Source organism: Nansenia antarctica (genome assembly GCF_963989245.1).
Source record: "Nansenia antarctica genome assembly, chromosome: 20".
Lineage (NCBI taxonomy): Eukaryota > Metazoa > Chordata > Actinopteri > Argentiniformes > Microstomatidae > Nansenia > Nansenia antarctica.
Genome location: NC_137693.1, coordinates 1085161 through 1148166, shown reverse-complemented (window position 1 = coordinate 1148166; position 63006 = coordinate 1085161). Strand labels below are relative to the sequence as shown.

Here is a 63006-nt window from a genome sequence, read left to right as displayed (position 1 = left end):
CGCGGTCCAATCAGAGGCAGACACACCACAGGGTTACCATGGCATGTTGTTGTACCGGTGTGTGTTGCCATCACCGAGTAGTAATAATAGTCTTCATAAACAGCAGTCAGGTTGAGTAGGTTCAGTTTAATAGGTTCTGGAGTAACAATAGATTCAGCGTCACGTTTCATGTTCACCTTGTGTAGGAGTGAATGTAGGATCCTGTAGCAGCGATCATTAGTTAGCTCTGTATGTAGCAGTGATCATTAGTTATCTCTGTATGTAACAGAGATAATTAGTTAGCCCTGTAGCCTATGTAACAGAGATAATTAGCTAGCTCTGTATGTAACAGAGATAATTAGCTAGCTCTGTATCTAACAGTGGTAATTAGCAAGCCCTCTATTTGACACAGACTTAAATTAATGGCAAATAAATGCCTTTTCGAGACCAAGAAGCTTCCCTAGAAACTCCTACATGATGGTCTCAGTCTTCTCACCTGGTAGAGAGAGATCAGCTCAGCTGGTAGAGAGAGATCAGCTCACCTGGTAGAGAGATCAGCTCACCTGCCCTACTGCAAAGGGGTGATGGGAACATGACCCTCAGGGTCTGTTGTCATTGCTTGACCTTGTAGCTAACATTCATTCATCGTTCATCGGAATATTTGTAAGCCAAAACAAATGATACAGAGTGTGTGTGTGTGTGTGTGTGTGTGTGTGTGTGTGTGTGTGTGTGTGCGGGAATGGAACATTTCTTCCTGGACAACTACCATAGTTGATCTGGTGAATCAGACAAGTCAATTCCAGAGAGCCCCCCACGTACGTAAGACGTTTTAATGACCGTAAGGAAGGAACAGTGTGCATCACAGGCTAGAGACATGACCGTAGAACATGACCGTAGAACATGACGTGGAACATGACCGTGGAACATGACCGTGAAACATGACCTTAGGAATGAACAGTGTGCATCACATGCTGAGGGCTGAGAGACATGGAGACAGTATGTAGAGCAGAGAGGGCTCGGACACGGAGGACAGGAATGGATAGAGGAGACAGAGGAGAGGAATGGATAGAGGAGACAGAGGAGAGGAATGGACAGAAGAGAGGACAGGAGACAGAGGACAGGAGACAGAGGACAGGAGACAGAGGACAGAGACAGAGGACAGGAGAGGACAGAAGACAGAAGAGAGGAATGGACAGAAGACAGCAGAGGAATGAACAAGGGAATGGTTCAGACACTAGAGATCTGTAAGGCACTGCTAGTTGAACCCAGAGTCATGTACAGTGGATGGTTCCTTAGAGACAGTCAGGCATTGTTAGTTGAACCCAGAATCATGTACAGTGGATGGTTCCTTAGAGACAGTCAGGCATTGATAGTTGAAGCCAGAGTCATGTACAGTGGATGGTTCCTTAGAGACAGTCAGGCATTGCTAGTTGAAGCCAGAGTCATGCACAGTGGATGTTTCCTTAGAGACAGTCAGGCATTGTTAGTTGAACCCAGAGTCATGCACAGTGGATGGTTCCTTAGAGACAGTCAGGCATTGCTAGTTGAAGCCAGAGTCATGTACAGTGGATGGTTCCTTAGAGACAGTCAGGCATTGCTAGTTGAAGCCAGAGTCATGTACAGTGGATGGTTCCTTAGAGACAGTCAGGCATTGCTAGTTGAACCCAGAGTCATGTACAGTGGATGGTTCCTTAGAGACAGTCAGGCATTGCTAGTTGAAGCCCATCCTTACTGCAGTGGATCAGTGTGATGTGTGAGTGTCACTCTTAATGCAGGTAGGTCACTGCAGCACTGACTGGAGGGGAGGGGGAGGAGGAGGAGGGAAGAGGAGAGGAGAGGAGAGTAAAGAGGATAAATGATGATCTCCTATATCGGACATTGTCCTTTGTCATGGAGAGGGTGAGGGTCATGTAGGGGTCACGGAGAGGGTGAGGGTCGCGTAGAGGTCACGTAGAAGTCAAAGGTCACGTAGGGGTCATGGCTGTAGACAGCCTGCTGTGATGCTGGGGTCTCAGGAGCAGCAGGGCTGTCTGAGAGGAGAAGCCTCGCTCTGACTGTGGAACGAGGGCTCCGGGTTTCCATGGCAACACTGGATGATTCCACTCACTTACTACTACCACCACCACCACCTCTGTTCCCTGTTCTCACACAAACGTCCTCATGCTGTAATAAGTCCACGTAGGTAGTAGAGAGACACCACGTTCAACCACGCTTTCCTCTCCTCGTCTTGAAGATGAAACAGGCTGGACTTTCAGGACTTTTTCATCCTGCTCGTCCCTGATTGGTCAGAACTTGGCACAGGACGAGCAGCGGAGCTTCTCCTTGGTGCTGGCGGAGAACCCAGGGTGCACCAGCGCGTCCGCGTCCGGCTCGCCGCCGCCGCCGCCGCACGCCGGCTCCTCATTGGCCAGGATCTGTTCCACCAGGCACCTGGCCGCCGCCTCGATGTTGGTGTTCTCCTGACCGACAGACAGACAGACAGATGGACAGACAGAGAGACAGACAGACAGACAGACAGAGGGACGGACAGACAGACAGACAGAGACAGTCAGACAGAGAGACAGACAGACAGAGGAACGGACAGGCAGACAGACAGACAAACAGAGGGACGGACAGACAGAGGGACAGACAGACAGACAGATAGACAGACAGACAGAGAGACAGACAGACAGAGGAACGGACAGGCAGACAGACAGACAAACAGAGGGACGGACAGACAGAGGGACAGACAGACAGACAGATAGACAGACAGACAGAGAGACAGACAGACAGAGGAACGGACAGGCAGACAGACAGACAAACAGAGGGACGGACAGACAGAGGGACAGACAGACAGACAGACAGACAGACGGACAGACAGACAGGGGGACGGACAGACAGGCAGACAGACAGATACTGGATGTTAGATTGGAGAGGATAGAGGCTAGCTGATCTATATTCATACAGTGTAGACTATATACAGTAGAATCTATATTATAGATGATTCACACTCACACACACACACACACACACACACACATTCTACTGGCCATCTCATTAGATAGAGACTGTGAAGTGGAGTGTGTGAGGACAGTCACCATCTCACACCCTCCTGTCAACATTGCTCTCCTGTCTGTCTGTCTGTCTGTCTGTCTGACTGTCAACATTGCTCTCCTGTCTGTCTGTCTGTCTGTCTGACTGTCAACATTGCTCTCCTGTCTGTCTGTCTGTCTGTCTGTCTGTCTGTCTGTCCGTCTGTCCTGTCCATCTGTCTGTCCACCAGCCTGGTCACACCAGTGTGGTCCCCCCCCCCCACCCAACATCATAATTATGAATTATTAACATGTTAAACTACAATAGGCACCATTAGAACATTATCAGACCACCATTAGTGCTAGCGCTATCGATTTAGTGCTAGCATCGCCCCTCCCCAACCCCCCCCCCCCACCCCCACCTTTGCTGAGGTCTCGAACCATCCCACAAATCCGTTCTCCCGGCAGAAGGCGTCCAGTTTGGGCAGCTGATTGGGCACCTGGTCGGCCTTGTTGGCCAATAGGACGGCGGGGACGGGCTTGTTGCCCTGGCCCAGCGTGACCTTGGTGTCCAGGTCGTCCTTCCACTTCAGCACGGCGTCGAAGGTGGAGGCGCGCGTCACGTCAAACACCAGCAGCGCCCCCACGGCCTCCCGGTAGTACACACGCGTCATGTTGCCATAGCGCTCCTGACCTGGGGGACACACACAGGCATGTTCACACACACACAAACACACACACATGTATGTTCACACACACACACACACACACACACACATGTATGTTCACACACACACACACGCATGTTCAGACACACACACACACACACACACACATACACACACATGTATGTTCACACACACACACACACACATGCATGTTCACACACACACACACACACACACACACGCACATGTTCACACACGCACATGTTCACACACACACACACACACACGCACATGTTCACACACACACACACACACACACACACACACACACAAGTAGGGTCAGAGGCATAACACTTGTCTACCAACCTTATTCTCCACTAGCCAGACTGTGGAATGGGTCAATATTCATTAGCATTGTTGTAAGTGGGTGAGAGAGAGAAGGGGGGAGGGGGTCAAGAGAGAGAGGGATAGAGGGAGGGAGCGACAGAGGTAGACAGTTAGAGAGAGAAGGGGGTGGGGGTCAAGAGAGAGAGTGATAGAGAGAGAGAGAGCAATAGCGTTATAGAGAGAGGGGAGGAGAGTGTGTGAGAGAGAAATAGAGAGGGTAAGAGAGCATGTGAGAGAAAGGGTTAGAAAGAGAGTGAGAGAGGGGGAGGTAGAGAGTCTCTGAGAGAGGGAGGGAGAGAGAGGGTTAGGGAGAGAGGGAGAGAGAGTGAGAGAGGGAGGGAGAGAGAGGGTTAGAGAGAGAGAGAGAGAGGGTTAGTGGGAGAGAGAGAGAGGGGGGGGGTAGAGAGTCTGTGAGAGAGGGAGGGAGAGAGGGATAGAGAGAGAGAGAGAGAGAGAGAGAGAGAGAGAGAGAGAGAGAGAGAGAGAGAGAGAGAGAGAGAGGGAGGTAGAGAGTCTGTGAGAGAGGGAGAGGGACAGAGAGGTAGAGTGACCCCTGGCACTAAGTATAGCCCTCATGTGACTCTACCAGTCTGAGCATGAGACCAGCTGAGACTAACAAGACTATCATTCCTGAGGAGGAGACAGGAGGATGACCATGTCTAACGTCAGACATTAAAACACCGGCTAGTGTGACCGTACAAAACAGTTACTATACACCATTAAACTACATTACAATAATTGCCAATAAGACCGTATAACTCCTATAACTGCGGCTGGCTGATCGGGGTGATCAGAGTCAGGCTGGGGGATGTTAAATCACACTGTAGCCTACTGTTCTTACTGGATATAATGTTTCACATGTCTTTAAAAAAAAAAAAGATATATATATTATTCTAGACTAGTGCCAGTTTAGTTTATAGTTTATTTAGTTTTCATCCTGCTAGGATAGTGTTTTGTGTGTGACGCTGGTCGATATTGACGATGCCCATATAAAAAAAAAAAAAAAAAAGTTGATTCGAGTTTATTAAACTGTGTGAGTTGATTCTTTCTTCACCTTCAAATCGAATGATACCCTGCTGTTTAATGAATTGATACAATTGTAAGCGAATAAACTTTCGGTAGAGAACGAATTACAATTTCTATGTATTTTGTATTTTTGAATTTTGTAACTGTTTTTAAATTTGTTGTTGTACGGCGACCTTGAACCATGAAAGGCGCCTTATAAAATAAATGTATTATTATTATTATTAGTAGTAGTAGTAGTAGTAGTAGTATTATTATTATTATTATTATTAACGGAATCATTAAACGACTTTACCGGCGATGTCCCACAGCTGCAGACGGATGACGGTGTCGCTGTCCCAGGGCAGGACCTTCAGGGCGAAGTCTACGCCGATGGTGGCCCGGTAGTGTTGGGAGAAGATCTGGTGGACGTACCGCTTGATGATGGAGGTCTTCCCGACCCCCAGGTCCCCGATGACCAGGACCTTGAACAGATGCTCTCTCTGCATGGCGACGCCTTAGGGCAGCTTTTTATGCGAAGCGCTTAAGTCCAGTTGTTCATCTCACCAACTTTTTTTTAAATATAGCCTAGTCTTACACAACAAACAACAAAAGCCGAAAAGTCTTCAGTTGTTCTGAACGTGGACGTGTTGCTGCTGAAAAGGGAGATGTTACCAAAGAGCCAACAGCTCTATTAGTTCCCAGTCCAGCAGCTTTCTTTCTCCTGCGCCTCCAGCCTGTCCCCTGCCCTCCTCCCAGACCGTCAGGCTGCAGTAATGTCACGGTGCCGTGAGACATTACCACACCCACACCCACACAGTCCTACAGTGGGACACGTCCAGTCCAGTGAGTCACAGTGTGTGTGTGTAGCCAGTTCGTGACGTTAGAATTATAAGGTTCCATCTCCATTTTTGTCAAAATTGAGTTTTTTACATAATCTGATCCATTAGGTGTTTATTAATGCCTGTGTGGTGTTATTTTTAAAATGTTGAAATGTTTGAGTTAGTAATTCATAAAATACAAAGGTTCCATCTCATAAAACATAATGGAATGTAAAAACGTTGACGCTCAATATCTCTGAACTGCCCTAAACGGAGATAGAACCTTCTCATTCTAAGCTCACGAGTTTCCTAACGGTTTCACATAATCCGTTGGATTTATAGTTTAACGACAGCCCTACTTCGACTCTTGTTCTGTCTGTCTGACCTCCTGTCAGACTGTCTGTCTGTCTGTCTGTCCTCCTGTCTGTCTGTCTGTCTGTCCTCCTGTCTGTCTGTCTGTCTGTCTGTCTGTCTGTCCTCCTGTCGACTCTGTCTGTCTGTCTGTCTGTCTGTCTGTCTGTCTGTCTGTCTGTCCTCCTGTCGACTCTGTTCAATGTTCACTCCACGTTCAGGACGTGACCATGTATTAAAACCGTATTTTAAAGACTTTTTCTGAAAGTCTCAGTGCGTCTCTCTAGCGGACCCTGGTGAGCAAAGCGCGTCATCATATCATATCATAGGGAGAGCTGTAAAATGTCGCCGCGCTGCTGTTTGCGGTGTTACGGTAGTGGTGCCGATCAGGAATGAGGCAGGCAGAGGGGATGTGATTTCTCTGCGCTGCTGTCCGCGGTGTTACGGTAGAGGTGCTGATGATGCGTGAGGCAAGGGGATGTGATTTCGCTGCGCTGCTATTCGCGGTGTTACGGTAGTGGTATGTGATGTCGCTGCGCTGCTGTCCGCGGTGTTACGGTAGTGGTGCTGATGCGTGAGGCAAGGGGGTTGTGATTTCGCTGCGCTGCTATTCGTGGTGTTACGGTAGTGGTATGTGATGTCGCTGCGCTGCTGTCCGCGGTGTTACGGTACCGATGGTGCTGATGCGGGGTGAGGCCATTTCATCCAGGAGGACCCGCACTCAGCATCTCTCCATCTTTCAACATGAAACTACTATGAGGGTTTAAACCATCGACAAAGTGACGGTCACGGACGTTTTTGGCTAGTTTATTATTTCACACCATCGCCCCGCCTCTCTTGGTACAGTTCTCTCTCTGTGCAATAATCCTCTGTTGGCTCCAAGCAGAAGGGCAGGGGAGGACAAGGATCGCTCCCCCGTAGAGAGGGACTGTGTTTACGGCTGCAGGGTTAGACAAGCCTGTTTCAGTACCAAACCTACATAACAGAGAGAAAAGCTTGCTCAATATCATGGGGGTTCGCGCATCTTGCTAGACGCTGATTGCTCATTCCACGCAAGGTAGGTCTTATTATTATTGTAAATTATTGGTATTATTGCCACATCAAACAATCGTCTTGATTTAGCCTGTCGTGTGTCTGTCTGTAGGTAAACTGATTGTCAAGGTCCACTTTTTGGGCCTCATGTGTAGCCTATATGTGTTTGTTTTTATTATTTTTTGGTAGCACATAATGCAACGTTATGTTGTTGCACGGCACCTGTCGGCTTTGCAACGGTGATGAACCCACATGGGGTCCCCCAACACGGGGGCATCTCTCCCTTCTGAACAGGCAGCAGGCTGGGCGGCTAAGGAGCGGCCTCTCCTAGGCCTACACCAGCCTAATATCACACGTGACATTACACAGGTGTTGTAGGCTATTACACATTACGATAATAGATAGCTATGATGTAGCCTACTCTTCTGCTGTGGGCATAGTCCTCGTCCTAAGAATAGGCAATGAAAAGAACGCACATATGCCTAGGATAGATGTCTATGGTAAGGGTGTCCCTAGCTGGTCTAAGATGTAGGATGTCCCTAGCTAGTCTAAGATGTAGGAGGAGTAGGAGGATGTCCCTAGCTAGTCTAAGATGTAGGAGGGTGTCCCTAGCTGGTCTAAGATTTAGGATGTCCCTAGCTGGTCTAAGATGTAGGTGGAGGTTATCCCTGCTTTATTGATAAGGTGCTTGTCGGCATGATTCAGGCCTTACAGGTCGTTCAACGACATGTTTTTTCTTGTCCTAGATTCTGAGAGACATGGAGGCCATATGGCTTTACCAGTTCAGACTCATCGTCATCGGGGACTCGACGGTCGGCAAGTCGTGTCTGATCCGGCGGTTCACGGAGGGCCGGTTCGCCCAGGTGTCCGACCCCACGGTGGGCGTGGACTTCTTCTCCCGCCTGGTGGAGATCGAGCCGGGGAAACGCATCAAGCTGCAGATCTGGGACACGGCAGGGCAGGAGCGCTTCAGGTGAACCCTTCCCTGCTGCTCTGCTCTGCTGTTCTACTGTTCTACTGTTCTACTGTTCTACTCTACTGTTCTACTCTACTGTTCTACTGTTCTACTGTTCTACTGTTCTACTCTACTGTTCTACTGTTCTACTCTATTGCTCTACTCTACTGTTCTACTTAACTCTGTTGCCATGGCAACGTGTCCTTCATTCATTCTTCATGTCTCCCCCCCCCCACCCCTCCCCATCCCCCTCCCCCTTCCCCCCTCCCCCTCCCCCCCTCCCAGGTCCATCACCAGGGCGTACTACCGTAACTCCGTGGGCGGCCTGCTCCTGTTCGACATCACCAACCGCCGCTCCTTCCAGAACGTCCACGACTGGCTGGAGGAGGCGCGGGGCCACGTGCAGCCGCACACCATCGTCTTCCTGCTGGTGGGCCACAAGTGCGACCTGGAGCCCCAGCGTCAGGTGACGCGGCAGGAGGCGGAGAAGATGGCGGCGGCGTTCGGCATGCGCTACGTGGAGACTTCGGCCCGCGAGGCCGTGAACGTGGAGGAGGCGTTCACGGAGCTGACCCGGGACGTGTTCCAGAGGGTGCGCGCCGGAGACATCGCCCTGGAGGAGGGCTGGGAGGGGGTGAAGAGCGGCCTGGTGCCCAGCGTGGTGCACTCCTCCGAGGAGGGCGTGGCCAAGGGCGACCGCCGCTGCCTCTGCTGAACACACACACACACAGACACACAGACACACACACAGACGCACACGCACACACACACACAGACACACATGCAGGCACACACGCGCGCTCGCGCACAGACACACCGATCCTGTCTCAGACGCAATGCACTCTGGGAAGCATGTGTTGCAGATGTCCACTGCCGGGGGGGGCACATGGGTAATGCGGTTCAGACCTCCTCCGTCCTCCTGTGTGAGACTGATGGTACCGTGAAGGCAGATAAACTACAACAACCAACAACCACCACCACCAACACCAACAACACCAACAACACCAACAACAACGACGACAACAACACCACCAACAACAACAACAACAACAACAACAAGAGCACAGTGCATTTTATTTATTATGTTAATTTATTTATCCAACAAGACGTCTCTTATACAATAGCACCATTGCCCTCATTCTATAGTCCATAGATTGAACCAAAGTCTGTATGTCTGTCTGTCTGTCTCTCTGTCTCTCTGTCTCTCTGTCTCTCTGTCTCTTTGTCTCTCTATCTCTTTGTCTGTCTGTCTGTCTGTCTGTCTGTCTCTCTGTCTGTCTGTCTGTCTGTCTGTCTCTCTGTCTGTCTGTCTGTCTGTCTGTCTGTCTGTCTGTCTGTCTGTCTGTCTGTCTGTCTCTCTGTCTGTCTGTCTGTCTCTCTGTCTGTCTGTCTGTCTGTCTGTCTACCTGTCTGTCTGTCTGTCTGTCTGTCTGCCTGTCTCTCTGTCTGTCTGTCTGTCTGTCTGTCTGTCTGTCTGTCTGTCTGTCTCTCTGTCTGTCTGTCTGTCTTAGAGGAGTTGTGATGTCACATGTTGTTAATAGAGACAGTTGGGGCGCCGCCCCCTTTCACTAATGCCGCACTCTCAACAGAGATCACCATGGAAACACACAAGCCTGGCGATGCTTTCATAGGGCCTTCCGTAGAACATTCATAGAGCATTCATAGGACATTCATAGAACATTCATAGAACATTCATAGAACATGCATAGAACATTCATAGAACATTCATAGAACATGCATAGAACATTCATAGGGCCTTCGTAGAACATTCATAGAGTGTACAACTGTACTGTTTTCAACTCTACTCTACTCTACTCTACTGTACTCTACTGTACTCTACCCTAGTCGACTCTATTCTATTCTACTCTACTCTATTCTACTGTACTCTATTCTACTGTACTCTATTCTACTGTACTCTATTCTACTGTACTCTATTCTACTGTACTCTATTCTACTGTACTCTATTCTATTCTACTGTACTCTATTCGACTGTACTCTACTCTACTGTACTCTATTCTACTGTACTCTATTCTACTGTACTCTATTCTATTCTACTGTACTCTATTCGACTGTACTCTATTCTATTCTACTGTACTCTATTCTACTGTACTCTATTCTACTGTACTGTATTCGACTGTACTGTATTCTATTCTGCTGTACTCTATTCTGCTGTACTGTACTCTATTCTGCTGTACTCTATTCTACTGTACTGTACTCTACTGTACTCATCCAGAATGTGTGTGCTCAATGTAACAGTGATCTCTGCATGCCTCGGCACAAACCAGGAGACGTCCTGTCCGATACCCCCCACCCTCACCCCCACACCCTGGCCTGGGGGGCGGGGGGGGGAGGGGGGTGCAGACTGTCTGACCCAAACCCCCCACCCTGCTGTACTGGACAGAGCAGATGGTTCAGTAGCTGAACAACTGGTGACACACGCAGGTCAGCTACCTGGAGATGCAGGTCAAAGGTCAAACCCCTGAAGACTCAGATGTTGGTGTGATGTATCTATTTGTACAGAGATACGACGACCTCCTCCCTATTAAAGGAATTATTGATAAGAAACAGGCCTGTGTCGTCTCTTGTGTCGTGCTGCAGGGTCATAAGCCACCACTAGATGGCAGCACAGACCACAACAGCTTTCTCTGTTTCTACTGTTTCTACTCTCTCCCCCTCCCTCCCTCCCTCCCTCCCTCTCTCTCTCTCTCTCTCCCCTCCCTCTCTCTCTCTCCCTCTCTCTCTCCCTCCCTCCCTCTCTCCCCTCCCTCCCTCCCACTCTCTCTCTCCCCCTCTCTCTCCCCCTCTCTCCCTCTCTCTCTCTCCCTCTCTCTCTCCCTCCCTCCCCCCCATCTCTCTCCCCCTCTCTCCCTCCCTCCCTCCCTCTCTCTCTCTCTCTCCCCTCCCTCTCTCTCTCTCCCCTCTCTCTCCCTCCCTCCCTCCCTCCCTCCCTCCCTCCCACTCTCTCCCCTCCCTCCCTCTCTCCCCCTCTCTCTCTCCCTCTCTCTCTCCCTCCCTCCCTCTCTCTCCCCCTCTCTCTCCCCCTCTCTCTCCCCCCCATCTCTCTCTCTCTCTCTGTGTCTCTCTCTCTCCCCTCCCTCTCTCTCTCCCTCCCTCCCTCTCTCTCTCTCTCTCCCTCTCTCTCTCCCTCCCTCCCTCCCTCTCTCTCCCCCTCTCCCCCTCTCTCTCTCCCCCTCTCCCCCTCTCTCTCCCCCCCATCTCTCTCTCTCTCTCTCTGTGTCTCTCTCTCTCTCTGCCTCATAATGGCTTCCTAGACGTTCTCCCTCCTGCTTCAGGGGCAGCTGTTGGAGGGTTGCTGGCATCATATCTAAGGTGTCCTACCTGCTGTTGTGTCCTTGAGCAGTGGTAGGATGGTTGAAGTTATGGCGTAAACACAAATGTGGTTCCCAATGCCTTTGGGATTGTCTTTCCTGTCAGGCCATGTTCTTTTCACATTTCAAAAAAGAACTGAAGAACTAACAAAACTGTAAGTAACAATTCACTTCAGCAGCTAGCTGTGATGGCCGAGTGGTTAAGGCGTTGGACTTGAAATCCAATGGGGTCTCCCCGCGCAGGTTCGAACCCTGCTCACAGCGTGCAGTAAACACATTTCTTTGATATGTTACAAGGCTGCAACAGACTTCCTGCTAATTGGAGCAAAGTAAAAAAAAGAAAAAAAAAGAACGAAGGAAAAGAGAGACTATTGCTTTCTCAAATCAATGTGTTTGTCTAATGTAAGTTGTATCTTCACAGCATGGCTTCTGTGAGATGACAAAGGTCTACATCAGGCCTCCTCAATAAGCAAACTGTGGTCCGTGTCTTGATCTGGAAAAGATGTTGTCTTTACTACGGACCAGGAAGAAGATGTTGTCTTTACTACGGACCAGGCAGAAGATGTTGTCTTTACTACGGACCAGGCAGAAGATGTTGTCTTTACTACGGATGAGGCAGTGCAGGAGGTAAGGCAGTACAGCTGTGATCAGACCGAGTACAGACATTCAGAAAAACACATTTGTTGAGCTGCAGTAGTAGGAGGGTTGAAGTTATGGCGTAAACACAAATGCGGTTCCCAATGCCTTTGGGATTGCCTTTCCTGTCAGAAGTATCTGAGAGAACTGTCAGTACCATTGCAGTTCAGCAGCTAGCTGTGATGGCCGAGTGGTTAAGGCGTTGGACTTGAAATCCAATGGGGTCTCCCCGCGCAGGTTCGAACCCTGCTCACAGCGTGCAGTAAACACATTTCTTTGATGTGTTGTAAGGCTGCAACAGACTTGGTTGTTAATTGGAGCGAAGTCAAACAGAGAACCAAGGAAAAACAGGTGTTGTTACTTTCTCAAATCAAAGTGTTTTGGGACAGAAGTATGTGGAGTTATCTGGTCCTAACAAGTGGAAATGAAGCAGGTTTTTACAAATAAAGAAGTTATTGGCAAACACTTTTGTTAAGGTACACAGTTCTAATAATTTGTCTGAGGAGGGAAAAAGGGGCAGGGAGAAAACACAAATGATATCTTAATAATGAATAAAATAATAAAATAATGTAATCTCAGAATCAGAATCAGAGTTCTTTATTTGGCCAAGTATTTGCACATACAGGAAGTTTGCGCTCTCTCTCACTTGTGTTTACTACATTTCTGAAAACAATAACGTCTTTAGAGTTGATTTACTTCATAACCCCGATCCTTAAAATCAAGAACATGTCACACAAAACACTGTACATTTTTAAAACAAAAAGTAGTATAATTCTAATATCAATAAAATAATACATTATTCTAGCGGCGAAACAATTGTTATTTCAGTTAGAAATGTATGCATGTATGTATGTACGGTATATGTGTGTGTGTGTGTGTGTGTGTGTGTGTGTGTGTGTGTGTGTGTGTGTGTGTGTGTGTGTGTGTGAAGGGTCAGAGTCCAGTTGCTCTGGAACAGGAAGGAGGCAGGTTCTAGTATTCTGAAAACGAACGAGAACAAAATTGGATGAAGTTGTCGTCTCTAACCACCATGATAACGATATGAAGGAAAGACAGAGAGAGGAGGGTTGACAGACAGCAGAAAACAAAATAAATAATAAATAAAATCACAAGAGAATAATTTCCCCCAAACTCACCCTCACTGCTGCTGCAGATGAACTGGAGTTTCTCTGTCTCCTGCAGGCTGACCCAGCGATGCTCTCCTCCTCTCTCCATCGCTCCTGTTGTCAGATTCAAATACACAGAATACTAAACTTTGTAACCAGGAGACTGAGACTCATCAAATCATGAAGAGTATTTATTTCAATTCTTGCAAGAAGGAGCGATTGTCTGGCCAACAAAAATGGGCTTCTCAGTACAATGGCTCAAACTGGGGCCGTCCCAGTTGATCATATTTATAGGTTTACAACATCAGTGGGCGGTTTGTCCTGGGGTTGGCTATGGTAGGCTCAACTGTTGGTCAAAGTAGACATTACTGTCACAGAGAGAGAAGGAACAGCCGCTTCTTCTCCTCCGAAGCCCTCTGCTTATCAGTAGTGGTAAAACCTCTGTCTATCACATGAGAGTATCCTGCTCTGCATTCTGGTCATTCACACAGTCTTCAGTAAACATTGTCACATATTTATTGTATTAACACTAGAAGAGCCGTGAGGATTGATTACAATCAATCAATCAAGGGGTCCTGTGAGTAAAAAAAAAAGTCTATGTTTGCACTCGATCAAATTTCAGGACCCTCCTTTCATGACTTTTCCTAGATATGTGCGTTCTACCACCCAGTATCCTTACATTTTCAAAATCACATCAGGATAAGATAGTATAAAGCTGTTTTGCAGTTTTTTCTGTGCAGGAGGCAGGCTAAAAAAAGAAGTGCCCTCTAGTGATCTCTGTGTGTAAATAGCAGATTTACATTCTAAAAAGGCGGCTCTACTAGTAGGTAAAATAGGCACGGCTGTTGTAGTGTTAAATAATTTTTTCCCACACCTGTACTCCCACACTCCTCCCTGCCGGTCCCGTTGCCCGGGGCCCAGTTGGTGTAGCAGCTGGACTGTCCGGTGACCCAGAACCAGAAGCCCAGGGCGCAGGCGTAGCGCAGGCCCAGCCACACGTGAGGGGTGGAGGCCGTCTTGGCCGCGGCCGCGACCCAGTCCTGGATGGTCTCGTTGTAGACGGAGACCAGGTCCATGCCCCTGGCTCTGCAGTGGTCCAGGGCGTCACTCCAGGTCTTGCTCTCGTCAACCAGGACTAGCTCATCTGGGGGGGGGTTCAGGGTATTGTAAATGTTTACCAGACACAGGTTTAAGCCTAATACCCGGGACTAGAAAGCACTTTCATAGACGTACCTTTAGTCTGGCTCCCAGGTGTGGTGTTCTCTGGTGTTTGGTGTTCAGTAGTTGGATGATCAGCAGAGGTTGGCACAGTTGAGGGTCCTCCAGTGGTAGTTGTTGAATGTCCAGTAGGGGGCGGCACAGTTGATGGTCCTGCAGTGGTAGTTGTTGAATGTCCAGTAGGGGGCGGCACAGTTGAGGGTCCTCCAGTGGTAGTTGTTGAATGTCCAGTAGAGGGCGGCACAGTTGAGGGTCCTGCTGTGGTAGTTGTTGAATGTCCAGTAGGGGGCGGCACAGTTGAGGGTCCTGCAGTGGTAGTTGTTGAATGTTCAGTTCAGAGGGTGGCACTGTCTGAATTATGTAAAGTTGTTTGCTGGTTTAAAGCCAACAAACTCAACACGGAAATTGTTATTATTAATATTACATAACATTTCTTCTTTCTTTCTTTCCTTCTTTTTATTCTGTCACTTTTTAGGCTAGGCTTCTCCACAGCCTACGGGCTTTGGGCAACCTGCCAGGATGTGCTGCTCATCTTTTAATGCAACATGCTCGGATCAGGTAGAAACAACCTTTTCCAAATAAGTACATTTCAAGTAAAACTTGATTGAATTTTACTGATATTTCTTTAGTTGAAAGAATATTTAGTATTTACAAAAAGAAAGGGATTTTGTATAATGGACTCAGAACTAATGTGAACTAGGATATGGCTTAATAACTAGTTAATGTTACCAAGAATAGGGCTTAATGACTAGTTCATGGTACCTGCAGGTGTTCCAAACACCTCCACTTCACACAGAACAAGGTATACAGTCCTGCCAGGGATGACCACACTGACGTAGCGACCCTCCATGTTGTTACACTGGAAAGTGGAGGTCTGTCCTGCTGCGATGCTGGTGATGACAGCACATCTGAGAAGAGAGAGAGAGAGAGAGAGAGAGAGAGAGAGAGAGAGAGAGAGAGAGAGGGAGGGGGGGGGGGGGGGGAAGGGCACAGTATTAGTTCAGATAATACACATTTTTAATTACTTACATATGCACTGACATGGATAAGGACAGAAGACGTATTCAAACAGCTTCTGCACCTGTTAGACAGGAAGTGATGAATGTATCACCTGTCAGACAGGAAGTGTTGAATGTATCACCTGTCAGACAGGAAGTGATGAATGTATCACCTGTCAGACAGGAAGTGTTGAATGTATCACCTGACAGACAGGAAGTGTTGAATGTATCCCCTGTTAGACAGGAAGTGTTGAATGTATCACCTGTCAGACAGGAAGTGTTGAATGTATCACCTATCAGACAGGAAGTGATGAATGTATCACCTGGGGTTGCTGGTGCCGTTGTTCTCCAGTGAGTTACCGATGAGGATCTCAGCTCCATCAAGCCTATCAGGATTGTATATCTTGTTGGTGACGGACACAGCAGTGACTCTGTACACATCCAGCAGGTCCACTCTCCACCAGGGGCTGGTCTCACGTCTACTCCTGGTGCAGGATCCTTTCTTATAGTCTGGGTCTCTGTTCCCATCGATGGCTCTCGGAGCAGCACGCGCCTGTGATGACTGAGTGGCCACTCCCTCCAACGCCACGTTAACTGGAGGGAAACACAAGAGGAGGAATCACACATCACGTCATGACCAGTTGTGATCCCTGTATATAGTATATCACATCAACTAACATGATAACATGTCAGTCATGTCAACCAAGGATAGGGCTTAATGACTAGTTCATATTACCAAGAATAGGGCTTATCCTCATAGGAGCCAACGGACCCCCATCGGCATCCGAAGTGATATAAAGAGTTTACCTCGATCAATTCTCTTCATCGATATCACATTTTTTTCACAATTTTGCATGCTATACGATGCCACCATTTTTTTCCCGAGACGGTAAACACGGCCTAAGTCACATCCAGTTTTCTCCAACTGGAGAATGTGTCATGTCCGGTTTCAACGCCGAATTTCCATACCATTGGTCGGCCAACCCCAAAAAATCCCCCCCCCCCCAAAAACAAAAAAAAAAGAAATCTGATACATGAGAAAGGTCAAAGGTCAAAGATGGTGCCAAAATATCTCCAAATGGCCTAAACATATAGGTGTCCGCCTAAACATACCTGTACTAAAACAGGTACAAAGTTGCATTTGCTCACATTACTAGCATCGACTTTGGCACAAGTACTAATAAGACCCTGGAGTACTGATTCCTAGATGATTTGGGCTTCGTTATCAGGTTTCCACGGTGATATTCACTGTAAAAGCTGTTGTTTTTTTAGGCAGAGACTGAATTTGAGATGTTTTATAATGTTCTAGCTCTATTTGCTCTGACACAGTAACATAGATTTTGATTCTGACACTTCTACAGCCACCCCACAGGTGTTAGCTTTCATTTGATAACAATATCATTATGAAGGCCCCTGTGATTGTGGAGATATTCTATATTCACTGTGGGCATGTCATTTCGAGCAGAAAACCAGAAAAATTAGGTGGATAAGAAGAGGTTTTAATTACTAGTTCATGTTACCAAGAATACGGCTTAATAACTAGTTCATGTTACCAAGAATAGGGCTTAATAACTACTTCATGTTACCTGCAGGAGTGCCATACACCTCCACTTCACACAGAACAAGGTATTCAACCCTGCCAGGGATGACCAGACTGACGTAGCGACCCTCCATGTTGTTACACTGGAAGGTGGAGGTCTGTCCTGCTGGGATGCTGGAGATGACAGCACATCTGAGAGAGAGAGAGAGAGAGAGAGAGAGAGAGAGAGAGAGAGAGAGAGAGAGAGAGAGAGAGAGAGAGAGAGAGAGGGGAGAGGGGGAGAGGGCACAGTATTAGTTCAGATAATACACATTTTAAATTACTTACATATGAATGTATCACCTGTCAGACAGGAAGTGTTGAATGTATCACCTGTCAGACAGGAAGTGATGAATGTATCACCTGTCAGACAGGAAGTGATGAATGTATCACCTGTCAGACAGGAAGTAATTAATGTATAACCTGGGGTTGCTGGTGCCGTTGTTCTCCAGTGAGTTACCGATGTGGATCTCAGCTCCATCGAGCCTCTCAGGACAGCAGCCCCCCCTTGGTGACGGCAGCCCCCCCTTGGTGACGGACACAGCAGTGACTCTGTACACACCCAGCAGGTCCACGGTCCACCAGGGGCTGGTGTTACGCCTAGTGTGGCTGTAGGATCCTCTCTCCCCATCGATGGCATTAGAAGCAGCATGACCACCATGCTCTGATGACTGAGTGGCCACTCCCTCCAACGCCACGTTAACTGGAGGAAAAACACAAGAGGAGGAATCACACATCACGTCATGACCAGTTGTGATCCCTGTAAATCTGTGTGTTCCAAGCAGAGGGGGCAACTTAACTTAACTTCAACTGCACTGTTGTCTAGTAACCTGAACACAAACATCCGCAGGCTAGCTATTTTGTATTAACGGTCATTTAATAGAACACCTGTGCGGCGGAGTGATACATATAGTTAAAAGTCCCAGTGCTGTTATACTGTATATCAGCACTCATGGAATGCCTCTTGTCCAATCAAATTACTTGGTCGGAACTAACTGTTGTATAATGTAACATGTCAATCACATGACATTGTAATGTAACATGTAAACAATATTAAGATCAACACACCGGTGGAGTTGTTAGCTGTCCAGTCGCTAGCTGGCTGGGCTGGCAGGACAACACCTGGGAATGTTACCATAGCAACAAATTAAATCACAGTTGATTCGTCGTATGCACAGCTTCAGATGTAAACAGTACGAGATGAACAGTGTTCACTATCTATGTGAGATTAACAGTGTTCACTGTCTATGTGAGATGAACAGTGTTCACTATCTATGTGAGATTAACAGTGTTCACTGTCTATGTGGGATGAACAGTGTTCACTATCTATGTGAGATGAACAGTGTTCACTATCTATGTGAGATGAACAGTGTTCACTATCTATGTGAGATGAACAGTGTTTTATATCTATGTGAGATGAACAGTGTTTTATATCTATGTGAGATTAACAGTGTTCACTATCTATGTGATTAACAGTGTGATTAACAGTGTTCTCTATCTATGCGAGGTGAACAGTGTTCTATATCTATGTGAGATTAACAGTGGTCTATATCTATGTTAATTTTTAATTAATTAATTCATTTTGCCATTTAGCAGATGCTTTTAATCTAAAGCGATTTACAATTAAGAATTACAGGGACATTCCCCCTGGAGTAACTGAGGGCTAAGTGCCTTACTCAAGGGCACACTAGTAGTGGTGTGGTTTCAGGCGGGATTTGAACTCACAACCTTCCGATTACGAAGTCCAACTCACTATCCACTAGACCACCACTACTACCCTACTAGTACTATCTATGTGAGATTAACAGTGTTCACTATCTATGTGAGATGAACAGTGTTTTATATCTATGTGAGATGAACAGTGTTCACTATCTATGTGAGATGAACAGTGTTCACTATCTATGTGAAGTTCAGCAACATTGGAAGACTGCCAACAGGTCACAAGTGCATATATGTACGTACACAGAGGCCCACTAGCACAGGTACTACTAAAACTGTAAGACACTTACCCATCACAGAGAGGAGACATAGACCCCACTGCATGGCTGGTGGTTGGGGCTTCATTCAGGCCTCCCCACCTGTCTCCTGTCTGGACAGATGAAACCAGATCTACAGTACAGTGCTGCCTCCCATGCTCTCCAATCACAATAGTTTGTTATAACTATAGATTTCAGTTCAACATTACCACGTACAATTAATTACGGTATTTATAGGCTGAATGTGGCTAAGAGAACTATGTACTATGTACTATTACTGATAACAATATCCAAACAGCAAAGAATAAATGTTACTAAACAGCCCAAGAATACAATAACTTTATTTAAAAAATGTTTTTAAATTAAACTAATCTAATCTAAACTAATCTAATCTAAGCGTTCTAACCGATACGCCCACATCCATACTGCATAGGGCAGTGACGTAACTACCGTATGCAGGTAATGCAGCTGCACGAGGGCCCAGTCATGTGCTATCGTATCATATTCATGATAAGATCTCATGCACTGAGTTTCTACAATATAAACTGATAGTATATTACTAATATATAATATACTACTAACACATCAATGTTACATTTTTAAATTAAATTACATTTAATGCTGGCCGGGTGATTTGATGTTAAAAAATGTACTTAAGGAATTTGGGGTTATGTTTGACACGTGACGTTCGTAACGTTACTGCGCGCCCACATTCCACACAGAAGAAGAAGACAGCTAACTAGAGAACAATCACTGAGAGAGAAACCAAAGCACCAAAGTGGATTTCAGAAAAGAAATTCAAAAGAAAGAATTTTTTTGTTTGTTTGTTTTTAACTCCCTAAAACTTTAGCAAGAAAAACACCGCTGCGGAAAAGACGATACCTCCCGCTACAGGTAACGTCACCCATCCCTGGAGGTGAACGTGAGAACCAGCTCATATTTATGTTATATTATTTATTTTACTGTTGTCAATGTGAGGGTGGTGCGCCGTCACCATTATGTTCATGACCTGTGTTAGTTTTCATGGTGCTCCGCTGCGCAGATTAATCAGTAGCCTACAGGGTTCGAGTTATGTGGGAGCCAATGGGAGCTGAGCTGTGTGTGAGTGTGGCTGCGGTGTGTGTGTGTGTGCGTGTGTGTGTGTGTGTGTGTGTGTGTGTGTGTGTGTGTGTGCGTGTGTGCGTGCGTGCGTGCGTGCGTGTGTGTGTGTGTGTGTGTGTGCGAAAGCGTTGGACCACGTGATAATGAACAGTCTCTCTCTCTCTCTCTCTCTCTCTCTCTCTCTCTCTCTCTCTCTCTCTCTCACACATTAAGCACACTCATTACTAGGATATTATTTATTTTGGCTAATGAAAACTTGCTACCTAGGGCCCACTTTGGCCATCTTGCATTAGGGCACATTGCAGACTCGTTACGCCACTGGCATAGGGTTAGGACTAGAGCTAACCCTCTATAATAGGAGGCAATCATTATTATATTTAAGTATCACTCACCAGTATCTCTCTCTCGGTCTGTGGAGTCCTTCTCTCTCTGATGTCTACCTGTCTGTGTGTCTCCAGTCCTTCTCTCTCCTGATGTCTACCTGTCTGTGTGTCTCCAGGCGTTCTCTCTCTGATGTCTACCTGTCTGTGTGTCTCTTCAGTCCTTCTCTCTCTCTGATGTCTACCTGTCTGTGTGTCTCCAGGCGTTCTCTCTCCTGTGTCTACCTGTCTGTGTGTCTTCAGTCCTTCTCTCTCCTGTGTCTACCTGTCTGTGTGTCTCCAGGCGTTCTCTCTCTGATGTCTACCTGTCTGTGTGTCTCCAGACCTTCTCTCTCTGATGTCTACCTGTCTGTGTGTCTCCAGGCGTTCTCTCTCTGATGTCTACCTGTCTGTGTGTCTCTTCAGTCCTTCTCTCTCTCTGATGTCTACCTGTCTGTGTCTCTTCAGTCCTTCTCTCTCTGATGTCTACCTGTCTGTGTGTCTCCAGTCCTTCTCTCTCTGATGTCTACCTGTCTGTGTGTCTCTTCAGTCCTTCTCTCCTGTGTCTACCTGTGTGTGTCTCCAGGCGTTCTCTCTCCTCTCTTGATACCAGTCGTCATGTCACATGGGTCTCTCTGTCATTTCGGCACCATGCAAATCCCCCTGGCCTCCTCCGTCTTGTTGATCGAAGGGTAGAGGGACAGACGGCGTGACCTTTAGCTAACAACACGACGAACGGATTTCAATATTCAAAGTACAGTAGGAGATCATTTGTACTGTACAACAACTTCTTTGTAAATAAACCTTAACTGAGTCTACCCTGGTCCAGAATGAGTCTCCTCCACCCTCCTCCACCCTATGTCCTGGTCCAGACTGAGTCTACTCCACCCTCCGCCCTGGTCTTTGCTGCCCCACCCAGGTCCCATCAGAAAGCTGCCCTTCACTAGGATCTCCACACCACACCACACTCCACGCTAGTTTAGTCTTCAGCATGTGATCAGCCAGCGGAGGACGGGTCCCCCTGTTTACTACGCTCTGTTGTTTTTGTTCCGAAGCACTTTGTGACAAAAAGCATTGATACATTTGATTGATTGAATGATTGGCTATTCCACATTATCCTACTGTTGGTTATTATTGTGCATTGCAGATATTTTAGCTCTGTGTTATTACTGCACTGTTGACTATGGTCTGTGTCTGTTGACTAGGGTCTGTTGACTATAGTCTGTGTCTGTTGACTATAGTCTGTGTCTGTTGACTATGGTATGTGTCTGTTGACTATGGTCTGTGTCTGTTGACTATATTCTGTGTCTGTTGACTATAGTCTGTGTCTGTTGACTATAGTCTGTGTCTGTTGACTATGGTCTGTGTCTGTTGACTATATTCTGTGTCTGTTGACTATGGTCTGTGTCTGTTGACTATATTCTGTGTCTGTTGTCTATGGTCTGTTGACTATATTCTGTGTCTGTTGCCTATGGTCTGTTGACTATATTCTGTGTCTGTTGCCTATGGTCTGTTGACTATAGTCTGTGTCTGTTGACTATATTCTGTGTATGTTGACTATAGTCTGTGTCTGTTGTCTATGGTCTGTTGACTATGGTCTGTTGACTATATTCTGTTGACTATGGTCTGTTTACTATATTCTGTGTCTGTTGTCTATGGTCTGTTGACTATAGTCTGTGTCTGTTGACTATATTCTGTGTCTGTTGTCTATGGTCTGTGTCTGTTGACTATAGTCTGTGTCTGTTGTCTATGGTCTTTTGTCTATGGTCTGTTGACTATGGTCTGTGTCTGTTGTCTATGGTCTGTTGACTAGGCTCTGTTGACTATGGTCTGTTTACTATAGTCTGTGTCTGTTGACTATGGTCTGTGTCTGTTGTCTATGGTCTGTTGACTATGATCAGGGTTAGGGTTAGGGTTAGTCTGGGGTTACACCAGCCCAAACACTAGGCGGCAGTTTAATAAATCACTGTTCAAACAGCCTGAAGATCGACGAGGACCGAGACAACAGGAGAAGCCAACTGTGCTACTGTGCTTCAATGACAACCAGAGGTCAAGTGCAAAATGTGCTGTTTGTTTGTTCTTTAGGGAAAGTTTGTGCCTTTGCATCTCGTCCGAGGTTTCTCTCTGTTCAAGACATCCCTGTAATGGCGCGTCAGCTCCGTCTCTCACTGCGTCCCAGGTGGGTGTTTGCATGAGGAGCCGCCATGGAAATGTCTGGTCTCGGGCGCCTGAGCGTGGCGGCTAATGATGCCTGGTCATTTAGCGTGTCCCCCTAGCGTAGCCTACTGTAGGCTGTAGACCATGCGTATCAGTGGAGAATAGTCTCATCAATAATCTCCTAACGGAGTATTTTTTAAATTCTATTCTATTTCTGTTATTTATTGTTTGTGTGTTAAAGTTGTTTCTTTGACCATTCCAAACATGTTGATCAATATTAGGCCTACATTCTTCTACTGTGTGTGTGTGTGTGTGTGTGTGTGTGTGTGTGTGTGTGTGTGTGTGTGTGTGTGTGTGTGTGTGTGTGTGTGTGTGTGTGTGGGTGTGTGTGTGTGTGTGTGTGTGGAGGTGTGAGAAAGCCAGTATAATAAATACACAAAGTATCAAAGGAATTGTACATACAGATTTTTAATCAATGCTCAGAATTCCAACATGAAATTCATATTTTATGTTTTTCACAGTCAGTCAACATCACTGATTAGGTAGGTAGTAGGTGGTCTTGCTTATTCAGCCTCTTTGCCCTGTGAAAAGAGAGAAAGAAAATGAGGAAAAACTCTCACGTAGGATCACATCAAAGAACACATTGTTTAGGGCAAGGTCCAACTCCTCCAAGACAGTTGTGAATGTAAAAGTCAATATTGACCTCTATGTGTACACTGAACCTGAAATGGTGTTGTTGATGAGGTCATATTTGGACATGAGTCAGGTATAGGTTTGATAGCAGCTTTGTACCTTTCCAGAATCGCGGCTCTTAGCCCTGAGCTTGTTGACCTGGGACTCAGCGATGTCAGCACGCTCCTCTGCCTCCTCCATCTCATGCTGAACCTTACGCAGTTTACCCATGTGGGTGTTGGCTTGTTCCTCCTGGGAGAGAAAGAGAGGTAGAGAATGAGAGAGGGAGACAATAACACTCAGCCTACAATGTTTGAAATGTTGTCAAAACAAAAGGGAACATTATATTCCTGTATTATGATGGTTATATAGAAGCAAACACTATGCACTATGTAAAACATTACCTCAACAGTTACTTGTGATATACATTGCCATCGTGGATAGACATGCATGAGCAGCAATTAATCCAACTGTAAATGTACAAAATCGTATATGCTGTAAGAATATTTGACTGGTAGTATGTGACTCACCGCTTCCTCAGCCTGCCTCTTGTAAGCCTTCACTTTAAGCTGCAGCTTGTCGACCAGGTCCTGAAGTCTGGAACCAGTCTTCTTGTCCTCCTCAGTCTATGGGACAAAGTCAAAGAAAGTCAATGCCCACACTTCAATTGCATTCAGGTGCCTGACTCTACCAGAACGTGTGAAGGTGTTTCTATTACTCTTACCTGGTAAGTGAGCTCCTTGACTCTGCGCTCGTACTTGCGGACACCCTTGATTGCTTCTACACCCCTTCTCTGCTCGGCATCCACCTCAGTCTCAAGCTCGCGCACCTGTATGGAGGGGAACACAGCCGTGAAAATCAGTGCTGAATTATTGGAAAGAAGTAAAAGGTTGATTCTTCAAAGGTAATTCAGAGAGACGGTTTATTGAATGCTACTCTGCAAACTCACCCTGGACTCCAGTTTCTGGAGCTGTTTCTTGCCACCCTTCATGGCCAGGTTCTCAGCCTCATCCAGACGGTGCTGCAGGTCCTTGACTGTGACCTCAAGGTTCTTCTTCATCCTCTCCAGGTGAGAGCTGGTGTCCTGCTCCTTCTTCAGCTCCTCTGCCATCATGGCCGCCTGAAATGGTATCCGCAATGTGTTACAGATCCTGTGCTCAGCCCAGCTACCATTGGCCTTTGGTGTAGAGGTCCTTACGGGTCAAAAGGTTCACCCTGCCCCAACTCTATCTCGCAATGCTCTCTTGCTATGTGCGATCACTTTGTCTGATGGTGCACATGGGCAGAGGTGCGTACTAGACTATAGAGCAGGTTTTGATGGTGACATCTGTATCACTATAATGATCAGAACCGGTAAATAAGCTGTACTGTTATCTAACCAGGTTTCCTGGACCCATGAAGACCTCTATCTTGGGGACAAATACAGTTTATTGAGGTATATTGTTTTGAATATGGGGACTTACATCAGTGATGGCCTTCTTTGCCTTCTCCTCTGCGTTTCTGGCCTCCTGCACAATGTCGTCCACCTCTCCCTGCACTTGAACCAGGTCAGTCTCCAGCTTCTTCTTAGAGTTCAGAAGGCTAGTGTTCTGTATGAGGAAACCCAATGATTAGTTGGAACTGTATTTCAAGAATGCATATAAAAGTCACACTGTGGGTAAGATGAGACTGCCTAGAAATCACCTATACCTGGGAGTTAAGCAGTCCCACGCGTTCGCTGGCATCCACCAGCTCCTGTTCGGCCACTTTGCGGCCTCTCTCTGTCTGCTCCAGAGCAGCCCTGAGCTCCTCAATCTCAGCCATCATCAGACCGTTCCTGCGCTCCACCATGGATGCCTGCTCCCTCAAATCTTCTGCGGCGCGAACAGCATCATCAAGGTGCAATTGGGCATCCTGGGTTCCACAAAGACAAAGAGCATTCAAACTTGTTGTTGTAGGGACATATGATCGGTAAGGGATGCTTTCTTTGTGTTCTCTGATACCTATTTATTATTTTAAATACCAGTTTACTTTATTCCTGTGTTCTATTATATTGGCAAATAGGCAAATCCCTCTCTCCATTTTCACCAGACTTCTGAAATCACCAGGTCTGAAATCTGTGGTTAGGGGTAATGTTTACCGTGACTGATTTCCCAGCCCTTACCTTGAGCTGTCCCTGGACGTTCCTCAGCTGTTTCTGGGCCTCGGATGCCTGCCTGTTGGCGTGGCTCAGCTGGATCTCCATCTCGTTCAGGTCTCCCTCCATCTTCTTCTTCACCCTCAGGGCATCGTTCCTGCTCCTCACCTCTGAGTCCAGGGTGCTCTGCATGGAGTCTGTCACCCTCTGGCTGTTCCTCTTGATCTGCTCCATCTCCTCGTCCTTCTCCGCCAGCTTCCTGTCCACCTCACCCTTGATCTGGTTTAGCTCCAGCTGCACACGCAGAATCTTGGACTCCTCGTGCTCCAGTGTACCCTGAACAAAACAAACCAGTAGTTACACTATGGTTGTGGGGGAGAGTTAAGGACTGCCACTCATGGACTAAGGGTTGTCCTGGTTAGGGGCCTGCCAGTGTACGTGATGAAAATGTGGCAATAGGATAGGAGGACCAGGTCTTACTTAAAACAAATATGTTATCTAAGTGAGACTAATGTAGACAGCAATGGTTAAATAAAAGGATGATTTATATGGTCGAAATGAACAGGATTAAACTGCATTAGTTTCTACCTCAGCTTCCTCCAGGGCAGTCTGGATCTCAGACTTCTCTGTCTCCACAGACTTCTTGGCCTTCTCCAGCTCATGGATGCTCTTGCCAGTCTCCCCGATCTGCTCAGTCAAGTCAGAGATCTCCTCTGCACACGGAAACAGGGAGATTTTCATGTTATATTATGATGAGAATAAAAGGTAAAAATAAATTCTGTCAAAGCTAAGTGTATTACAAAATGTCTAAATTGTACAATGTCTAAAGAACAGGATCACTCATATGTAGCTTGATCAAATAAGACACCCCATCACAAGCCAAATAAAACTGCTGGTGTTTGACTCACGTTGCAGGTTCTTGTTCTCTCTCTTCAGAGTTTCCAGCTGATCCAAAGCCTCCTCATAGGAGTTCTTCATCTTGAAGAGCTCCGTGCTCATAGAACGAGCCTCCTTCTGAGCTCCTTCCAGCTCTGCCTGGCCCTCCTCAAACTTCTGCTTCCACTCTGACAAGACCTAGGGAAATCCATGTAATATTAATATTTAGCCTTTTTCTGCCCATTAATTGATTGATTGATTGATTGCTTTTGTAATAAGAAGTATGATGTAACAATACACCCAATTAATCAGTTACATTTATAGAGGTCAATGTGGTGGTAGCACGGTTTGATTTATTTAGTCATTTCACACCTTGTCAAAGTTCCTCTGCTTCTTGTCGAGGTTGGCAGCAAGAGCATTGGCTCTCTCCACGTCAATCATGAGGTCCTCCACCTCTCCCTGCAGCCTCTGCTTGGTCTTCTCCAGAGAGGCACACTTTGAGTTGGTCGCCTCGATTGTCTCCTCTGCCTCCTGCAGACGCTGGGCCAGCTTCTTCCTGTTAGACAGATGAGGGATGTTTTTGTGTCAGAGAATGTCTGCACATCTGGCTCTTACAGGTGATGGGAGGTAAATATTGTGTGTGACTCACTTGGCCTCCTCCAGCTCCTCAGTGCGCTGGACGGCATCAGTCTCGTACTTGGTCCTCCACTGAGCCACCTCACTGTTGGCCTTGGACATGCCGCGTTGCAGCTCTGCCTTGGCCTCCTGCTCCTCCTCAAACTGCTCCCTCAGGAGGTCACAGTCATGGCGGGCAGACTGGACACCATGGGCCAGTGCGTTCTTAGCCTAGAGAGAGAAATAGAAGAGGTGATGGGGGTTAAGGAGGAGGAGAGAGAGAGAGAATGTGTAAACGTGTATTTGAAGCTGTTAAAATATTGTGGTCGGTGGAGTCTATTTGAAAAGACTATCTATTTTGAGTCCCTTACCTTGACCTCCTCCTCAATGTGTCTCTTCAGCTCCTCAATCTGCTGGGTGAAGGCCTGTTTGCCTCTGGTCAGCTGGGACACCAGGGCCTCCTTCTCCTCAAGTTGGCGACCGAACTCACCTGTGGGGAAGAGAGCATCTTGTTAATGGGGTCTCTGTTCGCAGATGGCCAAGATTTTATGGTTAATGTTCATTGTTGTTGGTGAAGTAATTTGTGATATAATGGATGAAAAGTAATCCTACCAATCTTGTAATTTGTATGTCTAGTTTGATTTATTCTAAGTGTTTCTCCCACTAATGGTTAAGGGTAGGATTTGGGGTGGGTAAGCTGGTCCTAGATCAACTTCAACAGTATCTGGAGCATCATTGTTACCGTTCTCAGTCAGGAGTCTGGCCCTCTGTCCGCTCATGTCATTGACCTGGCGCACGTTCTCATCATTCTTAGTCTTGATCTCGCTCAGCTGATCCTCAAGAGTACGGCACATCTTCTCCAGATTGCCCTGGTAGTGAAACATAAACCATTATTACTTAACATGATTATCTTGTGTCAAGACTTGAGTGCCATGCTTTCCATTTTTTTCACTTTTAGTTGAATTGACCCCCACAAATTCAGCTCCATCCAAGCATTACTGACCTTAGACTTGGAGACGGCCTCCATGTTGCTGGAGAGGTCATCAATCTCCATCCTGTACTCGCTCTTCTCCTTCTCCAGCTTCTGCTTGACGCGCTGCAGGTTGTCGATCTGCTCGCCGAGCTCTGCCACGCTGTCCGCCTGCTTCTTCCTCAGAGCGGAGGCTGTGGCCTCGTGCTGCAGGGTGGACTCCTCTAGGTCGCGTCTCAGTTTCTGGAACTCAGCCTCACGCTTCTTGTTCATCTCTATCTGAGAAGCGGTAGCACCTCCGGCCTCCTCCAGCCTCTCACTGATCTCCTCAAGTTCCCTGGAGAGATCGGCCCTCTGCTTCTCCACCTTAGCCCTGGCAGCACGCTCAGCCTCGATCTCCTCCTCCAGCTCCTCAATACGGGCCTACAAGAGATACAGGAGACACAAACAGAGAGATTAAATCTACAACACAGTCAAAGCAAAGGAGCTCACAAAATAATAGTACACATGATTATTTTATTATTAAGATGTGTTTATCCAAAGCAACTTACAGTTAACATACAGAATGTACTGTATGGTGTTTAAGCATCATGCTTAAACCAACTGAATGTTTGCAAACCAACGGTCCTGTTCTGTACCTGGAGTTCCTTGATCTTCTTCTGCATCTGAGCACCCAGAGACTGTTCATCCTCAATCTTGCTGAGGAGCTGGGAGGTCTCAAAGTCCTTCCTAAAGAACACAAACACATTGGTTGCAATTTGGAAGTGGAAATGGAAGTCTGTCACACCGTTCACTTTGGTTTACAGAAAGACATCTGTTCAGATTTGTCTATTTTCAAATAAAATAGAGACATGTTTTCGTTTTGTTTCAACACAATGATGATTCTGACTACTGCAACGATGTAAAGAAGAATGAATGTTCAATTAATATCAAATACAACTTTGTAGTCATTTGTTTGCATTTACTTCTTGATCTTCTCCTCAGACTGCTGCTTGTCGTTCTCCAGGTCCATTACGGACTCCTGGGACAGTTTCAAATCTCCCTCCAGCTTTCTCTTAGATCTCTCCAGGTCCATACGGAGCTTCTTCTCTTGCTCCAGAGAACCTTCAAGCTAGAAGATAAACACACATATTTGTTAGCAAAATCTAAATAATGAACCTTTGGCTTTCATACTATAATAAACATCTAATACTTTTATGTGACTGTTGCATGTTCTTCTGTGTTTTAACTGTTCATTGCCCACTCACATCGTCCACTTGCTGTTCCAGCTTGGTCTTAGCCTTGGTCAGAGTGTTGACTTTGTCCTCCTCTGCCTGCAGGTCGTCCAGTGTCTGCTGGTGGGCCTCTTGGAGGGCTTTCTTCTCCTTGGTGAGCTTTGAAACAGCCTCATCCTGAGACGCCATTTCCTCAGTCAGGTTTTTAACCTGAAAACAGCCACAACAGAGATAGTCTTTTGTCAATCTCACAAAGGGAAAGGCAGTTTATATGGCATATAATGTAACTGTGCAAATGTTAGCATAGACTAAAAGTGATCCTCTACATGGCAGTGTATACTCTGAATTCATATCAGATATTGCATGAAGAGTTCCGAATGTGCTATGAATGTGTGAAGTACTTTACTGCTGAACTCTGCTACTATTTCATGCCATTGATTAATGATCATTCATTCATTGTTTGACATTGACAGTTTGATCAGATTGTAGTTTGTATGTGTTATGAGACCTTGTTTTCAGTGGCGTGTTTCTCCTTCTCCACTTTGGCCAGAGTTAGCTCCAGGTCATCGATGTCTTTCTTCAACTCAGAACACTCATCCTCCAGCTTCCTCTTCTTGGCTGTCAACTCAGCATTGATCTCCTCCTCATCTTCCAGCCTCTCGGTCGTGTCCTTGAGTTTGGCCTCCAGCTGGATCTTGCTCTTGATGAGCCCTTCACACCTCTCCTCAGCATCGTTCAGACAATCTCCTTCCTGTTTTCAGAAGGGAAGAAAGAGAAAAAAGCTTTAGAACTCAATGTGTAGACAAATATAAACTGATTCTAGTCCAAGGGAACACAGCAAATCAATACAAATCTATGAAAAATGCAAACTTGGGGACAAAGTGTGTGTGTGTGTGTGTGTCTGTGTGTGTCTGTGTCTGTCTCTGTGTCTGTGTCTGTGTCTGTGTCTGTGTCTGTGTCTGTGTCTGTGTGTGCCCTTGTGAGGCAGGTCACTCACATTTGCAACTTGGAGGGCAAGGTCATTCTTCTCCTGCAGGAGGGATACCATCTTCTCCTCCAGGTCCTTCTTACGGGCCTCTGCCTTAGTCAGGGCAATTTTGCACTTCTCAAAGTCCTCCTTCATGTTGGCCAGCTCCTTCTCTGTCTCAGCGCTCTGCAGCAGGGGCTTGATCTTGTAGTAGACCTTCATCCATGGCCAATGTTTGACATTCATGAATGAGCGGATGTTGTACTGGATGGTGTAGACAGAATCTCTGGTTGACAAGAGGAAGGAAATTGTGGCATAGTGAGTTTAATGATTTTGATAGGCTCAATGACATAATAAGTAGTGCTAGAGAGATTATCTTCCATCCCATACCTCCTCTCCATCATCTTCGTGAACTCCCTCCTCATCAAGAATCCACGGCAGAGAGCTTGAGTCATGGTTACCAGAGACGCCAGCTTCTCATCACGCATCTCCTCCAAGACACCCAGAAGACCAGCTTTGAAGAACACCTGAGCACAGATAAACAAGCATGTCCAATGGAGGAGTTAGAAATTGTAACATATAGGAAGGGGCTGAATAGAAAGTCAAAGGGAGGTTCAACACCCCGACACTTGATTGTAAAGAGAAATGAAGAGACAAGGTTTTGAATGGATATCTTACATTAAAGAGATGCTATGTGATCATTGTGACTACAGTATGTTAAACCTATTATTAAACCTCTAATTTTGGATACGGATGGATAATGACTAGTTCGTACAACTCTAATCTATAAAAACAATAATAAGAAGAAGATATTACGCCAATATTATGAAGCAGCAGTACTTTTACTTTCATGTGCGTTGGCAAGTCAGAGGGCGCAAGTTCCAGACTCAGTCGAAGCAAGTCAAATAGCGAGGCGACGGTTTGCAACAACTTGAGACATTTCACAAGACGAATTGTAAGCTGAAATGACACCAATGATCCTGTAGCATCTCTTTGATGTTTCAGTCCTGTTACGTGTAACATCTCCTGACCTTGGTGTGTCCAAACTTGTACTCATCGTGAGGCACATCAATGGACCCGAGCAGCTTCTCAGATGCCTTCTTGTTGTCCATGAACTGACCGTCAGGGATGACACCGGCATTCAGTACTTTGTACCTGGACGGGGAGAGTTGATAAATATGTTAGTTTCAAAGCTGTTGCCTATTTTTTCAAGAAAGGGCACTGTGTGTGTGTGTGTGTGTGTGTGTGTGTGTGTGTGTGTGTGTGTGTGTTTGTGTGTGTACTCTACCTCTGCTTGAAGTCAGCATAGAGGATTCTGCTGGGGAAGCCCTTTCTGCAGATCCTGATACCTTCCAGTACACCGTTACACCTCAGCTGGTGGATAACCAGGAAGTTCTCCATCAAACCTGGAAAACACAAAATGCATCTTAACCCCTAAATAAACCTCTAAAATAATTATATTTAAAATATATTTTAAAGACTTGTGGGCTTGTAGTAATGATAAGTAGTTTAATCATGGGCTTAGTCTGTAATCTCTCTGTGTCGTACCTGGAGTCTTTGACTCGTTGGGGATGAGGCAGCGCACAAAGTGAGGGTGGGTGCTCCTCAAGTTGGTCATCAGCTTCTGCAAGTTCTCCTGTGAGGGGTTACAAACCATAGAGCTCTCACAAATAATTCACACTGAATTCACACTATTCAAAAGATAGTAATTTTCAGCAGACACTCTGGCAGGCAGGACTAAAGCTCACCCTGAACTGGGAGGACACAGTCTGCATGGAACCTCCCTTCTTCTTGCCTCCTTTCTTTGTGGTATCTTTTTCAAAGAGTAAAAAAAGTGTTACAAATGATATAAATCTCTGATCAACTCCCTTCAATGTTTGTTCATTAAAGTAGAAATGGTGCTGGCCACGGAATAGTAAAACATTTCAGCTGTATAGCCATATGGTCAGGCTCATAGGTACATTGAATTGTGGGCAAATCCATGGCTAAAATCATGTAGTGTCTGCCCGGCTTAATGCTAATTATCATACTAATGCTTAGTTATTAACATGATGCGAATGTTACCTTCAGCTGCAGCAGCAGGATAAAGGAGGGGCAGCAGTCTGACTGAGGACTTCTGGTACAGCTGGATCACAGAGTCGTTCAGGGGGTCCTTGTTCTTGTCCAGCCAGCCAGTGATGTTGTAGTCGACAGTGCCAGCGTAGTGCACCAGGGAGAAGTGGGCCTCAGCCTTGCCCTTGCCAGGCTTGGGCTTCTCAAACGCCTTGGTTTTGCCAAGATGGGTGTTGTTCAGCTTGTCCTTGAAGGTTGTGTCTGAAGCTTTGGGGAACATGCACTCTTCTTCAAGGATGGAGAAGATGCCCAATGGCTGTGTGCAAAAAGAGATTTGAATTCAATCACTATATACCATGAGGATATCAGTAGTCTCCAGCACCGACCTCTATAAACTGCTTTTGACACCCATCATTAAATAGTAGAATCCTCACAGGCTGCTTACCTTCTCAATAAGCTCAATGCAGGCAGCCAAGTCCATGCCGAAGTCAATGAACGCCCAGATGATTCCCTCCTTCTTGTACTCCTCTTGCTCCAGGACGAACATGGTGTGGTTGAAGAACTGCTGCAGTTTCTCATTGGTGAAGTTAATACACAGCTGCTCCATGCTGTTGTACTGTTGATGGAATTTCAGAATAAATACCGGTACATCTTTTCATCATACATGGCTGTAATCTTTCAGATTAACAATGTGTTTTCTTGTTTTGACAACATACTCACATCAAAGATCTCAAAACCGGCAATATCAAGCACACCGATGTAGAACTGCCTTGCATTCTTGGTGTCCAACTGTTCGTTGATACGGATGACCATCCACAAGAACATCCTCTCATAGATGGACTTAGCCAGAGCCATCACGGAATTGTTCACCTGTAAAAAATATACTGTGTTTTATGATGTTCCAATATTGTTGAACCACAGGGTGGCACCTACACGCAAGCACTATGAAACCAAATGTTTTTCAAGATTGGCAAAAAAGATATAGATGTTATGATAATAAAATGTATGCCCTACCTGAGGCACTGTCTGGCTCTTGGTCACAAACTCATTGCCGACCTTCACTCTGGGGTAGCACAGAGCTTTAAGCATGTCGGCTGAGTTCAGGCCCAGGAGGTAAGCGATCTTATCAGCCACTGGAAAGAGAAGAAGCAACGACAGACTCAAGGACAGGACAGAGCCATACAAGACCGTTTGTGTCTTATTTTGTCTACAAGTCCTAGTTTTATTCTGATGTTTCATGAGGAACAACTTCTAATTGTAATTGTTTGGGGCCGGAGGTGGAACTCACCCTCTGTGCCGTCTGGCTCGGCCTGCTCCTCACGCTGCTTCTGCTTGAAGTGCATGTTGCCATGTTGCATGACAGCGCCTGTCAGCTTGTAGATGTACTGTTTCTCCTCATTGTTGAATCCCAAGATGTCAATGGCGTCCTGAAAGATGCGGTTTCCATGTTAGACGGGAAGAAAACAGTGAGGACAAACTCACTCTGTCAGAATGGTTGGAAATGTCAGACTTCTCTATTCCTCTAGTAGACTAGCAGCAGAATAGGATTTTGACAATGTTACACAGGACACTCTTGTGGATGCCGTATGCACCCCTATAAGAGGAAGCATTAACACTGGGTACACCAAAACAAATCATAGATACAAAGAGAAACCCTTTGCGTGACTCACATCTGTGGCGTCCAGCTCCACCGTGTCGTCGATGCTGGCCACAGTGATCTGCCCCTGGCTGATCATGGGGAAATCGTAGGGGTTGGTGGTGATGAGACACATTTCTGTGGAGAACAGAGAACAACGTTGTCTGTTAAATCAAATGCATGATGTGCTCAACCCAGGCACATTACTCAACCAAAGCCCAATTCTTATGCCTCTTAGATGCCTCTACCTAGATATCTCTTATACCTAGATATCTATATCTCTATCTCTACCTAGATATCTCTTATACCTAGATATCTCGGACTCTAGTTAGTGCCGCAGCTACTATATGAGTATTTCACTTTCACAGCAGGAAGCTAGTTTTCCCAGATCTCTGCTTTGGCGTACCAACGATCTCGGGTTTGTGGTTGGTCATCATCTGGTAGAAGATGTGGTACCCCCTCTCATCAGGAAGCTGGAAGGACACCCTGGACTTCTCCAGCAGATCTGATAGAGAGAACAGGACAGAAAAATGTAAAGTATTGCAAAACTTTTTGTAGAGTAAGTATGGAGAAATGACTTTCTCAAGATCAACTTACAGGTCTCAATGTCAGCACTAGCCAGTTTGCCGGACGTCGCGAAGTGAATCCTGATGAATTTACCCTATGGTAGAGCAGGGCGGTTAGAAGGGCGGTTAGAAATCAGTCAAAAACTCAAAGTCAAAAAACTACAACTGCTACAACTACAAGTGTTTCCCTCGTACTTACAAAGCGAGACGAGTTGTCGTTCCTCACAGTCTTGGCATTACCGTAAGCCTCCAGCAGGGGGTTAGCAGCAATGATCTGATCCTCAAGAGACCCCTGAATGAGGCAAAGTTGGTAAAGCGTTAGTAACTGAAAATCTCTCTTATTTCTTTGGTCATATTTCTCATGTCTCTTTCAACAACATCTGTTCTTTTTAGCTGAGAAGGTGGCTATAGTGAGGTACAGACCTCATGACAAATCTTTGTGTTAAATGTGATTGGCTCCCACCCTAAAGCCCAGGGTTCCACCCAGCTGTCTCTGAGCCTACTGGCTCCCTACAGCACATATACCCACCCCAAACCCTCTGTCAAACTGGATATACCCACTAGATATGATATACCCACCCCAAACCCTCTGTCAAACTAGAGGAAATTTGAGAAAAGTTGATTCAATGTTTTCAATCATTCACCTCAACTTACTCTAAATGGTGACACACAAGCACAACTTACCTTGATTTTACCGGAGCTCCCAGATGATTCTCCCTTCTTTCCTCCTGCCACAGCAATGGTGGCAAAGTACTGGATGACACGCTTGGTGTTGACAGTCTTTCCTGCACCGGATTCTCCACTGGTTAATACACAGAAAGTTTAGGGTTAGGATCGTGTCAGCATTCATTAAGCAAGAAATAAAATAACATTGCTATAACTTTTACGTTAACGTAAAACATTTTATAACCAAGTCAACGTCAATTCTAAATTATTCTCACTTAGTTACTCAATATTAACTTCATAATACATAACATACTGCAAAAGGAACACTTTTTGAAAAGTAAGTTGTTAGTGAACAACTTACGTAATCAGGACGGACTGATTCTCTCTATCTGCAAGCAAAGAAACATTGTTCATTATTCATTCATTGGATTTTGGTACATTATTGCATTCAAGACATCATCATAAAGTCGCTCATCTAACTATCCATCCATCCATGAGTCTACTTACCAACCATCATGAACTGAAAGGCGTTGTCAGAGACAGAGAAGATATGGGGTGGAGCCTCCATACGCTTCTTCCCTCTGTAGGCGTCCACAACTGCCTGGTCGTACACGGGGAGCCACTTGTAGGGGTTCACTGTGGCGCAGAAGAGCCCAGAGTAGGTCTGGATGAAGTGGATCAAATATGGGAATTAGCCAAGTCAGATTAGCTGGAATGTGGAAGTTAGGTATCGTTGACTGATATGGTGTTTATGTTTATGTTCTCTGCGTTTGCTAATGTGTGTTAGGTTTCTGGTGTTCACTGATGTGTATGTGTCTCTTATGGGTTAGGGTTAGGTTTAGGTTTCTGTGTTCACTGATGTGTGTGTGTCTCTTACGTAGATCATCCATGCTGCGTAACGCTCTTTGAGGTTATACAGCACAGAGGCTTCATTCAGGTAGGTCATCATGGCCATGTCCTCAATCTTGTCATACTTTGGGGGGTTCAATTGCAAGATATCTTCTTCTTTGAAGTCTTTAGTCTGAAACATATACAATAGTTTATTTGTTGATTTATTTTACAGTACCAGTGTACTGAAATTCACATTTTTGATCAATAATATTTTGGATAACTATGTGTGTTGAAAGGTCCAACCTGCTTATGGAAGCTGCAGTTTGATTATAGGTTATAGGCTATATGTGAAAGGCTTACCTCCTGAGTGTCTGTGACTTTCACAGTGATTTTTCCAGCCTCCCTGGCAACAATCATACCCTTGAGGTACAGCTCCTTCTTGTCAACCACAAAGCAGGCATTCTTAGCATCAAAGGGTCTGCTCTGAGCTTCGAGCCTCTCCCTCTCTGGCTTACGGAGGTAAATGGCAGCTGGGCCATAAATGGCCATCTCCGCATCAGTACTCATGATGGCAGCTCACTAGGAAAGAAAGAATAAAAAACAAACATGTTTGAGTCTGTACTACTAACCCCTCCCCAGTCAACAGAGTTAGAGGCAGTATATTGAACAGAATGTATTCTAAAAATGTGAATACTCAAATATCTCACCTTGTTTTCTCCACCCAGATGAAATGGTTTTCTTTGTGGTCAAAGGTACTATAGACACTGTCAGCTGAGAAGAAAACCAAAAAAGGTTTAAGACTGGGTAACATATGTCAGGACCTACGCCTCAGAATGTAGAGGCCCATTATGACCAGAAACAAGTTAGAATACTGCAACGTAATGGATTCGGTGAGTAATCCCCACTGCTACCTAGTTAACCACAACACTACTTTACATTGTTAGCAGGCTCACAAAACAAGCTGTGTTGACTAGCGATGTGTGTCATTGATTTTCAACAACGCAGAAATGTATTCAACATTTTTCGAAAGAAAAGTCTGATCATTACTTCAGATCCCGATAGGCAGACCAAAGCATTAGAACGTGACTCGTAAACACGTAGACACGTAAAACTACATGCTGGACCTTTACATTTCCACTTCAATGTTTCTGGCTATAAACATGCCCACCTTCTTTCAAACTGTGTGAAGTAAAAACTGATTTATCATCTGTCACAATGTTCTCAAGTAATGCCACTTCAATGTTGAATAGAATGCATGAGTTGTTACAGAGCTAATCATGTGAAGTCCTACGTGGCATGCTCCTCCTGAGACATCTACTACCCCCCAGCACTGCGTCTCCTGAGACACCTGCTTTTCCCCTTTACTGTGTCCCCTATGACTTCTACTGCCCCCCTTGTACTGTTTCTCTGTTCTCCAGTGTCTATACATGATTAAAAAAAACGTTTTCCTTCTATCACTGAGACTGCCAATGGCCCCGGGTCTGAGCTAGATTACTCTTTACTCTTCCTGCCACGACTGGTGGATTGATGATTCACTTGCTTAGTCAAATGTACCGATTGTAAGTCGCTTTGGAATAAGGCGTCTGCTAAATGCCAAAAATGTAAATGTAAATGTAAACGCATGCAAACACAAACAGTCTCACCGTGCAGTCACTGCATCAGATACGGATGTGAAATTGTGTAAGGAGGGAGAGGGTCTTACCACAGAGGAGGAATCTGCCTGTAGAATACTGGTGGTTTGAGGGTCCTTATATATGGTTCCAGAGTGCCAACCAAGCAGAAGTTAATTATGGACCACACTCCTGAGGAGGTGGATGGAGCTAGTGAGACACTCCTCAGCTGTTTAACTTTAGGCCCTTTTTAGATATGTGATCTTCAATTCTTAATTGAGGGCCGGCTGTGGCTCAGCCGATAGAGCCGGTGTCTAATGGTCACAAGGTCACAAGGTCGAGAGGTCGGCAGCACGCAACGGTTCGAACCCCCGCTGGCTACGTGTCAATGTGTCTTTGAGTGAGGTACTGAACTGCTAATTGCTCCAGGGTTGCCTTCTATGGCTCTGACCCCTGTGCCTAGAGCGTAAATACATGTCCTTGTACTCTGTGCAATAACAAAGCCTGAAGCCCTTTCCTTAATTACATTTTCTCTTCCCATGCATACTTATTATTAGTATTGCAGATCTTTTCACTGCTACTCCTCCTTCAACTGTTAAGATAGAATCACCAGTACAACTTCACAATGTACATGCAGAGAGTACCGCAACGTTTTAGGTTTCAGTAATTGTTATTTAGTTTTTAGTTTTAGTCTTAATTATGGTGAGCATTTGTATGTATTTATAAATAAATACAAATCTTTATTTTCTTCTTTTTAATCATGTTCCAAACGGTTGATTTTAGTGAGCCTAATATCTTGGCTATGTTTCTGATCAGGCTAATATAGGCTTCCTCATTTGTTTTACATTTACATTTACATTAACATTTACAAATTTGGCATTTAGCAGACGCCTTATTCCAAAGCGACTTACAATCGATACATTTGACTAAGCAAGTGAATCATCAATCCACCAGTCGTAGCAGGAAGAGTAATCTAGCTCAGGCCCGGGGCTATTGTCAGTCTCGGTGATAGAAGGAAAAAATAAATAAAGATTTTTAAAAATGTTTTTTTATGTTTTATTTTTTTATTTTGTTTTATATATTATTATTTTGTATAGACATAGGAGAAACAGAGAAACAGTACAAGGGGGGCAATAGAAGTATTAGGGGGGACAGTAAAGGGGAAAAGCGGGTGTCTCAGGAGACACAGTGCTGGGGGGTAGTAGATGTCTCAGGAGGAGCAGTTAAGGTGTAACCTGAAGAGATGGGGGTCTTCTGTCTCCGAAGTCTTCTGTCTCTGAACTCTGCAGTTCTGACAGCCGTGGGAAGCTCATTCCACCAGCTTCCTCGACTTTCATTGATCATCTCTGGTCCTCCTGTTGACACCAAAAGCACAGCCTGTAATCAACACCAGGAATCAACACCAAACATTGACAGCCTAGAATCAACACAAGACATTGCCAGTGCTCTGATGCACAAATGATGTGATGGAACATAACTGACTAACCAGAAACACCTGTGGAGACAATTGTCCCATTACTTTTGGGTATCCTGAAACAGGGGGACTGTGCATAGCAAGTGTTGTAACTTCTGAATGGTGAAAGCAACATGGGGCCCAGACAGAGAGGGGGAAAGAACGCCAACTGCCTAAATAATGTTAAACATATATTTTAAAATATATACAAATCTGATCTAAAACTTTATTTCAATGTTTATATATATATATATATATATATACTGTATATATATAATTATTTTTTACATAAAGTTACGTATAAAAAACTGAGGAGAACGGAGGCTGCTGAGGAGAATGGAGGCTGCACACCTGAAGAGGCTGCAGGTGATTTGACCGAGGATGATTCCTCTACAACGACAATTTTAAAAACCTGGATAAAAACAACAACAACAACAACAATACATCAACAACATCCGCATCCACATCACAGCACGAGACTATGGCCAAACATTCTTTTTTCACAGAACCTCTGGACCCAGACCGGGTGATGGCTAGCTATTCATCTGACCCTGCAAAGTGAAAGGTTGGCCCCGCCTAGGTTGCCCCGCCAGGTGCTGAACTGCATGCTAGAACCATAGATATGTTGTTAACTGCCTGTTAACAAATGAAACGGTCATGTAGTATATTTTAGGTATTTCTGTAGTAGCCTCATTGTTATGTTTAATGGTGTGGTTATTACATAGTGGTTTTACTACCGTTACAAAACTGACGACATAATGCATGAATACTGAGCATTAAACGAACCCTTATTAGATATATACAAGATATATTTTTTCTGCATCACTGAGAAAATATTGAGACACTAACCGAAGCTTAACTAAGGAACATTTCTTGAAGCAAAAACTAAATGGAGAAATCCTGTCAGGAGAATGGTTAGTATATTCGCCGTCTATCGGCTCGATATTCTGTTATTGCTGCAAGGTGTTCAGTAAAAGAGACACTGTATTTACCACCACCGGATTTAATGACTGGAAAAACAGTTTGAGTCGCTTACATGAACATGAGCATGTTATGGACCATTGCAGTGCTGTGCTCAGTCTGTGTCATCGAGGACTACACCTCATCAAAAGTCAGGAAAGCATTTTCTTACTATCCTCCTTTTTTTTTAATGCTGTATGTAAAGCACTTTGAATTGCCCCTGTTGTATGAAATGTGCTATACAAATAAACTTGCCTTGTCTTGCCTAAATGAACGTTTTTTCCATTCAAATATTTAAATCATAATAACAAACAACAAACAAATTCCGTATGAATACCGATATGCCTAACTAAATTCATGAGAATTCATTTACCAAATATCTAAATGTGTGGGGGGGGGGAGGAGGGGGGGGGAAGAGGAGGATGGAGGATCTGCCTAGTGTAGTCTATCCATTAATCCTTCCCTAACTGTGTGGCATCTAATTTGGGATGTGAAATGTCACAGTGACAGGAGTCCATTTGCCATTTCCGACCCTGGCTGTTTGAGCTACGCACTATGGGATGCGGCCATTTAGGGATCAGTTTTTTCCGCTTTTTTCAAACTATATTTAGATTTTCTGATTTGCCAACACCACAGCCTGTGGAACAGAGACTTGTCTGGGACAAGTACTGTATATGTGACAGCTGCTGGTGAAACAAGGGAACGAGTCACCAACCCACAGACCGTTCAGACTTTTATTCAGAAAAAAGTAAATACGTTTCAGAATCAGAGTCAGATTAAATGTAATTGTCATTGGCAGAGAAGTACAGAGGCAACAAAACACAATCGGCATCTAGCCAGAAGCTGAGTTGAAGTCCTGAGTGGTTTGGGGGGGGAGGGGGGTGCAATGTTCATCCTGTTGTGGGGTAGAGGGGGCTGGGTAGAGGGGGGAGGGGGGAGGGGGGGGGCTAGAGGGCAAGGCTACCACCGGGTTCTTGAGTTCAGCAGCTTAACAGCTGCAGGGAAGAAGAAGCTGTTCGCAAGCCTGCTGGTGTGGGAGCCTTGACTCCTGTACATCCTCCTGTGTGGGAGGAGGGCAAACAGGCCGTGACTGGGGTGGGAGGTGTCTTCAATAATGCCTCGCCCCCCACCCCCCCTGCGCAGACACCGCATCTCCTGAAGGTCCGCGATGGCAGGGAGTTGGGCACCGGTGATGTACTGGGCATTTTTCACCCCCCGTTGCAGGGCCTTCCGGTCAGAGAGACAGAGCAGCTGCCATACCAGACTGTTATGCAGTTGGTCAGGATGCTCTCAGTAGTGGACTGGTAGAATCCTGAGAGATTCTAGAATCCTGAGAGACAGCTGAGACTTCACCTCAGGAAGTATAGGCACTGCTGTGCTTTTTTGACCAGGGTGTTCAGAGGTCAGAGTTCAGGAGTTAGGTCCTCTGAGAAATTTGAAACTGGGAAACACGCTCCACCTCCATCCCATTGATGGGGGGTAGATGGGGGTGTGTTCGCAGTGTTTGGTTGTTCTGTAATCCACAATGAGTTCCTTGGTCTCCTTAATGTTGAGGGCTAGGTTGTTGGTGGCACACCGCCCCGCCAGGTCGTGAGCTTAGAATGATAAGGTTCTATCTCCGTTTAGGGCAGTTCAGAGATATTGAGCGTCAACGTTTTTACATTCCGTTATGTTTTGTGAGATGGAACCTTTGTATTTTATGAATTACTAACTCAAAAATGTCAACATTTTAAAAACAACACCACACAGGCATTAATAAACACCACAAACTCAATTTTGACAAAAATGGAGATAGAATGAATGAATGAATGAATGAATGGTCTTTATTGTCATTAATACAGTACAGGTACCATACAACGAAATTTAGTAGGGGGGGCTCCCCTGGTGCTTGGAAAAAGACTAAAAACAAGAGGGCCAACGGTAAAATAAAAAAGGGAAAAGAGCTGGTTTACATAAATAAAGGCTATGTACACTATCTACTATACTATACTACTATACTATACAATAAAACACTGTGCTGTACTCTATGCTATGCTATAAATATCCTAACTTTTCCTATATCTGAACCTTATGTACACAAGGGTTGTCATATTGCACATAGTATTGTTGCACATTCATTTAAAGTGTCGCAGTTAGCAGGTTTGAAATGTTCACAGTTGTATTTCAATATTGCACTTATGTTTTACAATCTCGTAGCTGCCATCAAGTTGTCTAGATTGTCCAGGGCCTAGAACCTAGGTCTTTGCTGTGTTCAGGGCCTGAATGGCCCTAGGGTAGAAGCTGAGCTTCAGTCTATTTGTCCGTGCGGACATGGTCCTGAACCGCCTGCCTGAGCGCAGCCTAACAAAGTGTTCGTTCCCAGAACCTTATAATTCTAACGTCACGAGGTGCTGCACTGCATTCTAGAACCATAGATATGGTGTTAACTGCCTGTTAAATGCCTGTAAATGTCATGTAGTATATTTTAGGTATTTCTGCAGTAGTCTCGTCGTTATGTTTAATGGTGTGGTTATTACATAGTGGTTTTTACTACCATTAGCATGAGTTTGTTGGAGAGAACTCATCTGTTGGCTCACAACATATTTTGTAACTTGACTAAAGCAATTAAAATGTCCCCATGGTACGAATCTAATCTGGGATGTGACACATTTGGCAGAGCGCCCTAAAACGGACCTCTTGGCCTCTTTGAAGAGGCTCATTCCGGCCGCATTCAGGGCTGACATAGTGTCAGCAGCTGATGGAAGCGGGAACAAGTCAGGCAAAAAAAAAAATCTTCCCGAATAAAAGTCAGAACATTTTGATTGGTTGGCGACTTCTTCCTGGTTTCACAAGCTGCTGTCACATGTTGCCTATTGTAATATCAATAACACCAGTGACCACGCCCCCCCCAGCCTAATTTTTGCGGATATTAATACATATTGATTGATTTCTTTTCTTTTTTTACTGAAGGAGGAAGTCCAGTTGTCCGAACACAAAATGTAATTGACAAGCGGACAAGCCTTAATGTCGAGCCCTGCTCAGACAAATGTATTTGTTGTAATTCGCTTTAGATAAAGGCGGCTGCTAAATGCCAAAGATGTAAATCGTTGGCCTCATAGCATAATTGCCATAAAAGTCATATTTTGGCCAAATTGAGATCTGCCTAACTCTATCCTCCTAACACTGCTGATTCACTGTGCATTATTGCCTCTATGACATCAGCCATCAGAATGCAGAATGCATCAGAATACTTGTTACATTCCAAAATCACTATCTGCCCAAGGCATCTCTTTGACACTAGATGGCTCGTCTGACCTCAAGTGAAGCATGGCTTAGGCAATTATGTTATGAGGCTATCGAAATGTAAATGTAAGCTGTTGTCTCTGGCTTAACTCTGTGGATACCACAGGTTTCACCTCAGGCGTCATGAAAGGAGCCTCAGCTGTTTAGTCTTGTAATCCAGCCACCGTGTGGTGGTGGACTGAAGCCACTACCTGTCATAGTAGTAAACTTGATTTCGAGATCGTTCCAAACGCGTAGGCTGTAATAGTGAAGTGATGTTTATATTACTTCTTGGATCCAAATGTAGTTGGACTTCACAGCATTCTTGGCGTCTCTGGAAGCTGCCTAGTAATAGCTGTGATTACAGAACTGGCAGATCGCCGGTTCGAGCCCCGGCTGGCCACATGTCGAAGTGTCCTTGGGCAAGACACTGAACCCCAAATTGCTCCCAGTGAGCGGGCCGGCCGGCGCCTTGCATGGTAGCTTGCCGTCATTGGTGTGTGAATGTGTGTGTGAATGGGTGAATGAGAGGCCGTTGTAAAGCGCTTTGGATAAAGGCGCTATATAAGTGCAGTCCGTTTACCGTTTACCATCTCGCCTAGGGCCCCCAAGACAGCACCAAGATGTGTGAACTACATTCTAGAATCATAGATATGTCGTTAACTGCCAGCTGGACTGAGTTGACAAATTAAACTGTCATCTAGTAGAGGTCTGCGCGGGCCTGAAATCTCGGCCTACCCGGCCCCCGAGGCCCATCGGGCTTGCATACCTCTATCATGTTGTATATTTTAGGTATTTCTGCAGTAGCCTTAGGGATCACATAGTTATGTTTAATAGTGTGGTTACATAGTGGTTTTATTACCAGCAGCATGAGTGTGTTGGAGGTCTCGTCTATTGGCTCACATCAGCATGTTTTGTAACGTGACTAAAGCATTAAAATGTCCCCACAGTAAGAAGCTAATCTGGGGTGTGAAATGACACTTGGCAGAGGCCCATAAAATGAACCTCTTGGCCCCTTTTAAGAGGCTCATTCAGATCGTATTCTCCAGGCCACATTCAGGCCTGACTAATATGGTCAACATAATGTCTAATGTGCACCAAACACCAATATACAGTTGGGGAAATAATTCAACGCATCAACAACATTTTTTTAATGCGATATTATTTCCATTGCAGCTATTGACATGACATTTAAACCAGATATTGGCATTGACTCAATAAAACTACACAGCTAAATAAATGGTAACACTCCAAACCATAACATGTTTTACGTGCTATAAAGAGGAATGACACAGGAAAGCAAAGTATTGAACACGCTAACTTAAACGTATTAGAGAAGCCTTTGTCTCCACCGACAGCTTCAAGATGCTTCCTGTATGAAAAGGCTGTTTTCTCACAGTGATCAGGTGGGACTTTGGCCCCTTCGTCAACACAGACGGTCCTGTTGGATTTAAGTCTGGCGGTTGACTAGGCCAATCCAATACCTTTTTTTCCCTTACATTTACATTTAGCGGACACCTTTATTCAAAGCAACTTTCAACAAGTAGCCTAAGTGAATCATCTATCCATCTATCCGAGGAAATGGAGAAAAAACGGCCTCTCTGATGACCTGAACCCTTATCTCTCTCTCTCCTCCTCACCTACACTCTCTCTCCTCTGCTTCAGCTGCTAGAGCTTCCTAATACCATTCCAAAATGCAATCCCCTTCAAGAAATTGTTCTCCACATTTTCCACACTCCACAGACACTTGTGGTCTCACACCTTGACTACTGAAGCGTACTCTTGGCCGGGTCCCCTGCCTCCGTCATCACCTCTGCAGCTCATCCAGAAGCTTCCGCCCGTGTGGTGTTCAACCTCCCTCAGTTATCCCATGTCGCCCCCCCCCCCCCCTTCGCACCTTCCACCGGCTCCTGGTAGCTTTTTAGCTTTTTTTAGCTTTTTTTTTTTAGCTAACCCTAACTTTAACCAAACCCTTACCTAATCACATCTTAACCCATTCAGCCATGCATTCCTCTTCTCTGGTGGTTTCTATTCTCTGGTGGAATTCATCATAACTGATAACGAAATTAAAACATATTGGTTTAATGGTTAAATACGCTCACTGCAATGTAAGTCGCTTTGGATGAAGTGCCAATGATATTGCGTTACATATTTGTTTGTTTTTCTGCTCGGCCCTGACGTGCTGTTACCCTCCCGTGCCAGCAGAGGGCAGCAGTAGGCTACAGCAGCCTTGTTCAGCCTGGGACAACCCCGAGGTTTGATTGAGGATTTCGACATGAGTGTTACACTATGAATAATTACTTTAGACATGATGGGCCGGTTTCGGAGACAGGGCTTAAATTAAGACAGGAGTAGGCCTAAATCAGACTAGTTAATCCTGGCTATTTAAGTGGCTTGCATGGACATGGCTTAAATTTGGTTTAGTTAGTCTGAGACTATGGGGTCCTGGAGTAAGCTTAATGAGAACACCTAGTTCAAGCCTCATTAGACTAAGTGGGAGCACAGGCTGTTGGTCCAATCGTGCTCATGAAAACCCGAAATGGAGTATAAAACACCATTGTTGCAGTGAATTTTGAGACAAGACAATGGCAGAGGCAAAGAGAATTCGCTCCAAAAATTATAGTGAGCATGAAAAAACACTACTAAAACAAATTGTATCAAACCATCCAGTCATTGAAAGCAAAATCCATACTGCTGCTATTGAACAGAAGAAAAGAAGTGCTTGGACTGCAATTGGCAATGAATTCAATGCAAATGAAGATGTCACCACAAGAACAGTACAACAACTGCAGGTGAGTTAATCTTCATTATTAGGCACAAAAATATGTGTTTGTTTCCTGTTGCCTATACCCTGCTTATTTATGCCCTACCCAAATTATTTCATGACATTTATGTCAAGTTCAATCTGTTTCTCTCATATCTGGCTCTCATATACTGTAACAATACTCCTGCTGCTTGTAGCATTCACATTGAATGAATATCCTGTTTTAAAACGATAGTAACCTATTTTAAGGGGCCATATGAATGTTAAACATGGCATAAATCTAGTACTACAATTCCCTTGATGCCTCCAGCCACTAGGTTAAATATTTAACACAGGTGTTGTGCAACATTGGCTAATCACGTGATGTTGATTAGTATTGGTGGATGTTGCCGCACCTTCTTGTGAATGAAATTTTTGCAAGCAACCGTAATCTTTCAGATGTCGGTTGGTAAAGTAATCCTAATTGCATTGTTTCTAGTTTGCGGTAAATGTGATTTTGATTAACCAATGCCTTCTTTCGCTACGATTGGAGACGGGTTACCACGTGACCTATAGAATTTCCTGATTTCGAGCAGTCAAAAGTAGTATTTTGGGGGTGTTTTGTACGTTAGGACTACATTACCAATATTAAAATAGTATTTTTTATTATTCGGTGGAATGCATATAGAACCTATTGTGGTTAAACCATGACCTGAATTAACGTGCCAGAGAATCACTCCCCTCCCTCGAAACCATTGGAGGTATCGCTTCTCGGCCTTTTGGCTAAAATCAAGTGGCGTAATCTGTGCATTCCTGTGAGATTACATGTTGACGCAGTGAGAGCAATACTACTGAGTTCCTTGCAGGAAACATATTTTTATTTTGTTGTCTGCTGCCTATTGAGTTCCATTAAAGGAACGGTTGGTACAAAAAAAAAATCTGTTCTTGTCGGGAGATGATAAAGGAAAGGACTAGGAACTTTTTAGGAAGGTAGGCAAGCAGAAAAAAGATGCATGTTGGGACTGCAAAAACGACTTCAACGGTATTTTAATTTAATTCAACAGGGTTTGGATTTTAATGAAGAATTAAAGGAGGTGAAAAAAGAAATGTCAATTTTAGCAGAAATAAAAAGCAAAGGTGTCATATTAAGAAGTAAAGAACGGGATATAGAGGAGGGAGAGAAATGCACAAACTACTTTTTAAAGAAGATTATTAGTAAAGGGGGGGTAATATCACATTTAAAAGATATAGAGGGAAACAATGAAAGACACAGAAGGGATAAAGAAAGTAGTAGAAGATTTTTATGGGGATTTGTATAAAGAAAAATAAATGTGCAATGACACCTTGGGAGAAGTTTTAAAGTTCATTGATGAGACAGTAGGGGATGGTGTGTTTTTAGCCCAGGATTTTAACCTTTTAGAGTTGGATAAATGTGTAAAGCATTTTAAGAAGGGGAAGTCCCCCGGCCAAGACGGACTTCCCCTGGAGTTTTATCTGACTTTCTGGGACATTTTAGCACACGACCTTTTAACTGTTTTTATGGACTTTGAACGACTTGACAGACTACCTGACAGTTTTAGAATAGGGATGGTCTCACTTTTACACAAGAAACATGACAAGACTGACCTAAAGAACTTCAGACCAATCACTCTTTTAGACTTCGACTGCAAACTGTTTAGTCAACTTTTAACAAATCGTATGTCTTTGTTTTTAGAGGAGGTGATTCACCCGGATCAAGCCTGCGCCATTCCGGGGAGGAGGATCACAGACAGCCTCGTACTGATCCGAGACACCATCTGTTATACGAGAGACAGAAACATGCGGCTGGTAGTCCTACATTTAGATTTTGAGAAAGCATTTGATCGAGTCTCGCACCAGTACCTCTTCCAGGTACTGCAAAAAAAATGGGGTTTCCAGGGAGGTTCCTAGCTTGGGTGGGACTGCTGTACAGAGACATCACCAGCAGAATTCTTGTAAATGGCCAACTGACAAAAGCGGTGGGAATACACTGCGGTGTCCGTCAGGGGTGTCCGTTATCCCCCCTCCTCTACCCCTCTACGTTGCCTGCATCGAGCCCTTGGCGCAGCTCTTGAGAAGGGATCAACGAATCTGTGGGGTGGGCATTCCTGGGAGTGGGGGACTGACCGCCAAGTGTGTTTTATATATGGACGACGTGAACCTTTTATGCACTGACCTTTTATCTGTTGACCGAGCACTGGACCAGACTGACTGGTACGGACGGGCCTCTGGGGCTAAATTAAACAGAGGGAAGACCCAAGCCCAATTTTACGGACCATGGACAGTGACCGACGTGGACAGACTCCCCCTGACAGTGACACAGACTGACCTACAAATACTTGGGGTTAAGTTTGACAGGGAGGGGGGAGGGACAGGGAATTGGAAGGACGTGATGGGGAAAGTTAGACAGCGACTGGGGTACTGGGGACTCAGACGACTGACTTTTGTAGGCAAGGTTTTAATCATTAAAGCTGTGATTTTACCTGTGCTTTTACTAATCTGTTCTGTTTTCATCCCGCCACGAACCACTCTTTTAGCTTTGGACAGAGCCATGTTTTATTTCTTGTGGGGGTCCAAGTGGGAGAGACTGAAAAGGGAGGATGTGAAAAAAACACCCAAGAACGGAGGGAAAGGACTCCCAGACCTCCACCTGTTTTTAGGCAGCCGCTACACTACACTACACATGGCATACGCCTTGGCCCCATCCAGAGATCACAAAACAACAGCGATGGCACGGTTCTGGATGGGGTCATACCTGAGACGGCTGAAACTTTTAGAAACAGACTTGAGAGAACCTGTATCTTTTAATCTCCCATCTGCATATGTTTTTATCAAGAACTTTTAAAAACGATATAACATGGAGAATGAGAACAAATCTATTTTAATTAAACACCGTTCTCTTCTTTCTCTTGTGCAGGAGCGGGAAGCAGTGAGTCCGGTGCGCGGGCTTGCATTCGGCGAGCCCTCCACCGTTTGGCGCAACGTAGCCCACCCTGCCCTCATGAACAGACACAGAGACCTGTCGTGGATGGTGGCCCATGAGATCCTCCCGGTCAGGGCCGTCATGCACTCCCGGGGCATGGCGGCATCTGCCACCTGCCCCCGACCAGGGTGTGGCGCCCCCGAGTCGGTGCGGCACTTGCTCTGGGAGTGCAACACAGCGAAAGACCTGTGGGCACGAGCCGGCCCCCTACTATACCCGTGCCTGCCAGCAGGAGAGGTCCTAAACGTCCAACTGGTGCTCTACGGGGTGAGCCGGAGGAGCATACCATCAGCGGACTTCGCCAGACTCTGGCTCACCCTGACATGCTTTAAAGAAGCACTCTGGACCTCCCGCAGCCTGCTGGTAGGGAAGCGCGTGGAGACCACCCCACAGGCGGTGGTAGCTGCGGCCATTGAGACCTTGAGGGGATGTGTCGCACGTCGCCCATTCGGAGGAGGGGGTCAGAGGCCCACCATAGAGGTCCGGCCCTGACTGCGCGAGTGCCACCGCTGCCATGGTTGAGGGTCTCCTCTGGGAGCCTGAAACGGTGGTCGCGGGGAGCTGTTCATGAAGGCGGGTGAGGCAGTCTTGATAAAAAATTTTTTTTAAAAAAAAGGACTAAGGACTCACCCCGCTCCTGTACAACAGCCATGTTTTTTAAACAAAGACACTGAAAAGACTCTTTTTAAAACAAGACACTGAAAAGACTCTTTTTAAAACAAGCCCCAAAACATTGCACTTTAGCCGGGTCATTTTTTTTCCCCTCCACTGATGTGATGTCACGTCACCTCATGAGAGTGATGTGATTGAGAAATATGGTTTTCTTTTAAAAGGGACATTAACACAGCATAACAGGGTGGACAGTGATCGCAGGGACAAGCAATATTGTAAGCAAAACCTTAATTTTTTGTACAAAATAAAAACAAAATGGATAAACTATATTTGATTTCAATAGATATTGATCAGGAAAATGAAATAATAATAACATATTTGGAAATGTATATGTTTTTAATAGTTATTTTTTGGATTGAAGTTGAATGAACAACACTGGGGACATCCCAAATCCCATGCAAAATCCAATTTACATCTTTAACCGAAGCTTTTAAAATGTAGTAAACAACAACTTAGAAGCCCATATGATTGTATTCATAATAAATAACAATTGACTATACATGAAAAACCTAATGGAATTAGTATTTGTCCAAATTTAGACAAAATACAACATGATTTAGTACTGGGGACGGAAAAGGCACCGTATTAAAAAAAAATACCCAGCCATGTTTTTATCTGTAACCTTTTAAAACTGTGTTTTAATGAAAGTCCCTTCATGGTTGCACAGATGTTTTTACTGCTTGTAAACTGAACAATGGCTTTTATGGATGTTAAAAATGTGTGAAGAGATGTATATTGTGTTTTTACTATGGCTTGTTGTGTTTTTTTACTATGTCTTGTTGTAACATGTATAATGTAATGTCATATAACGTGTACTTGTTACAATAAAAACGTTTCGAAAGAAAAAATCTGTTCTTTTCAGTTTAATATCTGATACGTCCCCTTTCCGGGGACCATAATTAAATTGATTTTTGGAGCAGGGAGATGGAATAGGGGCTTGCTCCGTCCACTCCACGCATCGACCTGGTATTGCAGTACCTCCAGGAACGGTGCACCCCCTCTCTCTGTGGAAAGTAATATGAACCGTTTACTGTAGTACCCGGAGCCGGATTGGCATTCTCAATGTATCCAGTTGAGTCTTCGCACTTTTGTGCTTTTTTATATTATTACAATCATCTGCTTTTTTGTGTTAAAAAGATATTCGATGTATATTTATTTCAAGTAAGTATCTCACGTTGTGGATGATGCCGCACCATCTTTTCAGTTGTGAATTAAATTGTGAATGAAATGTTTGCAAGCAAACTTGTTATTTTCTGCGTATATACGATGACATTATTTATATTGCAACGTGGTAGATGTCTCTTTATATACAGTACCGACAACTGTAAATTTCGTTTACGGCCATACCACTCTGAACACGCCTCATGTTGGTTGTCTATTCTGGGTTAGGGTTAGGGGTTAGGGGTAGGGGTTAGGGTTAGGGTTTTGTCTGTCCCACTTTTTGCGCTGTGTCATGAATCACCCGTTTTTTATGTGTCGTATCCTTTGCTTTATCATTCTTTATTGTTTTATAATTTCTTTATTTGTTGTAGCATTCTTCATTGTCTCTTTGTTTGGATTATTTTGCGTATGGTTTATTTGTTATGTTGACGTTATGATTTTTCTGATTTGACCAAGGGCTGCCAGGCATAGATAAGACCAGGGGGTCATTCCACTAAAGGTGGATCAGTTTAGCTGCGATATAAATAAATGCGGCGCTCAGGCAACTCGAGATTGGAATTCAAGCCTCAGGTGATTCCTCGAACGAGGATCAGCCTTGTGTCATCAGTGTTCACAGAAGACAGGCTTACAAATCTTCGATATGGGCGCGTGCACGCAGACATAAAAAGCCCTGAAGTGTCGATCTGTCGAAATGAAGATACTCCACTCTGCAGGGGTACTACATTTGCGCAGCATTCCGAATTATTGATTTTTATGAAGACGGAAAAATAAGATGTAAAATAGTGCAATACTGCCGCAATTAACAAGGCGAGGGAAATGGTTTGGCAAGAAATTGCTGACCGATTAAATGCGTAGGTCATACTAGCCCCAGTTATTGTTATATGTTCATATTTTAATAAATGAATATTACTACTGTGGTGATATCCGCAGCAGGCTACAAACCGTCATATCGCCACAATGGCCTAGTGGTATTGACTGCTTCCATAGGATTTATTCGTCATTTTATATCAGTGGTTCGAATCCCTCTTCAGACGCACTTTTTACTGCATTTCGTTGTCTGAATCTAATCTAAACTCTCATCTAAAAAAGTATTGTAGGCTATAAAATTATGGTGCAGGCTAATTTACAAGAACTGACACGATTACAATGGTGTTTGAAACCTTTGCATGAAATCTTCGGTTAAATGTAAAAAAAAAAAAAAAAAAAGAATGACTTAGTCAAGTCTCGAACTCGCAACCTTTGGAACTCGAGTCCGCAGCCTTAACCATTACGCCAGCCAGACCGCTGTGATGACGGCAATGCAAGTTGAGACAATTACTTTTTTTTTACACTCTTTTCTTTGATATATCGATCTATCTATCTATCACACAATCAAACTATCTATCGATCGATCACACTTTCAAAATATCAAATTATCTATCTATCACACAGTCAAACTATCTAATCTATCTATCTCGTGTGAAGTGGGAACTAATATTTCCTAGGGAGGAACTGTCGTTCGGGATGTAGTTTCCGCCTGTGAGCCTTTTTTGAGCGCGTCTCACTATAGCCTGTGTTTTAGCCTGGTCGCGACCAGGCTAGTTATATCTGACTCAGAAGGAGCTCAACCAAGCAGCGAATTATTTGAGCCACATTGATGGCACCGAACACAAGCTAACATTATCGAGGCTTAAAACTTTATCGAGGCTTAGAACTACCGAACGATCTCGGAAGCTAAGCAGGGTCGGGCCGGGTTAGTACTTGGATGGCGTCCTAACGATTCCCACAGTAGTTGGGGTAGACCACGCCCACACCACGCCCACGCCACGCCAACTTCTGGAATATGTAGGGGTGTTCTCTGTATCTTGTTCTTCCGCCCCGCAGGTCGTTCCGCAACCCCATTGGATTTTAGCTTGTGACGTAACACGGGGTGCACGATTAGATATAGGTTACCCATCTCTGTATGCAACTCGGCGGCGCTGAGTGTGCCGCGGGCCAACGGTCAATGTTCGCCGCGGGCACGGCCGCGGCTCTCATTGCCCTGTGGGCCCTGGAACGCGCGCCTATTCTTAGTGTCAGTGATTGTGTTTGTGTTTGAGAAAAAAAGAAAAAAAAACACCCCTACATATTCCAGAAGTTGGCGTGGTCTACCCCAACTACGGAGGGAATAGTTAGGACGCTACCCGGCGCCGTAAGCTTTTTATAATTTCCACCAGTAGGGTGTACTATTGTACCAATAGTTTTTTTTGTTTTTTTTGTATTTTATCTTTACCTATTATTTTTATTGTTTGATCCTGCTTTTATATAAATGTTATGCTTGTATATGTTTTTATATCCATTTTATGTTTTTATCCCTGTTGTAAAGCAATTTGAGATGCATTTCCTGTATGAAAGGTGCTATATAAATAAAGCTTTACTTACTTACTTACTTACTTACTTAGCCTACACAATTGTAGTTGTAACAGTGCTGTAGTGTTAACATAGCTACAGTTTTAATTTGCTGATTTGAACAGTTTATAAAATATGCTCCAAAACCACTCTCTAAAAAAATTCTTTCACCCGATGGAAAGCTGTCTGATGCGTATGTTAGTACATCTCTATGGTGTCTCTATGCTAGCAGGGCAGTCATGGACCTCAGCCTTCCTTGGCACCTTGATACTTTAATGGTTTCCTAGCATTGGGTTTAAGGATCAGATGAGAAGAGGGACTGGGCTATCAAGAGAAGGTAGCTGAGTGTTTAAGGTGGAGAGGAATACTACAAATGATGCATTCTATGGATGGGGACCTCCATGCTTTCAGATATAATAGATATATATAATAGATATATATAATGCCTTGCTTGTATTGGGACAGCTTCTTCTGACACCTGGAGAATTGAATTGTTGACAATCTTTTCCTTTTAATTGCATTTATTGGACTTAATAAAACTCACTTAAGCAAAAGGTAGTCGGATTAAAAAAGTAGTACTATTAGTATATTAGTTTTAGTGTCAGCTTCAAAGTGATACATTGTACACACGCACTTCATTACAAATTCTTCTATCCATTTTATCCTCTGTAAACAAATTAATAAATAAAAAAAAATGCATAAACAATTTAGAATTGTTCAGTTCTCAACATTTGATCAATGATGACCCCCCCCACCCCATTGAGGACCATTGAGTGTCAATGGTCCTGTATCATATGCAGATCTTTGATTTGGTTTATTGATCCATTTCAGCGTGTCGTCGTCATGGTAACTCCAGACAATCCTCTCGTCTGTCTCTGCTATTCCTGGAGCGCCTGTGTCCTGTACACACACACACACACACACACACACACACACACACACACACACACACACACACACACACACACACACACACACACACACACACAGCCATGCATGGAAAGAGAGTTGGTGTGTGTGTGTGGGCGGGCGGGGGTGGGGGGGGTGGGTAGACAGTTTTAATGCCCAGTAAGCAGAAAAATCTGTGATTCACCTCTCTCACTTCCACTCTGACAAGGAAGCTAAAGTTATTTTCTCCCACAGACCCTGAACACGGTCACAGCTTTGGCAGAGCTCTCGTCAGGCTGACATGACATCACCCACAACCCTTCACATCACAGCGTTGCTATTCCCCAGGTTGGCACCGAACATTCCATATCAACAACATTCTACAACTGGAATTTCCAGTCATTGTTATGGAACCGTCGGATCCAAAATGGCGCCCAGTGGTAGAGTTCCATTGTACTGCAACAGGCAAAGTTTATCGAGGTCTGAATGAACTCTGTATAGGCTACACTATGTGGACACAATTATCGTCTGGGGCTGTTTTCATGGTTTGGTTCTAGGCCCCTTAGTTCCAGTGAAGGGAAATCTTAATGCTACAGCATACGAGATTCTAAAGAACTGTATGCTTCCAACTTTGTGGCAACAGTTTGGGGAAGGCCCTTTCCAGTTTCTACTAACACAGCTTTTTTTGTGAGCCTGCTAACAATGTAAAGTAGTGTTATAGTTAACCAGGTAGCAGTGTTGATTACGACAACAACGAAATGTATTTCCGTGTTTCAAAATAAAAGTCTGAACATTTTGATTGGTTGCCGAATTTCGGCACCAAAATGACCGGACCGTATCACATACAGTACATGCTTTAAGGAGAACCAATGCACCACTCACTGAGGACGAGGGCCAGGACGAGACCAGGGAGGAAGACGACGGCCCCCACCCTGACCGTGTTCCCCAGGTAGTTCTCTAACCGTCCCAGGGGAGGGAACCCCCCGTCCTGCTGGGGAGGGAGAGACAATACAGGGGTGAATGGTAAATGGACTGCACTTATATAGCTCCTTATTCCAAAGCGCTTTACAATTCACCCATTCACACACACATTCACGGCAAGCTACCATGCAAGGCGCCGGCCCGCTCATTGGGAGCAATTTAGGGTTTAATGTTTTGCCCAAAGACACCTCGACATGTGACCAGCCAGCCAGGGTTCGAACCGCCTATCTGCCGACCTTGCGATCATTAGACGCCGGCTCTACCTCCTGCGCCACAGGAGCAAGGGCGGCCTTGAGGCTTTGGGATTGGGTGTAGAATAAGATGTCATACAAGTAAAACATGTGGATGTTGATTTGCATCTTAGTTTGGAAGGAAGCAATTAAGGCAATTAGAGCTGGATATTTTAGCCGTGACGATATTTGAAGTGCTTGATGTCAATGACGGGACAGATTGAATGTTTTTCTTCATCGGCATTTCTGATGTAGTTTACTTCATAACCACTACGGCTTTACCTCAGTTCTCTTGACCTGACCTATGATTGGCCCAGAGGTGTCCTCAGTGACGTCAGGACCTCCATCATCTACAGATAAAAAAAGATTAAATGATCTTCATCTCAGACATTGACTGGAATATCAACAAAACTTAGGAATAGGAAGGATGAAAATTGAGCCTTCTGGCTAAATCTGGCGTATTTACATTTTTAATGTTCAATAATATGCATTGTCCTTTTACAAATAAAATAAACATAAACATAAATACGAACTAAAGTATGTTTCAGGGGAGGCTGGTGGAGATAGAGCTCAGAGGACAGGCTCATTGTGATGCAACTAAGGAATGGAATGAGGAATGCTTTCAAACACACCATTCTGTTCTATGCCTTACAACGAGCCCGTCCTCCGAAGTCAACAGTAACACCGCCAGCCTCCACGCACACACCCAACAGTGACATACTTTTAAGGTCAATACTCTGCTATTGATATTCAATAAATTGTTATTTCTTAGGTTCATTTTATTTTTCCCCACATTTGATAGATTGAGTGATATGTAGATGTGGACACCTGCTGTATTGAGAGTGATTGGTGTTGATGATGGTGTTGATGTACCATACCGTGTGTGCTGACTCCTAGTGGGAGGGAGGTCTCAGGTGTGGGGGAGGTGTCAGGTGTGTCTATGATGGGCTCTGGGTGTGAGACTGGGGCATCGGTGAGAACAGCATTCATCTCCAACTCATCTGATCAAACAACACAGAAAGGGACGTCTTCTGTTCATTCACTTCTTTAATGTATCGCTTGAGCAGGGGAGACTGGGGGAGGCCGAATCGAAGGACGGGCTCATTGCAATGCCTGGAATGGAATGAGGAATGGTATCAAACGTGCCATTGATACCATTCCTGATTCCATCCCATGGATTACAATGAGCCCGTCCTCCGATTTCTACCTCCACCAGCCTCGCCTGGTATAAAGGCTGCATAAAGTGTAGTACTATGAAAGGTTTTCTGTTCTGAAGTCCTTCACCAGGTGTGTTCCATACCTTCTCCACTGTGCTCTGGTGTCAGATAGGGTTCAGGTGAATCTGTGATGGGTGGTGGGTGTGTCGGGGCAAAGGTCACAACGGGGGCTAGAGGAGATAAAAACATATTTTTTATTGTGTTGTAACACAACGAGGAAAAACGTGAGAGAGAGACCTGTTCTTTCCTGTGGGGAGGCGTGTGGAGTCCGACATCGCAGGACCGTTGTGTTGGATAATTAAGCAAGAGGGGAGTGCTGTTATACTGAATATCAGCACGACTGTGATTCGGTCGTAGGTACGAGGCCGCAGCCCAGTGCTGTTATACTGTATATCGGCACTCATGGAATGCCTCTTGTCCAATCAAATTACTTGGTCCACATTCCAGGCATCACAATGAGCCCGTCGTCTGATTTCTACCTCCACCCCTCCGCCCACTTGTATCCAGATTGCTTTGCACTTTACAGGTTCTCACCTGGTCTGATGATGAGGTGGACCGTGTGCGTCAGGTCGTTGAACAGTCCGGCCCGCTCCACGCGACAGTGGTAGAACCCTGCGTCTTCTTCTCTGGACAAGTAGAGAGTCAGAGACACGTCTCCGTCCTGGATGTCCAGTCCTCCCGGCAACCTGTATCTGTACGACCTCCTGTAGTTCACCTAGCAACAGTAGTAGTAAGTAGTAGTAGTAGTAGTAGTAGTAGTAGTAGTAGTAGTAGTAGTAGTTGTTGTAGTAGTAGTATTAATAGCAATAGTGGTAGTAGTAGTAGTAGTAGTAGTAGTAGTAGTAGTAGTAGTAGTAGTAGTAGTAGTAGTAGTAATAGTAATAGTAGTAGTAGTAGTAGTAGTAGTTAAGTAGTAGTAGTATTAGTAGTGGTAAGTAAGTAAGTAAAGTTTATTTATATAGCACCTATCACAGACCATCGGTCACAAAGTGCTTTACATATAAAAATTTAAAAATTGTGCTTTGCTATAAAAGCATAATTAAAGAGCAAAAGTAATAGCAGGGTAAAAGAAATAGGTAAACAAGTGAAAATAAAAACAAGAAACAAATAACAAGTGTACAACAAATAATAACACGACACAAAAAGAGTAGTAATATTAGTAGTAGTAGTAGTAATATTAGCAGTAGCAGCAGCAGCAACATGCTGTAACACATTACAAACTTGTGCTCCTTCTTGTACATGACAGTTTATGCTGTGGTATGCATGTTATCAGTATGCATGTTACCTGTATGCATGTTATCTGTATGCTATCTATCACTTTTGCTGCCCTAATGATTGAATTTTGAAGTGTACCTTGACTCCGTCAGTGGAGAGCAGGGTGTTCTCACAGCTGAACAGGGCCGGGGACCTGCCCCTCCCCCAGCACACCTCCGTCCCACTCAGGGTGGCAGAGTCGTACCTGCAGGGGAGGGTCACCGCCCTGCCCGCCACACCCACCACTGTCTCCATAGAGGCAGCACACACTGGGGGGGGGTCACATGTCAGTCACATAACACACACATACATGCACACGCGCACATACACAGACGCACATGCGAATACACACACTTGCATGCACACACACATATACACACACACACACACACACACACATAACACACAAACGCACATACATGCACACAAACACGTACACACACACGCACGCACATACATGCACACACACACACAGACACTCACTCACACACACACACACACACACACACACACACACGTATGTACGCACATTATACAGTCAGACAATCAGTAGAACTTCATTTTACTTTACATTTTACTCATTATAATTCTACAATACTAACCTATACATTACTTGTTTGTTTCTTTGGAATGTATTAAAACAAGCGCCTTTGCGCTAAGCATGTGTGTACCCAGTGTTATGCTTACCTCTGTGATTACCTTGTAAAGACTAGATAAACACCAGTAGAAAAATCACTGTGAGTTTGTAGAAAACCTATCCTTTACATGACGGTCCTGATTTTATGACATTATAATTGTACTGTGGCCTGGTGATGATGGCTATAACAGATACTTAACAGATTCTCCCTGCTTATTTTATTTATTTTTTTATTTATATTTGTTGTGGTGATAAAACTTTTCAACGTATTTACTACTGCTTGCTACTGTTTGTATTTAGGTATATTTGAAAATCTGGAAATAATCTGAAAAAAAAGAAAGAAATCACTGTAAAATGAAGTTGATATAAAAACAAGACTTACACGCCAGGAGCGAGGCTGTGAGGAAGGTCTGAAGTGTCGACTGCATTTCCTCTGTGGTCTCTGATGGCTGGCGGACAGACAGACAGACAGACAGACAGACAACTCTGTTGCACCACTTCCCTGTTCAACGGTATTTATAGAGAAAGACACCAGCTCTCAAATGGCTGTAAGAAAGGGGGTCAGAATTTTCCCATATGTTTATTTTGTCTTGAGAATTGTTGTATTGTCGTCTTGCTGTTGTATGTACTGTAGCTTGTTCAGCATGGTAGAATACCAAGTCATGTTCCTAGTGCACTGCACATGGCGAATAAAGTTGAATTTAATTGAATATTTATTATTATATTAGGCATTCTATAACTTAAGATTATCTGGAAACTTGTACAATCTGAGTGATGTTTCAAGTGTCAGGGGCATCAGGACATCAACACATTCAACAGTTCAGTGCTGCTCAGGGGAGGCTGGTGGAGGTAGAAGTCGGAGGACGGGCCCATTGAAATGCATGTTTGATGCCAGTTTGATCCTCTGATTTCTACCTCCATCAGCCTCCACTGGCGCTATTCCACTACAGTGTATTAGTCATGTCAACCCCAGGCCCACAACCCACAACAACCCAGCTATCACAACCCACAACCCTTACCATAGATGCCCACTAGGGGGAGTAAGTAGGCTGTCTTATGAACACAGAAATCGTCAAGACTGTATAGAATATGGATTCATCAGCATTACTGAGGGAACATACGCTGGGTCCTGATGACCCACCCATCACTGTGACGTCTGCACGTGGTCAGACACGTCCCTACATGGGTTTGAAAGCCTTAGGATTTATGTAAACACCCCCAATCCTATCCTTCTGAATCCACATGGGGCAAGAGAACACATTCACCAGTGTGTGTGTGTCTGTGTGTTGTGCTTCTATGTGTGGTGTGTGGGGGGTGGTCGTGTCAATGTGTACGTGTGTGTGTGTGTGTGTGTGTGCGTGCGTGCATGTGTGCGTGTGTGTGTGTGTGCGTGTACGTGTGTGGTGTGTGTGTGTGTGTGTGTGTGTGTGTGTGTGTGTGTGTGTGTGTGTGTGTGTGTGTGCGTGTGTGTGTGTGTGTGTGTGTGCCTGGCTGTGCTGGGTCCTTGATGACCTACAGGGACTTTAGGGGACTGGTGGAGAAATGGGACAGAGTATAAACACTAGCCCCCAAAAAACTGTTTGTTGTAGTGTTTTGTTTGTTGTCATGATAACTCTCTTGTGGTTTATGTAACATGCGACCTGTTGTTTGTTTAGACATTTTAGCCCGGGAACAGAAATCTATCATCTATCGTCTGTAACATCACACACGGCAGGATTATAATCTGGTTATGTAATTCAGGAAGTGTCAGAGGAGGTCATACGCCCGGTGACAGCAAAGGATTGTGGGAGGAAATGTTGAGTACAAATGTTTGGCTTGGTACTTTACATCTGATTAATGTCGGAGTTACGGTATTGGGACCATTTCAAAGGGATTCTGCAGAGATAAAGTACTGGTCTTTGTAGACAGTTTACAACTATTTCACAGCCCTCAGATTGTCTGAGATCCTGTTTGTAACATTGGTAGGTAGCCTGGCTTCAGATCTGTGCATCAGGGGAGGCTGGTGGAGGACGAGAAATGGTATTCTAGCCAGCTAGCCAGCTCCTATGACATTTACATCTACAGGGACAGTCTCCCTGGAGTAATTTAGGGCTAAAGTGCCTTACTCAAGGGCACACTAGTGGCGGTGTTCCCAGGTGGGATTTTAACTCAGGACCTTCTGATCAGCAGTCCAACTCACTATCCTCTCGCCCACCCACCACTACCCCACACTCGGCCACCACTACCCCATTTGTGTGGTGGCGGCTATGACTATCATTGAGACGTTTGTCATGACAACACAAATAACTACTATACAGGTCTGGGACCATGTAGCTATCTGTGTGAGGTATTACATTCAAACCATTCTCCATCCATCCAGACGAGTCCAAATGGAAAGAGATGACCTCTGCTGTATCAAATACAAAGAGGTCGGAGACGAGATGATGTCTGAGAGACTGGTCTAGGCATCATTTACTCCATTCCAATCACAACTTTTTTTTTCTCTCCCCGTAATCAAAAATGTGATTGCATATTTTTGTTGATTACCTCTTTGTTTTTGATACCTCAACTCACCTCTGCTGTCTAACCGTTTCAGTGTTGATTGCGCGGACGTACGCCCTGCAGAACCCTTGCAGTACGTGCAGAGACTGAGTATGCTTAGTATGTGCAGCGACTGAGTGTGTTGTACATCGTTGCATGTGTGTGTTGAGAGGCCCAACCAGCCCTGAGAGGCCCTTCATCATCTTGTTCCAGGAGCAGACCTCTAAAGGATTCAAGAATCAAGATTGAAGATGTTATGATGTATCGAGTGAGATATTTTCGCTGGGGGGGGGGGGCTCCACCTAGGGTGCATATAAGCATTTAATAGCTAACCTTTACTACCCTAGACATATAGAATACAATAACAACATAACACTTAAAAGTGAGATATAAAACCATAGAATTATATACATTCAAGGTAAGAACATTAGTTTTACATATACACTGTTCCACTGGAGTTGGATAATGTGTGTTATTTGTCTTATGGCCTGAGGAAAAACGTTGTTCTTTAGTCTGTTTGTGTGTGACCATAGGCTCCTAAACAAGAAGTTATGAGCTATGATTAGTTCAAGCCACACTAGGGCTTGTGAAAGGCATTAGAACCAGAACCGGACCGGACCAGACCAGACCAGGCCAAAACCGGGTCTTGTTCTGACCTGAGAAAGAGGCGGTCTTGGAGGGGATCTCGTCTGGCAAATGTCAGTAGTGCATAGGCATAGTTGTACATCCACCAATGGTAATAATAATATAATAAATCGTCTCCTCTCCTAGTCTCCTCTCCTCTCCTCTCCTCCTCTCCTAGTCTCCTCTCCTAGTCTCCTCTCCTCTCCTCTCCTCTCCTCTCCTCCTCTCCTAGTCTCCTAGTCATCTAGTCTCCTCTCCTCCTCTCCTCCATCTACACTGACCTGTAAACACCAGACAGGTGACAGTAACATGGTGGAGGTCTACTGGGACCTTCACCTGTCCTGTTCCTCTACCTCAGCGCAGATGAAGTAAAGGAGGCAAGGAGAGGACGCCACATTAGACTATTGAGACGCACCCATGGAGAAGATGTTTCACTATCAAACCAGGACAGGATTTAGAGGGGTCATGTTGGAGGAACATGGGGTCCCTGCACTGTGCATCAATACCATTTATTGCATTTATTGTTTCTTTCATTTAACAAACTGGGCCACAGTGGCTGGCCAGCAGTTGACACGTGACATGTAGAGAGAAACTAGTGTGGTTTCTGCAGACCCCAAACCACCCCCCTGTTCACAGAGCAGCAGAGCTAGCTGAACACACCACAGACACACGCACGCACGCACGCACACAGATACACAACCAATACAAGTTTCCATCAATGTGAGACATGTTTACCTCAAGTTGAATCTTCCCCTTGATGTCACGTGACATTGGTTTAAAAAGACGCTCAACTGAAAACTTTCCATCAGAGCGAACCAATCGCTGCACGCCTGTCCTTTAATGGTGAACACTGTCTGCTCATCAACACGGAAACACACCTCAGACCCTGCTCCTCTCAATCACTCACCATCCGACCTCCAGATGGACAGGCTGTGTGTCGCTCTGGTGCTCTTATGTGAGTAAACCTTTGTTTGTCTGACTTGATTTTGATCATTTATTTGTGGGGTTTTCATCTTCTTCAAGTATGATTTGACTAATACTTTCAAATCAGTTTTTGATTATTACTAAGGTGTGGCCATGTTCTCACTTTGTTGTAGTAAAAATGTGTTGTGATATCCAAATCCTACTGTTTCATCCTTGTTCTTTCACCTTGTTACAGGTGTTTCCTCCAGTCCGGATGGGATCTCTGGAGCAGAGGTGGAGCTGAGAGTCAGACCAGGAGACAACGTCACTCTGTACTCTGACTGCAGCATGGAGACTGGAGGTTACACTGTGTGGTACAGGAACTGCTCTCATGAGAACCAGCCTCGTCTTCTCATATCAGTGGATCATAAAGTTAAGATTAAACAAACCCCTTTCCCTCGCCTCATGACGGTGTGGAACCCCTCTACTAAGACCTGGGATCTTCTGATTAAGAAGGTCTCTGAATCCGACCTGGGACTCTACTCCTGTGCGACTATGGAGTGGGTGGGGGAGGAATGGAGATATCACTTTGGAGATATCATCACTATGCTTTCATTTGGTAAGAACACAGACTTTTCTCCTTGATATTTCCTTTTCAAGGTTCATATTGTTCAATGG

The 63006-nt window shown here is 44.9% G+C and overlaps 2 protein-coding genes and 1 pseudogene across 3 annotated transcripts; 1 reads left to right on the top strand and 2 right to left on the bottom strand.

The window, feature by feature from the left end:
• Nucleotides 1-2264: 2264 nt before the first annotated feature.
• rab38c (RAB38c, member of RAS oncogene family) lies at nt 2265-5556 on the bottom strand (the record flags this gene model as incomplete). Its single annotated transcript, XM_080549950.1, has 3 exons — nt 2265-2438; nt 3413-3684; nt 5364-5556. 3 exons carry the CDS (start codon nt 5554-5556, stop codon nt 2265-2267), a joined length of 639 nt encoding a protein of 212 aa, XP_080406076.1.
• A 2453-nt stretch (nt 5557-8009) lies between these two features.
• Nucleotides 8010-8921, top strand: LOC308174671 (ras-related protein Rab-39B-like; the record flags this gene model as incomplete). The annotated part of the gene is made up of 2 exons (XM_080549778.1): nt 8010-8224; nt 8492-8921. The coding sequence occupies 2 exons, from the start codon at nt 8010-8012 to the stop codon at nt 8919-8921; spliced, it is 645 nt and encodes a 214-aa protein (XP_080405904.1).
• A 16675-nt stretch (nt 8922-25596) lies between these two features.
• On the bottom strand, nt 25597-36413 carry LOC308174687 (myosin-4-like; annotated as a pseudogene). Its single transcript has 32 exons — nt 36207-36413; nt 35893-36036; nt 35523-35679; nt 35377-35404; nt 35034-35151; nt 34549-34641; nt 34381-34444; nt 34190-34288; nt 33818-33921; nt 33436-33574; nt 33162-33280; nt 32868-33017; nt 32593-32763; nt 32160-32463; nt 31844-31908; nt 31644-31731; nt 31384-31501; nt 31127-31250; nt 30486-30622; nt 30126-30381; nt 29637-29879; nt 29162-29338; nt 28880-29025; nt 28553-28643; nt 27948-28337; nt 27687-27813; nt 27316-27434; nt 26979-27175; nt 26702-26885; nt 26362-26527; nt 26042-26166; nt 25597-25789 (listed from the first exon to the last, which is right to left on the bottom strand). The product of its transcript is annotated as a myosin-4-like (transcript).
• Nucleotides 36414-63006: the final 26593 nt, after the last annotated feature.